The sequence below is a fragment of the Salvelinus alpinus genome, chromosome 1 (genome assembly GCF_045679555.1).
Source record: "Salvelinus alpinus chromosome 1, SLU_Salpinus.1, whole genome shotgun sequence".
Lineage (NCBI taxonomy): Eukaryota > Metazoa > Chordata > Actinopteri > Salmoniformes > Salmonidae > Salvelinus > Salvelinus alpinus.
In genome coordinates, this window is record NC_092086.1 from 24,122,097 (window position 1) to 24,194,185 (window position 72,089).

At 41.6% G+C, this 72,089-nt stretch overlaps 3 protein-coding genes across 3 annotated transcripts; 2 read left to right on the top strand and 1 right to left on the bottom strand.

Moving 5' to 3' along the window:
• Window positions 1–14,226: 14,226 nt before the first annotated feature.
• med9 (mediator complex subunit 9) lies at window positions 14,227–15,311 on the top strand. Its single transcript, XM_071394686.1, has 2 exons — window positions 14,227–14,363; window positions 14,604–15,311. The coding sequence occupies exons 1-2, from the start codon at window positions 14,284–14,286 to the stop codon at window positions 14,821–14,823; spliced, it is 300 nt and encodes a 99-aa protein (XP_071250787.1). The 5' UTR covers window positions 14,227–14,283; the 3' UTR covers window positions 14,824–15,311.
• Window positions 15,312–15,579: 268 nt separating this feature from the next.
• Window positions 15,580–17,255, bottom strand: LOC139571621 (dexamethasone-induced Ras-related protein 1-like). The gene is made up of 2 exons (XM_071394673.1): window positions 16,801–17,255; window positions 15,580–16,578 (listed from the first exon to the last, which is right to left on the bottom strand). The coding sequence occupies exons 1-2, from the start codon at window positions 17,069–17,071 to the stop codon at window positions 16,043–16,045; spliced, it is 807 nt and encodes a 268-aa protein (XP_071250774.1). The 5' UTR covers window positions 17,072–17,255; the 3' UTR covers window positions 15,580–16,042.
• Window positions 17,256–49,100: 31,845 nt separating this feature from the next.
• On the top strand, window positions 49,101–50,844 carry LOC139571614 (uncharacterized). The gene is made up of 2 exons (XM_071394652.1): window positions 49,101–49,248; window positions 49,902–50,844. Exons 1-2 carry the CDS (start codon window positions 49,221–49,223, stop codon window positions 50,789–50,791), a joined length of 918 nt encoding a protein of 305 aa, XP_071250753.1. The 5' UTR covers window positions 49,101–49,220; the 3' UTR covers window positions 50,792–50,844.
• The last annotated feature ends 21,245 nt before the right edge of the window (window positions 50,845–72,089 follow it).

Sequence of the window (72,089 nt, forward strand, 5' to 3'; positions counted from 1 at the left end):
GGGGCAGTATTTCAACATCTGGATGAGAAGTGTGCCCAAACTAAACTTCCTGTTACTCAGGCCCAGAAGCTAGGATATGCATATAATTGGTAGATTTGGATAGAAAACACTATAAAGCTTCCAAAACTGTTAAAATAATGTCTGTGAGTATAACATAACTGATATGGCAGGCAAAGATCTGAGGAAAATCCATCCAGGAAGTGGGATTTTTTTGATGTGGGTACTTTTCAATTGAATGCCTATAGAGTTTCTAACGCGCCCTTCATTGTTTTTCCTTTCTATTGAATACGCTATTGTCCGGTTGAAATATTATTGATTATTTAGACAATTGACAACCTGAGGATTCATTATAAACATCGTTTGACATGTTGCGACAAACTTTACCGGTATTATTAGGATGTATTCGTCTGCATGTTTTGACCACCTTTGAGCCTGTGGATTACTGAACAAAACGCGCCAACAAAACTGAGTTTTTGGGATATAAAGAGGGACTTTATCGAACAAAACAAACATTTATAGTGTAGCAGGGACTCTTGTGACTGCAACCATATGAAGATCTTCAAAGGTAAGTGATTAATGTTATCGCTATTTCTGACTTTTGTAATTCCTTTACTTGGTTGTAAAATGTTTGTGTGCTTTTGTAAGCGGGGCGCTGTCCTCAGATAATCGCATGGTATGCTTTTACCGTAAAGCCTTTTTGAAATCTGACAAAGCGGCTGGATTAACAAGAAGTTAATCTTTAAGCCGATGTTTAACACTTGTATTTTTTTATGAATGTTTATTATGACTATTTCTGTATTTGGAATTTGGCGCTCTGCAATTTCACCGGATGTTGTCGAGGTGGGTCGCTAGCGGAACGCCTACGCCAGACAGGTAAGTCGGCCATATCAGCTATGTTTTTTTAAAAGGCAGTAAATTAGGCTGAATGAACTGTTTCGCTGCCAGACAAGGCTCCGCTGATAGCCAGGTGTAGCAGTGATAAGATGTTGGGACTGCTTTTGGGACAGCTTTATGTAGACCCTAACAGTTTGTGGTCACCGTTTGTCACAGTTATAGTGCAGTTAATGTATTGTTTAGTGTTTTGTTGTGTAGTGGCGTTGCTGGCATTCAGCACACTTTTCATCTTTTTTGTCCCACCAAGATTTACAAAAAATTGCCACTGGATACATAGCCAATGATTCTTGAAGAATATAACCTTTAAAAGGCCTCATGAGATTAATTCGACTGTCCAATCAGAACCCCAAAATATAAGCTTGTTTACCTCCATTGTGAGTAGGCTAATGTTGGCATACAAATAAACTCAGCAAAAAAAGAAACGTCCTCTCACTGTCAACTGCATTTATTTTCAGCAAACTTAACATGTGTAAATATTTGTATGAACATAACAAGATTCAACAACTGAGACATAAACTGAACAAGTTCCACAGACATTTGACTAACAAAAATGGAATAATGTGTCCCTGAACAAAGGGGGAATCAAAATCAAAAGTTACAGTCAGTGGCCACCAGCTGCATTAAGTACTGCAGTGCATCTCCTCCTCATGGACTGGACCAGATTTGCCAGTTCTTGCTGTGAGATGTTACCCCACTCTTCCACCAAGGCACCTGCAAGTTCCTGGACATTTCTGGGGGGAATGGCCCTAGCCCTCTCCATCCGATCCAACAGTCCCAGACGTGCTCAATGGGATTGAGATCCGGGCTTTTTGCTGGCCATGGCAGAACACTGACATTCCTGTCTTGCAGGAAATCACGCACAGAACGAGCAGTATGGCTGCCAGCATTGTCATGCTGGAGGGTCATGTAAGGATGTGCCTGCAGGAAGGGTACCATAAAACCGCGACTCGTCAGTGAAAAGCACTTTTTGCCATTCCTGTCTGTTCCAGCGACGGTGGGTTTGTGCCCATAGGCAACGTTGTTGCCGGTCATGTCTGGGGTGGACTTGCCTTACAGCAGTCCTACAAGCCCTCAGTCCAGCCTCTCTCAGTCTATTGCGGACAGTCTGAGCACTGATGGAGGGATTGTGCGTTCCTGGTGTAACTCGGGCAGTTGTTGCCATTCTGTACCTGTCCGGCAGGTGTGATGTTCAGATGTACCGATCCTGTGCAGGTGTTGTTACACGTGTTCTGCCACTGCGAGGACGATCAGCTGTCCGTCCTGTCTCCCTGTAGCGCTTTCTTAGGCGTCTCACAGTACGGACACTGCAATTTATTGCCCTGGCCACATTTGCAGTCCTCATGCCTCCTTGCAGCATGCCTAAGGCGCGTTCACGCAGATGAGCAGGGACCCTGGGCATCTTTCTTTTGGTGTTTTTCAGAGTCAGGAGAAAGGCCTATTTAGTGTCCTAAGTTTTCATAATTGTGACCTTAATTGCCTACCGTCTGTAAGCTGTTAGTGTCTTAACGACCGTTCCACAGGTGCATGTTTATGGTTCATTGAACAAGCATGGGAAACAGTGTTGAAACCGTTTACAATGAAGATCTGTGATTTTTACGAATTATCTTTGAAAGACAGGGTCCTGAAAAAGGGACGTTTCTTTTTTTGCAGAGTTTATAAGGCTTGGAAAATATTTATTATTTTTATGAACCTGCATAGTGCTGGCATCCCAAATGTACATAGAATAACCCTTCATTCTTATACATTGTTTCATTCACATTGCCAATCTACTGTCCATCTACATTTACTGGCCAAGTATATGGTGTTCCTATCTTCTACAATACATTACATGCCAAAGGGTTAACTGAAGACCTAAGCGTTAACTGAAGACATGAGGGTTAACTCAAGACCTAAGGAATCACTCAGAAAATATATTTTTGAATCTGACCTTCAAACGATTATACATCCATGCAGACTTCCTGAGTTACATGAATGTTCCTATTCAAACAAACTGCTGGGCCAGGAATATTGCCGTTGCATGAATCCTTTCAGTTGTCTGTGTAATAAAAAATCTAAACAGCAACGGCGGTGCCCTTTGTCTGAAATGGACAGAAGCGGGGGTGAAAATCCTGATGTGACCCAGTTGAGTTACGTGGTGTCGGACTAAGGCATCATTTTGTCGAAAGAACGGCGTCTCTCCAGCCACATAATGCCCTGTTGTACACAGCCATCTACTTCACTGCATAATGCTGTGTCCACTACATACTGTCTTTCACTTCTATTGAACTGTGTGTGTGTGTGTGTGTGTGTGTGTGTGTGTGTGTGTGTGTGTGTGTGTGTGTGTGTGTGTGTGTGTGTGTGTGTGTGTGTGTGTGTGTGTGTGTGTGTGTGTGTGTGTGTGTGTGTGTGTGTGTGTGTTCGCGTGTGTGTGTGTGTGTGTGTGTGTGTTCGCGTGTGCGTGTGTGTGTTACTGAACTGAATGGATCCATTATATGGGCTAATTCGACCAGTTACCAGGCACAATATGGGTGAGGACATGACAGGGGGGCTTATGACAACTAGACCAGATAATTCCAGTTAGGACAACACCACCAGATAATACCAGTTAGGACAACAACACCAGATAATACCAGACACCCCAAAAATAAAACATTGACAACAACACCAGATAATACCAGACACCCCAAAAATAAAACATTGACAACAACACCAGATAATACCAGACACCCCAAAAATAAAACATTGACAACAACACCAGATAATACCAGACACCCCAAAAATAAAACATTGACAACAACACCAGATAATACCAGACACCCCAAAAAAATAAAACATTGACAACAACACCAGATAATATCAGACACCCCAAAAATAAAACATTGACAACAACACCAGATAATACCAGACACCCCAAAAAAATAAAACATTGACAACAACACCAGATAATACCAGACACCCCAAAAATAAAACATTGACAACAACACCAGATAATATCCGACACCCCAAAGATAAAGCAATGTGCACCATTGGGAGGTTCAGCCACCTACAGCCGTGGGGAAGTGCTCTAACTCTTCATTTGATTGTATTATTGATGTACGTCATGGTAATGACACGGTTTGTAGATGATTAACCTGATTAATCGTACATGCCAGGCAGTATCTGAGAACTGTTCTCCACGCTCCCGTCCGGCAGGTGGTACTGGTGCATGAAGGCTCAGACAAACAGACTCCTAAACGGCTTCTATCCCCTGGCCATAAGACTGTTAAATGGCTAAAAACGACTGCTCTCCCTCTACCACAGATTATCCGCACTGGCCCTATGCCCTTCCACAGGTCTCTACCCACAACGTGCACTGCTGCTAAATTGTTATTGATTCTAATTATTAACCTTGTATTTTAGGTTGCTAAATCAGCATCACACAGAATGTTTCTTGGTAGTCTTAATCAAATCTACTTCGAAACAAAGTATACACCTCATATACATGGTTATGGGCTTTAAAAAAGAAGACACCTGTACCATGTCAGATATAAAGTTGACATTTTTTGGTGTTTGCATCCCAATATTAAATCTTGTACACATCACAGCTGACTGAAATATAGCATAACCGTTTGACATAGAAACACCGAATAATCTATGGTTAAAAAAAAAAGTTTATTAATTATGAAATGATTAACAATATTAATAACATTCCACCCATGAGGCCACTCCGTAGCCGATATGAGTAAGACCTTTAAACAGGTTAATATTCACAGACAGATTACCAGGACGTGTACTTGACCACCTGGCAAGTGTTTTCACTGAAATTTGAAAACTTTTCCATAACACAGTCTGTAATAACTACATATTTCAAGCAAACCACCATATTCCCTGTGACCAAGAATGCCAAGGTAACCTGCCTAAATGACTACTGCCCCTCTGCACTCACATCTGTAGCCATGAAATGCTTTAAAAGGCTGGTCATGGCTCACATCAACACCATCATCCCAAAAAACCCTGGACCTACACCAATTTGCAAACCTCCCCAACAGATCCACAGATGACGCAATCTCTATTGCACTCCACACCGCCCTTACCCACCTGGACAAAAGTATCACCTATGTGAGAATGTTCATTGACTACAGCTCAACCAACGTTCAACACCATACTGCCCTCCAAGCTCATCACTAAATTAAGGACCCTGGGACTGAACACTTCCCTCTGCAACTGGATCCTGGATTTCCTGACGGGTTGCCCCAAGGTGGTGAGGGTAGGGAACACACATCCACTTTGCTGATGCTCAACATGGGGCCCCCTCCGGGTTATGTGCTTAGACCCTTCCTGTTCTCCCTGTTCACCCACGACTGCGTGGCCAAGCACGACTCCAACACTAACACTACTCCATCATTAAGTTTGCAAACGACACGACGGTGGTAGGCCTGATCACCAACGACGATCAGACAGCCTATAGGGAGGGGATCAGAGATATGGCAGGCAGTGGTGTGCCCCCACAACAACCACCCCCTCAACCTCAGCAAAACAAAGGAGCTTATTGTGGACTATAGGTAACGGAGGGCTGAACACACCCCCATTCACATCAATGGGGCTGTAGTGGAGGGGGTCGGGGCCTTAAGTTTCTTTCCATCCGTGATACTTTTTTCAACTCTGCATTGTTGGGCATGGGCTCGTAAGTAAGACTTTTACGATAAAGTGTACACCTGTTGTATTCAGCGCATGTGACCAATAACTTTTCATTTTATTTGAAATCCTACTACCAGTCACTTTTTATGTATACATCCAGCTCAACCACTCCAGTACCCCTGCACATTGAATAAGGTACTGGCACTGACCTGTATATACAACCACTCCAGTACCCCTGCACATTGAATAAGGTACTGGCACTGACCTGTATATACAACCACTCCAGTACCCCTGCACATTGAATAAGGTACTGTCACTAACCTGTGTATACAACCACTCCAGTACCCCTGCACATTGAATAAGGTACTGGCATTAACCTGTATATACAACCACTCCAGTACCCCTGCACATTGAATAAGGTACTGGCACTGACCTGTATATACAACCACTCCAGTACCCCTGCACATTGAATAAGGTACTGGCACTAACCTGTATATACAACCACTCCAGTACCCCTGTACATTGAATAAGGTACTGGCACTGACCTGTATATACAACCACTCCAGTACCCCTGCACATTGAATAAGGTACTGGCACTGACCTGTATATACAACCACTCCAGTACTCCCTGCACATTGAATAAGGTACTGGCACTGACCTGTATATACAACCACTCCAGTACCCCTGCACATTGAATAAGGTACTGGCACTGACCTGTATATACAACCACTCCAGTACCCCTGCACATTGAATAAGGTACTGGCACTGACCTGTATATACAACCACTCCAGTACCCCTGCACATTGAATAAGGTACTGGCACTGACCTGTATATACAACCACTCCAGTACCCCTGCACATTGAATAAGGTACTGGCACTGACCTGTATATACAACCACTCCAGTACCCCTGCACATTGAATAAGGTACTGGCACTGACCTGTATATACAACCACTCCAGTACCCCTGCACATTGAATAAGGTACTGGCACTAACCTGTATATACAACCACTCCAGTACCCCTGCACATTGAATAAGGTACTGGCACTAACCTGTATATACAACCACTCCAGTACCCCTGCACATTGAATAAGGTACTGGCACTGACCTGTATATACAACTACTCCAGTACCCCTGCACATTGAATAAGGTACTGGCACTAACCTGTATATACAACCACTGCAGTACCCCTGCACATTGAATAAGGTACTGGCACTAACCTGTATATATAACCACTCCAGTACCCCTGCACATTGAATAAGGTACTGACACTGACCTGCATATACAACCAACCACTCCAGTAGCCCTGCACATTGAATAAGGTACTGGCACTGACCTGTATATACAACCACTCCAGTACCCCTGCACATTGAATAAGGTACTGGCACTGACCTGTATATACTGGCATTCTCATGTTTCTTTAACTCTGATTGTAATTGTTGTGTGATTTTATTCTTACTTTTATTTTTTATTTTATGTTTTATTATTATTATTATTATTATTAGTAGTAGTAGTAGTAGTGTTGCTACATTGTGACAAAAGAGCTCTCAAGGTAAGAATTTCACTGTACCATTTTACACCTGTTGTATCCTATGCAAGTGGCAAATAAAAGTTTACATTTTAAATTAAGGTGATATGGTCAAGTTAATTAATTCCTGTGATTATGAATGCTACTCTAATAATGAATTACTTGAAATGTATTATTTTGTTATTCAGTGATGACACAATGCAGAAGGATTTTATTTCCCCTTTTGAACTGAGCCTTGTACTAGATACAATGTATTATCTTACTACTTTTGCGATCCATGATTCGCCTTGTATGAACTCTGGGAATACAGTAGGTTGACTTTGCATAATTAACCTCATGCACAGAAACGATAACGAAAAACAAAGCATTTGGCAACTGACAAGCCGACGAGCTGTCACATCGCTAACTCCTATCAATCATCAAACATAACAGTTGTCACATTATTTAATTGTCAGAGCTTGTAATGGGGCCAAAGATAGGAGGCACTGGTCAGAGACTCAGAGTGACCTTTTTAAACTATATGTAGGTCATTCGATTGGCTCGAGTACAGGTGACATTTCTCACCTACTATTGGCGGTGTTGCAAATAGCAATCAGTGTTGCTGTAATAGCAGCCGGTCTAATAATCCTATCACCAGTGGGTCCTTTTTCGTATCTTATTCAAACAGATAAGACGGCTTTGGCCAGAGGGATACACAATGTAAAGAAAGACTCTCAAGGATCTGTACTCGCTGCCACCTGCTGCTACTGCTGAGAGGGGAGAGAGTGGAGAGCTTAGAGTGCAGGATGATACTGTATCTATACGATTCTGCAGCTATACGCCTGAGCAGGAAACCATTCTGCAGCTATAGACTGGTTGGTTGCTTAGCAACAAAACCAATGCATGTGTAACTATGGGAAGCAAGACCCATATATTGTGTGATCCTGTTAGTTAAACAGGTCACGATCTGAGAGACCCTCAGATTAAGATAGAGTAACTCTAGGCAGGATATATGGCCGATATCTAAGTCTATTGTACTGTATGTTTAAGCTGAAACTCTACTGGACCAGTTAGGTTTGTCTCACTGTCAGGTGTTTCAGGTTCTTCAGGTAAGTTGTCAGTCTGATGTCACGTATCTATACAAACGTGCTGTGAAGGGATTGAGGGAAAGAATGACGCCAAGATTTGGTGAGTACCTTTGTAAACAGGATTTTGTGGATGTTCATACTGAACCAAGCATACGCACAAGCTGTTAACATTTAGGCTAGCTCAGTTATCGATCAATTGAAATAGCAAACGAGTCAACTGGAGCAAGTTCAACAGGGACATATTTGCCTCTTCAGCACTTTCAGACATGTCAGGGAAAACAGTTAACTCTTGTCTATGATGAAAAATGAATCCACAGAAAAACACAAAGCAATTCACAAATACTGACATAAACCACTATGACATGGAATCAAATGTGAGTGACTGTGCCTATCAATAAACATCAATTGAAGTAGCAAACGTTAGTGATCATGCTAATCATGCACATCTAGTGACTACAATAAATGTCAGTTTCCCACTTATCAGCCAACGTATGTTTCCCTCTCAGTTCAACATTTATTTATTTTATTTTATTTTTTATTCAATTTTCTCCCCAATTTTCGTGGTATCCAATCGCTAGTAATTACTATCTTGTCTCATCGCTACAACTCCCGTACGGGCTCGGGAGAGACGAAGGTCGAAAGCCATGCGTCCTCCGAAGCACAACCCAACCAAGCCGCACTGCTTCTTAACACAGCGCGCCTCCAACCCGGAAGCCAGCCGCACCAATGTGTCGGAGGAAACACTGTGTACCTGGCCCCCTTGGTTAGCGCGCACTGCGCCCGGCCCGCCACAGGAGTCGCTGGAGCGCGATGAGACAAGGATATCCCTACCGGCCAAACCCTCCCTAACCCGGACGACGCTAGGCCAATTGTGCGTCGCCCCACGGACCTCCCGGTCGGGGCCGGCTGCGACAGAGCCTGGGCAGGAACCCAGAGACTCTGGTGGCGCAGCTAGCACTGCGATACAGTGCTCTAGACCACTACGCCACCCGGGAGGCCCTTTATTTATTTTTTATTTTTTGTTGTTGTGGGCCCTAATATTAAACTTCTTATTAATATTAAGTCTCACAGTGATCATTAAATACTCCAAACTGCTTCTGACAAGCTCACCACTTTATGTAACAATTGCTTAACACTATGGGCTACTGTATATTTAAGCTTAAACTCTACTGGACCAGTTACAGTAGGTTCGCTACTGGAGAAGTGAAGACAAATGAAAACTACACAACTGAATCATTTAGGAAAAGAATGCCGGCTTGTATTGTGTAAATAAAAATACTTACAAAAAAATGAATCACCTTGAGTAAATATTGATATGTGAAATTTGTACAATGAGCTCAATAGTACAATAGACTTAGATATCGGCCATATATCCTGCGTATAGTTTACTAGGGTGCACCCAACTATCTTAATCTGAGGGTCTCTCAGATTTCAATGTTCAAAGTTCAATAGCAATACAATAATCATGAATCCACAGACCACAAACCAATTCACAAATACTGACATAAACCACTATGAGATGGAATCAAATGTGAGTGACCGTGCCTATCAATACACACTGTACGGTGTTCTTCGGGCTAGGGGGCAGTATTCGGAAGTTTGGATGAATGAGGTGCCCAAAGTAATCTGCCTGTTACTCAGGCCCAGAAGCTTGGATATGTAGGTAGTATTGGATAGAAAACACTCTAAAAAAATAATGTCTATGAGTATAACAGAACTGATATGGCAGGCGAAAACCCGAGGACAATCCATCCAGAATTTATTTTCTTCAGCTCACCTTTGATTACTATGGCTGTTAATGGGAATATAAAGGAATACCTCCCAGGTTGCAGTTCCTAGGGCTTCCACTAGATGTCAACAATCTTTAGAAAGAGTTTAAAGCTTGTTTTTTGAAAAATGAGCTAGAATTTGTAGTTTTAGTAAGTGGCTCCCATTTTGGCTGTAGTGTTTGTTGCGCATTCCGGTGAGGGCGTGTACCTCGTTATTTATCTCTAGTAATGGTCTCCGGTATTCTCCGTCTTAATTTGTATCATTTATTTACATATTAGGGTACCTGAGGATTGATTAGGAACGTTGTTTGATATGTTTGGAAGAAGTTTATTGGTAATTTACGGGATTCATTTGTATGTATTTTGAACGAGGGAAACCGATGGATTACTGAGTCAAGCGCGCCAATGAAATTTACTTTTTTGGGATATAAAGAAGGACTTTATCGAACAAAAGGACCATTTGTTATGTAGCTGGGACCCTTGTGATTGCAACCAGATGAAGATCTTCAAAGGTAAGTGATTTATTTTGTTGCTATTTCTGACTTTCGTGATGCCTCTGCTTGGTTGGAAATGTATGTAATGCTTTTGTGTGCGGGGCGCTGTCCTCAGATAATCGCATGGTATGCTTTTGCCAAGAAGTTAAGCTTTTAAATTATGTATGACACTTGTATTTTCATGAATGTTTAATATTACGATTTTTGTCATTTGAATTTCGTGCTCTGCAATTTCATTGGATGATGTCAAGGGGGATCGCTAGCGGCACATCTAGCCCAAAGTTAAGTGTAGCATGTGCTTATAACAATCCCACTGCAATGTATGATGCAATGATGTCTTGCAAGAAAAATCCTACCACACCATAGTGTTCTCCAAGAAAAATAAATCTTCTCATGCAAAGGACTTTACACAACTACAGCACAAGGCTCACGTGGACTGAACAATAGACTAGCCCGTGCAAATGAAACGTTCCAGTGCTTACACCTACACGTAATTTCTTATAAAGTCATCTAAAACATAAGTGTACCAAAATGGATTATGATACTAGTTAATCACATTTTATCAAATTATGAAAACTAAAATAGTTCGCCATGCATGAGTAGCATGATCACTAAAGTTTGCTATTTCAATTGATCGATAACTGACCTAGCCTAAATGTTAACGGCTTGTGCATATTCTTGGTTCAGTGTGAATACACACAAAATGCTAGCAATAGCTTAGCTAGCCTAATCGTAAGCAGCTTGTTTTCCTTATGAAAACTCACCAAATCCTGGCGTCAATCTTTCCCTCAATCCCTTCACAGCACGTTTGTATAGATGAATGACTGTTAAATATCCAGTTCTCTCTTTTTAGTTCGGTTTTATACAAGTTCTCAACGATTTAAAACGTAGCTTTTCTTCCATGGAATGGCGGTAGCTCTTCACGTTCTGTTCTAGCTCCGTTTTTTTCAACATGTTGGCGCCAACTGGCGTATAATGTGAGGTTAGGAGAGGGACTAAGAGAATATTGAGTTTTGATTGGCTCAAAATAAATTGCTCATCATGCAGCTTCTGGCATCTGATTTGTAATAGCTGTCAACTTAAACATATCAATAGCAACATAGTATAATATGATTGGTTACTGGAAACTCACTAGTACCGATTAGTATTCAACATTAGTTGACCTGCGTTACACATGACATCAGTCAAAACACCTCAAATCAAGACACGGTATAAAGAAAAATATAAAACTAGCTGAAACGAGTCACCTACGATTCCCCACATGGCAGCGTCTTGTCATCCCAGTGGGCAAAACCTGGTTGAAAAGACGTCAGTATGACATATTTTTATGACGTCTTATTCTTGTCGCAAACTGTTTGGAAAAGGACGTTTATTTTACGTATTTTTACTGACCAGAGTATGACATATTTTCTGACCACCATACGACCAGTTGGTCATAATTGTGACCACTATATTATGTGCTATATTATGTATCCTACTGGTCATAGTTAAGACCTCATCATAACCTGGTAATAACCAGCTGTCTACAGCTTATTACCAATACTTGCTAACTATCTGGCCATCCGGAATCACAACAACACCCAGGCTTCTGCCCCATTGAATCGCACTCATCATTTTCTTGAGGTTGTCAGCTAACTCATCTATAGGCCTAAGCAGGAAACTACATTTAACTACAATGGGCAAGCGAGCGCATGACCCACTCTTCCACCATGATTTCCCTTCTACCCACTCCTTCCTCCTCCTCTCATCCATGCTGGACCAGAACCCTCCAGGGGGAAAGACTTATAGTGGCACAACCACTACAATCAGTGACCTTTGGGTTTACTAGGCCTATGTAATCACCTGGATATAGCATTGGCCTGGATACATGGATATAGTATTGAGCTGGATATAGCATTGACACCAACACAAACTGTAAACAATAGCGCCTGACTGCATTGCATTAGCCTATGTAGAAAAAGCCAGTTAGCCACATGCTAACTCATCCTGCACATTTAATTAAACAGTTTTGTGTTTGCTCAGACACCGGGCAGCAATTGTGTGTTATGTCACCCAGTGTTTTGAAAGGCTTGGAGGTTGTGCAGAGGACCGCTCTTGTTGGTCCGTTTTAGTCCAGATTCATAGCGGACACTAACTCCTTAACAGTTAAGCTATGCTAGCTCAGTACTAGTAAGACATTTTACGTAGACATTTAGAGCACTCTTATCCAGAGCTACTTACAGGAGCAATTAGGGTTGTGCCTGGCTTAAGGGCACATCAACAGATTTTTCACCTAGTCAGTTTGGGGATTCAAACCAGCGACCTTCCGGTCACTGGCCCAACACTCTAAGCCACTAGGCTACCTGCCACCATACCACAGATGCATATAATAATGTATGCCACTTAGTAATATTTTTCCAAAGTGATTGACAGGATGGTGAGTAGTCTACAATTTAATTTCCTGTAGTCCTTGCATGAGTTGAACCCACAACCTTAGTGATGCCAACATTACCAACTGAGATACAGGACCTGGTTGTAGCTGACTGTCCCTGTCAGTTTACCTAACCCTAACCCTAACCCTAACCAGGACCATAGCAAGGTTGTTCTGTCACCATCAGTCCATGCATTCCTTTTAAAAATGTATTATAAGTAGTATAAAGGAGAACCTGACTATGGTGTTTCCAGATTAACATTTTGAACATTATGTGATGATGTTGCAACAGTGCAAATCGTTTTCTGTTGCTCCAGTGACAAAATGTCTCAGTTGCCCTTACTATTTCAAAATGAAAGCTTTAACAATTTTACAGGAAACAGTTACAGTCATCAAGTCACAAATATTATTCCACCTCTGGTTATTATGCCAAGTAAACGTTAACAACAAACCAAAAATAATAATACAATTAGGACTTTCGATTTTTAAATGTATTTTAAAGTTATTAAAAATAGATCATTCTTCTCATCTAAAGTAATTTGCTTAGCTAGCTTTTTCTCTCTCTTTCGAATGCACCATAGAGATAGATAGAGGACTCTTATTTTAGCATAGGGAAATCCGTTGAGGACTTTCACTATTTTGAAGTAGTCAACTGGGTGGGAATTCCTATGGGTTAAGGAATTGAGGATCCTATAATTCCATCTAGGTCATTAGGAGGTATCAGCCAATGAATTATACGTGTGATGAAACCTTCCATAACTGCAGGTCGCAGTAAACCCGGCAACATTGGCTTTATAGCTGTTCAAACAACACACTCTAGGTGGCAGTATGCACCTTTTCAGTTTGTTTGCCAACTCATAGAAATAGTAGAAGAAAATTGACTACTTCAAAATGGAGATGGCCTCCATGGCGCTGCTTGTGCTCAGAGAGGAAGAGGAAGAGAAAGGCCCTACTCAGAGGAAGATCTGTCTCCCTCCAGCAGGTGGCGTTTTTTCGTGGTTTTGCCCATCAAGCAAGGTATTTTTGTATGGAGGTCAATGACAGCGTGTCGAATTTATTGACAATTAATGACTTATTTGCTACGTGAGGTTTATTTGATCTAATACATGTTTTATAATGCATAAGTTGTTACAGGTGTACTGATATAAGTATGACACGTGACATCACGGAAACCTTGAGAAAAAAACACTTTATATAGGATTTGTCTTGAGATGGCTATGCATATTCCTGGCATGAGGCTAGTAGCATAGCATCTCTATATTGAATACAGGCAGCTGACATCAACAACCCCATTGAATATTTAGAAAATGATTACAATAATGAAATGTATCTACCAATCCAAAGAAAGGAATCCCATTGCTAGGGCGGAGGAACATACATTGTCAGTATACCAATAATATTTTCAGTGCTCTCACGAATGCCATAATGGGACAGATACTGTACAATGATGCGATGTCTATATAAGTCTATGGTTGCCACTGGTTGATGATGTAAATTGTAGGCGCCAGTCAATTCGCATCGACCGTGATGGCGACGAATCAACCAAAGCAAGGAAGTGAGAACGATGATTGCTCTTTTCTCCCTTTGGTTCATGACATTATAAAATGGTAAATCTTTAATTTTACATATATTTCTATAATGTGTTTATTACCGGGGAGAGTTGATGAATATATTTGTCCTGGTTTGGTAGGACGTGTTATGAAGCTAACGTTAGCCAGCTTGCTAGTTGCAGTTCAAAAGTCTAATCTTGAAAAGCAGCAACAATTTGGTTAAATTATGTTTAAGTACTTTGTAAAACATTATATGTTTTAAACAACGTGTACTTCTTTGTCCATCTATGTCGAAAGCATGGACAAAGATAGTCAAGATGTCCATCAAGAACTGGTCAAGTTTAAGACAAGGATTCATGAAGCGCGCGAGCAGATCGGAGCCATGCCAGGAATTGACATGAGCCTGTCCGAGCAGCAGCATGAACTGGAGACGCTGCGGGAGCAAGTCCGCACCAAGAATCAGCTACTGCAGAAATACAAGAGTTTGTGTATGTTTGAGGTTCCCAAAGCGTCGTGAGGGATGTTTGACAGTCCTAAAGAAACTAACTGAATTCAGGAGACACTTGGAGAGGAACACACATGTACTGAAAATGATATATTTTTTATATTTAGAGGACTGAGAAAATGACCATCCATTTGAAATCGTGAGAAATGATCTTGTTTATATGGAGTATTTGGGGGATTCCATTTCTTGGCTCCGTGTTATCTCATGTGCCTTTCCATCCTAACAACTCGTACAGTATAACTCATCCCGTTTGTCAAAACCACCAGAAAACATTTAATTTCACTATAACACTACCTTCAGGCATTATCTTGTTGTTTTGTAAACTGTCCCATTTTTACTTTGTAATTTTTATTTTATCCATACTGAATTATAATGCCAGCGTCAAGTTTGTATATGCAGTGGATTCTTATTTTATGTCATGGTTTTGTTGGTGTGCTATAAAGATTGAGTGCTGCAGATTTTCAATGCGGTAGGTCTAAAATAAACCTTTGTTTTAATTCCTTGTGACTTGTTTTTACTCCGTTTCTTAGAAAGATTGTAGCATGAGCCACCTTACGTGCGCTGTTATTTTTCATGAATTACATGTTAATAGCTTGTCGGCCTAAATGAAACATCAATCTGCTAGCTACCATATGCTATACTCTTCACAGAAATGATGTATTTCATAAATGAGGTACAGGTTACTTGTTTAGCTCATGGTATGAGTGTCACTGAAAGGGCTTGGGAATATGCTTTACCAATGTTAAAAATGATGACAGACATAGGATATACGTTTCAAATTGATAATTTTATTTTCTCCATGTTTCTTTTTTTGTGAAAAGTAAACGATGACATAAGAATAAGCATTCATATGCGTTAAGTATGAAATTAACATTCAAGTTCAGTTCCGTGTGGAAAAAGAAAATGTAAACAAATGCCACCCCATAAGTGTAGGCTACATTCTCCATTCAGTAATGTCATTTTACAGCATGTAGCCATAGTGACAAGAACACTAGAGGTTCTCTGAAGCCAGATCACATTTGATCACCCTGACTCCACAGGGAAATATCTGTCATTGACCATGGCATGCCTTCTCGCATGGTTTGGGACATACACCCCTGGCTGTCACTGCGTCTTGGCGTGCTTCCTTATCCCGGACTCAGCACACTGGCACGAAGCCTGGCGGGTATCATCTCCATCGCTGTATAGAACATCTCGTAACATGTCTCCATGTGCATTGTCAAGTGAGTCCTTAGCAAATGGTGCATCTGTCTTTCTCTTTTCCCTGGCTGCAGCCAGTAGCTTTCTCTTTGATATACATTAAGTCACTTTGCACGCTTGGTCGACGCGCAAACGGTGCCACAATCCCGTATACCTCGCTGTCTTTGTATTTCTTATTTCTGAATGACTTTCTTCTGCTGTTTTGCAGTACTTCGCAAAACTGTAAGGACACTTTGCGGTGAGAGTCCGGGCTCATCTCGTTGGGCAGTTTAGCCATGGTAAAAAGAGTCTGAAACATCTGGTCGACATTAGTGTTCCGTTTTGCAGAGATCTCATAGTAGGCACACTGTTCATCACCAGCCACCAGCTGCTCAATCTCCTCATTCTGAACCACCCGGTTAAACTCCCGGTCACACTTGTTCCCGCAGATAACTATCGGGACATCTACGTTCTCTTTGGTTTTGTTTTTCAGGCAGGACTTGGTCTCGTAAATTTGACGCTTCAGGCGCTGGACCTCTTGGAAGGAGTCTCTGTTATCCAGACTGAACACCAAGATAAAAACATCACCTGAGGAGAGAGAAATGGAAGGAAGATTAATATCACAGCTCAAAAGTCAATGTACTTTCCATAATGCACAGCACAAGTTTTGCGTTACGCATAAGCATGCATTTTAGTGAAGCTAAATTGAAATATTCTCATAGAAAGTGATTTGCAGAATGCAGCTTAATATTATGATTCACTTTTACATAAAGACATTTGCCTGTTTCATTCGTTCAGAGTTAAGCTTACCAGTAAGGATAGAGAGTCTCCTCATAGCGGGGAAAGGATGGTTTCCAGAGGTGTCCAGAATGTCCAACTGGTACGCATCTCCCCGAATGCAGTATAATTTTCTATGAAAGTCCTCGATTGTTGGCGTGTACTGGTCCTCGACTTTTTTATTCAGAAACCGAGAGATGATAGCAGTCTTGCCAACTTTTGTGGATCCTAGAATCACCATCCTGTGGCAGTTTTTGGCCGGGATGTTAAACTCGTTCTCAGAAGGCGATATTTTTTTAATCATGATTGCGAGTTTTGCGCACCGACAAATGTCTTTGGTACGAGAGCTAGATGCTGAATGCAAGCTCTACTTGCTTTTGGGGGATCCTGACTCTTTGTTAGCGCTGCTACTCTGCTGAGTTTGAAGCGAGCGCGACTGGGTATATATAGGCGATGCCGACCACACTCCTCCCCGGTGCGTCATGCAATTATGCGTCCGTCTGAGGGGAGAATGCATAGATCGTATGAGAGAGAGTCTGTAGTTATGACTTTGCGGCTGTTTATACGTGAGTCTATATAGACTCTCTATCTGAGCGAACAGAGTAAAGTATATAAATCATTTAGAGAAATAAATGGGTTTAAAAACCCTGTGTAAAGTTTGCGTAAAATGCAACAGTGTACTTTTTCACTTAACACCAATTTCGCAGAAACTCTTAATGAGTTAAACTTCTGCAGATATATTTTTTTACTGACAATTCATCATAGTGCAGTGTTTTATAAAAAAAATGAAATAAATAAATGCATAAAGTGTAGGCAACCTCTTTTGGTGACGGCGTAACACATAACCATGTTTACATCCACCATGCATTACAAGGATTTGCATTCAAGTAAAACAGCAGAAACAGGACAAATACTCAAGAACATAGTGTTATTAATTTGGTGATTATGGTAATGTTGAGCACTGTGTGTGCAAATAATATAAATAAATATTACGCAACATTTGTAATTAATTTTCATGTTTCATGTCAACATGTTTCACTGCCAAAAATAAATTAACATAGACCGTCCTTCGCCCATTTTCTGTTTCACGAGACGTTCAGTTTCTTGTACCCTGTCCTGAAAACCGTCAGCTGAGCTTGCGCAGCCCAGTGAGCCTCGTATTTCGGGCACATACTTTCTGTGTGGACCGGACGAGGGCGCTACAGTATGGACATTATAGAAGTATAGACATTTTTATGGAAATTATAGAAGAAAAATACATTTAGCTAACTATTAAAAAGGTGTTGTCCCTGCAGTTGGAGAAATCTCAACATATTGTGCTTAACCTGGTAGGCCTACCAAGGCAATAAGCAAATTATGGTAGACAATTGAACTGACCCAGCTACCAATAATGTATTTATATATTTATTTTACTTTTTTTAACAGGGAGTCCCATTGAAGACAAAATATTTCACATGTGTTTGATAGACTTTAATGCAGAGAAGCTACATATGAATTGTAAGTAGGCCTACTCAAATGAGATTACAATCAATCGCGTTATAGCCTGCCATAGTGAGCCTACTGAACATAAAACTAGTTATTGGTGAAATTCCCTATCTTTCTCCACACCTTAGAGTAAATCAAGGTCATTATTTTTGTCTACATTCTCAAAACAAAAGTGAAAGCACTCTTGTTCTCTCAATCATCCCCCTCTCTCTGTGTCTATTCTCTCTTTCTCTCTCTCTTTCTCTCTCGTCCATTCTCTCAACCTGTAGGCTGTGTTGACTAATGGATGTAAAAACGTGTGGATTTATGCTCCAATCATACATTTATTTATATATATAAATGTATAGGAAGACCACTTCTTTTAGAAAACATTCATACAAACCTAATTGAACTAAATCATATAATCAAAGTGCTCTCTGTCAAGCCCTGACCTTAGTTCCTTTGTTATGTCTCTATTTTGGTTTGGTCAGGGCGTGAGTTGGGGTGGGCATTCTATGTCTGGTGTTCTATGTTGTCTATTTCTTTGTGTTTGGCCGTGTGTGGTTCTCAATCAGAGGCAGCTGTCTATCGTTGTCTCTGATTGAGAACCATACTTAGGTAGCCTGTTCCCACCTGTGTTTGTGGGTAGTTGTTTTCTGTTGTGTGTCTGCACCAGCCGGAACTGTTCGGTTGTTATTTCAGTGTTCATTTAATAAATATGGACACGTACCACGCTGCGTATTGGTCCGATCCTTCCTCATCTTCCCAGGACGAGAATCGTTACACTCTCCTTGTAGAAAAGTATTTGTTCAGAAAAACTAAATCATATGATTAAAGTGCTCTTCTTTTGAATACAAAATTATATTCTGAAAGCCTATTCTAACTATAATTTAAGTGCACTTCCTTAAGGAAAGTATTTGTTCAGAGAAACATAATTAAACTTGAATACTTGACAATGAGTACCATTAGTTTATAATGTTTTCAAGGTTCAGTGAGAAGTTTATTCAGTTCACAGACTATAACAGTTGTGGGTCTTATCCACGAAATTAGTCAATTGTGGGTACTGATTTAACCAAATGTAAAAATTCTGTCAAGAAGAGCACATGTTCAATGTAATAAAAATAAAAATGCTTTCCCATATCAATAAAAAAAAGGACTATAGTAAGTACGTATTTAGTGCCAAATAAAGTAAGATTTGACCATAAGAGGGTTGTTCATTTCCTCTTAAATCAGTCATAAATTCCCTTGTGACGGGGAATGGACGCTTGTTGTGTGCAAGAAGAGGCAATTGAGTCTTCACTAAGCCCCGCCCCAGAATTTTGGGCAACCAATCGCAGCGCTCCAATGGATAGCAACAGTCCTCGAGTCCAACACCTAGGACAACCTCACCTTTAAATCGCATGAAATCAAGGGAGGGCAATAGCAAAAACGTTGTGTTTTCCGTTATGAAAGCCAGTGAGGGCTATAGCAAAAACGTAGTGTTTTCCTTAAAAAACGTATTGTAATGACCTGACTAGATCATAAAAGAACAACTGTCCAGACAGAGGATTGAGTTTACGAATGGACGGTTTATTAAACCAACTTTACACAGGCTACTGTTTGGCCGTAGCCCACGCCAAATAAGTGAAAGATAACACACAAGCCAATCGTGACCTTCTCTTGTGGAGCCCAGACGTAAGAGAAAGAACAAAGGCAAAACCTGGTCTTAACTTCCAATGCTCCATCCCCCTGCCCAACCCCCCTCCACGCCACTCCGCCAACCACCAGGATGCCCGGCATCAGAACATTCCAGGCATTCCCGTGATTGGCAGATAGCAGGTTGACTGACATGTCGGACCCCGCGAACACAACCACCTACTAGCCTAACACATAACACACAGCTGTCTGTGCGGGTCGCTACACAGCCCCCCCACCACAAAGTCCCTCGTCCCCGAGGGAACAAACAAAGTCTCTGAAGCGACCCGGAGGTCTCCTTTGCCTGCGTGGCCGTGATGGTCGCAGAGTGCCCCTCTGGGAACCAGGGGATGAAGGCAGGGATATGGGGGACAAGGAAGCGGGAACGGGTAATACAGTCCGTGGCTCTGGGGAACCACGCGGTGACACAGGGGGGGAGACAGGGGGAGTGGGCTGTCTGGAGCCTTGTCTGCGGCACCTGGGGGTGGGTGCCTGGAGAATGGCATTGCCAGAGAGGGGAATTGTGGGGGTTCCTGGGGTTTGGGGAGAAGAGGCCCCTCTGTATGGGGCTAACCTGTCCCGGTGCAGTGCCACCTTTCTCCCCCTGGGAGGAAGCTGCACCCGGTAAACAACCTCCCCTACCCTCTCCAGGACACTGCAGGGTCCCACCCAGTGACTGTCCAACTTGGGGCATCTGCCTTTTTTCCTTAGCGGGCTGTAGACCCAGACCAGCTCCCCAGCCACAAAGTGCCTTCCCCGGGTGTGCACGTCATAGTTCCTCTTCTGCCTCACACCTGCATTCACCAGCTGCTCTCTGGCGAAGGTGTGGGCTGTCTCCAGGCGGTCCTGGAGTCTCCGGGCATACTCCGGCCCCGGGGGAACATGAGGGCTATCCAGGGGCCGACCAAACGCCATCTCCGCAGGGGTGCGGATCTCTCTCCCCAGCATGAGGAGGGCAGGCGTGCAGGAGGTGGAGTCTTGGACAGCGGAGCGGCATGCCATGAGGACCATAGGCAGGTGCTTGTCCCAGTCACGCTGGTGTTTGGAAGAGACGATGGCCAGCTGCTGTCCAAGCGTTTTATTGAAGCGCTCTACAAGGCCATCACTTTGAGGATGGAGAGGAGTAGTGCGGGTCTTGTGCATACCCAGCCTCTCACACATGGTGGCGAACACACGGGACTCAAAGTTTCTGCCCTGGTCGCTGTGGATGGACTCTGCAGCTCCAAACCTGCTGAACATCCCCGCTGTCAGGGCGTCGACGATGGTCTCTGCCTCCTGGTCAGGCAGAGCATAGGCCTCGGGCCATTTTGTGAAATAGTCCATGGCCGTGAGCACCCAGCGGTTTCCACTGTCTGTGGTGGGGAACGGCCCAACTACATCCACTCCCACCCTCTCCATGGGAGCCCCCACTGGGAACTGTTGGAGCTGAGCATGAGAGCGGCCCGGGGGGCCCTTTCTCGCTGTGCAGTTGTCACAGCGGCGACAAAAGTCCTCCACATCCCTCTTGTGCTGCCCCCAGTAGAAGCCCTGACGGAGACGGCGCAGTGTTTTTGTGACCCCAAAGTGTCCAGTCCCCACCCCGCCATGAGTACTCTGGAGCACAGCCTCCCGCAATGCTTTTGGGACCACCACCTGCCACCTCTCCTCTCCCGTAGCTGACTCCTTCCATGCCCGCTGTAGCACGCCATCAGCCAGCCGCAGTCTCTCAAACTTTGACCACAACCCTTTGGTCGCGAGTGAGAGCGCTGTCACCTCTTCCCATGGTGGCCTCACCTGCGCCTCTACCCACTGTAGCACTGGCTGTAGGTCTGTGTCCCGTCCCTGCTGCTGCCGCCATTCAGCCACGTCGACAGTCTGCAGCTCACAGCAGACAGGCCCGCTCGCCCGACATACTGTGGCACAGACCCCCTCTGCACACAGCTCTCTCTCCCGTCCCTCTCTCCGTTCGCAGTGGCGGCAGCCGTCTGCAGTACAGGGCCGACGGGACATGGCGTCGGCGTTGGAGTGGCGTGCCCTTGCCCTGTGCACCACTGTGAAGTCATACGGCTGAAGCTCCTCCAACCAGCGTGCCACCTGCCCCTCTGGCTCTCTGAAAGACATGAGCCACTGGAGAGCAGAGTGGTCAGTCCTTACAGTAAAGGGCAGACCACCCAGGTAGTACTTGAAGTGTTTGACGGAAGCCACAACAGCCAAGAGCTCCCGCCGGGTGACACAGTAGCGGCGCTCATGTTTGTCAAATGTTTTGCTGAAGTACGCCACCACTCTCTCCCCCGCTGGCCCCACCTGGGCCAGCACCCCACCCATGCCCACATTGCTCGCGTCTGTGTCCAGGATAAAGGGCAAGGTGAGGTCAGGGGGGGCGAGCACGGGGGCCTCGATCAGTGCACGTTTGAGGGTTTTGAACGCCTCCTCACACTCCACTGTCCAAGTGAAAGCTTTGTCCTTCGGCAGCAGGCGGTTCAGTGGAGCAGCAACGCTTGAGAAGCCCCGTACAAACCTCCTGTAGTACGAGGCCAGGCCAAGGAAGCTCTTCAGCTGACGCTGGTCGGTGGGGGTGGGCCAGTCTCTGACAGCCCCTACCTTGTCCTCCATGGTGCTGATCCCCTCCTTCCCCACTCGGTGGCCCAAGAAGGACACCTCTCTCCTCATGAAGTGGCACTTCTCGGGGTGGAGCTTCAGACCTGCGGCAGCCACCCTCTCCAGCACACGCCGTAGCGCCCCCAGGGCTGACTGGAAGGAGCTGCCATGGGCCAGGATGTCATCGAGGTATACCAGACACTGCTGTCTGGGGATGCCATCCAGCACCCTGTCCATCAAACGCTCAAAAGTAGCTGGAGCGTTGCACAGGCCAAAGCACAGGACCTTGAACTGCCAGTGTCCTCTGTTAGTGGAGAATGCAGTTTTGGCTCTGGCCTCTGGGGAGAGGGGCACCTGCCAGTAGCCACTGCGGAGGTCTAGTGAGGAGAACCAGGAGGACCCCCTAACCAGGTCCAGCGACTCATCGATACGTGGTATGGGGTATGAGTCCTTCCTGGTTACCTCATTCAGCCGCCTGTAGTCCGCACAGAACCTCAGCTTGCCCCCCTTCTTCGGAACCATGACGACTGGCGCCGCCCAGGGGCTGTCTGAGGGCTCAATGAAGTCTGCCCGCTGCATCTCCAACACAGCCTTGTCTGCCGCCTCCTGGCGTGCCAGCGGGATACGGCGGGGACGCATCTTGATGGGTCGAGCATCACCTGTGTCGATCTCATGCTGCACCAGATGAGTCTGACCCACCTCTTCCTCACTCAGCGCAAAGCTGTCTCTGAATTCAAACAGCAACTGCCACAACCGTTCCTGCTGCTCGGGGTCAAGACCAACACAGTTCCTCCCCCATATCTCCCTCACTGCAGACAGTGTCCTCTCCTCTCCCATCTGGGGTAGCTGGGCTGGGGGGGCGCGGCCTGGGCTCACAGAGGGCTGTGTCATGGAGGTAGCTGGGGGAATGTAACACACCGCAGTAGGTGACAGGGGGGCTGGGGAAAAGTCACACACAGCTGTGGGGGAGGGGGGGCAGCCATGAGTCTCTGCTGCTTTAACTGTTGGAGTAAAGGGTTTGTTGGGTTGAGTGAATGTGACATTAGGGGGGGCCATGGTGACTTCCGGCCCTCCCTGGAAGCTCAGTGTGCCCCTATTTAGGTCTAACTGGCAGCCTGTGCTCCTAAGAAAGTCCAACCCCAGGATACAAGGGTCCTGCACAGCCGCCACCCACACAGGATGACGCACAGTCCTGCCCCCTACTGTCAGAGTCATTATTCCCTTCCCTTTCATGGGTGCCAGCTCACCTGTGACTGTGCGGAGCTGCACAGTTGTAGGCTCACACTGAGTCCAACCTGGCACAATATCTGGCCTCACCAGGGTTACTGTGGACCCAGTGTCCACCAGGGCGGAGCAGGGCACACCCTCCACAGTGACAGGGACATGACAAAAGTCCCCAACACAGGTCCGGCCCACCACAACAACAGGCTCCATTCGCTTGCTCTCGTCTGCTTCTGGGGGAAGTGGAGCCTTGCTTCCCCGTTTGTGCCGGTGGGCTCCCCCTGAAGATGATGGTGGTTGGGATAGAAAGCAAGGGGTCCGCACTACCCGGTCTATGCGGACCCCGAGCCGTTTCCCTGAGCTCTGGGGGACATGGGGCAATTTCGGCGCAGATGGCCTGGCTGGCCACAACCCCAGCAGACCCTGGGACCAGGGTGTGTGTTTTGTGCCGCCTGTAGCGACACAGCACGAATGAGTTCTGTCATTTCAGCCACCCATGCAGGCTTTTCCGGCTCCGGGCTGCTCTGCCCCCCAGCTCGCACAGAGGGTGTGTCTCCCTGCACCCCCACCAAAGCCCCAGCTGAAGTCCCAGCCCACACCAGCTCCCTCTCCAAAGCCATCTCCAAGGCTATCTGCAATGACTCAGGATGAGCCAGCTGGGTCTGTATGCGCAGCTCCGTAGGAGAGAGCGCCTGTATGAACTGGTCCCGTGCTAGCTCGCTCTGCACGGAGGGGGGCATGTGAGCATATGCCCGCCGAGAGAGGCTCTCAATGTCATTAGCTAACACCCGTAGAGGCTCTCCTGGCTGCCTGCGTCTATTACTCAGTTCGGAGCGCAGTAGCCCGGGCTGTACACACTGTCCATAGCGCCTCCTCAGTGCTCCCACTAAAGCGTTTAAATGGCTAAATAATTTAACCTGCACCAGGATTAATTGCTACTGTGATTCCTGAAATGCAGAGCCTGATGAGAGCACTAGTTTGCTCGAAAATTGGTTATAGCTTTGACTGCATGCTGACTGTGATTTTAGAGCCACTCGGTGGCTAGCTACACTACAAACATCATTACCAGATTCCCGTGAAGTCATTTTAATGACAGTCCACCACAACATACCCAAGAGTTTCCTGATTAGCAAGGGGTAGTCTGTGTTTAATTTCATTGTGTATTAGAAACACAGTTTGAAATCATTGTGAGGGTATTTCGCCAGTGGTTGAATGTCAAATTGAATGCAAGCTTATTTTATTCATTTATTGTTAAAACATTTCTAGCCTGTCTATCTATGGGTAACAGGCAGGGGCGTCATGTACCCATTATTTTAGAGGTGGGAACTAAGCAGGTGAGAATGGAGGAGGAGTCCAGAGGGAGTCTGTAATCCCCCCCCCCACTTCTGTAAATTTCAGAATTTTGCATTTTTTAAACATCTGAAACAGCCTTTCCCTGCAATCTAGAGCGATAATCATTAAAATATACATATATATATATTTGTATGCATAGGTTGACTAAGTATACCTCAATTGTAATTTATGATGCACATTGATTCTTTAATGAACTTTTATGCCTTTGGAGTTTAGTACAACTGGCACACTGGGATATATCACAACTCAACAATGTACTGTTTTCCTGCTCCAGTCAGTGCCCCCTTCTGCAAAATACAACTGACAGATCTTTTTTATAAATAGTTATGATACAACATGAGCAAATTACATTAAGTAATTCATTTAACATCATTGGGGGAAAAACGCACAAATCTAAGTGGGAATGTGACTTTGTGCCTACAATTGTCATGAAGCCACTGGTAACAAGGTTGACGTGTTGTGCTCGACCCACTCAGTTTCCACCACTAAACACCAGAAAATGACCAAAATAGTAGAACCAGCTCACCTGCTTTTACACTATGACTATTAGGTGTTCAATTTGACTATTAGGTGTTCAATCTTTCTTTACAAAAAAATATTTAAATTCACATAATAGGGCTGACTTTAAAATGAAGGACACATTTTAAAAAGGGACTCATTTTGTAGAACAACTCGCGGACAGTATTTCCTTCAATTTGAAAAGGACTTTCCAGACCAATCAAATGTCGTTGGATCTTAGTTTGGCACAGGAAAACAAAGCCCTTGATAATAAATGTACAGAAAGCTGGTGGTTATGAATGCTACAGAGTTCTCCACTTGAACTCTTTGACTCCACTCCAGTTTTTTGCATATCAAATTTGAATATAATTCTTTCCTGCAATCTAAACAACCAAAAAGCACATGGAATCAGATATTTTCAAGTCACGTTCAAACCAAATTAATACTTGATTAAAGAAGCAATAAAACTGGCCTTCTTTAGACTAGTTGAGTATCTGGAGCATCAGCATTTGTGGGTTCGATTACAGGCTCAAAATGTCCAGAAACAAAGACTTTCTTCTGAAACTTGTCAGTCTATTCTTGTTCTGAGAAATGAAGATTATTATTCCAATGAGAAATGCAAAGGGTATTTTCAGAATCTTGTGCCTGCACAATTTTATGCCACTTGATGGGAATTGGAAAGACACGTGTTGTGCGCTCCTCGTGTCATGCACTCACAGAGGAGTAAGATAAGGAGAAAGAGGTCAAATGGGTGACAATGAGACCAGAATGAAATAGATGTGTCCATGTTAAGTTGTTATATATGCCTCAGTCTAACAAACTTGTTCATTTGGATCCCCTTCAGCTGTAGCGACAACTACTCTTCCTGGGGTTCACACACAATACTTTACAAATGATCAATACACACATAGACAGCAACAACATCATAGAGACAGCAACAACATCATAGAGACAGCAACAACATTATAGAGACAGCAACAACATTACACAGACAGCAACAACATTATAGAGACAACATTATAGAGACAGCAACAACATTATAGAGACAACATTATAGAGACAGCAACAACATTATAGAGACAACATTATACAGACAGCAACAACATTATACAGACAGCAACAACATTATACAGACAGCAACAACACTATAGAGACAGCAAAAACATTATAGAGACAACATTATACAGACAGCAACAACATTATACAGACAGCAACAACACTATAGAGACAGCAACAACATTATAGAGACAGCAACAACATTATAGAGACAGCAACAACATTATAGAGACAGCAACAACATTATAGAGACAGCAACAACATTATAGAGACAGCAACAACATTATAGAGACAGCAACAACATTATAGAGACAACATTATAGAGACAGCAACAACACTATAGAGACAACATTATACAGACAGCAACAACATTATAGAGACAGCAACAACATTATAGAGACAGCAACAACATTATACAGACAGCAACAACATTATACAGACAGCAACAACATTATAGAGACAACATTATAGAGACAGCAACAACATTATAGAGACAACATTATAGAGACAACATTATAGAGACAACATTATACAGACAGCAACAACATTATACAGACAGCAACAACATTATAGAGACAGCAACAACATTATAGAGACAGCAACAACATTATAGAGACAGCAACAACATTCTAGAGACAGCAACAACATTATAGAGACAACATTATAGAGACAGCAACAACATTATAGAGACAACATTATAGAGACAGCAACAACACTATAGAGACAACATTATACAGACAGCAACAACATTATAGAGACAGCAACAACATTATACAGACAGCAACAACATTATACAGACAGCAACAACATTATAGAGACAGCACAACATTATAGAGACAGCAACAACATTATAGAGACAACATTTATAGAGACAGCAACAACACTATAGAGACAGCAACAACATTATAGAGACAGCAACAACATTATAGAGACAGCAACAACATTATAGAGAAACCATTATACAGACAGCAACAACATTATAGAGAAAACATTATACAGACAGCAACAACATTATAGAGACAGCAACAACACTATACAGACAGCAACAACATTATAGAGACAGCAACAACATTATAGAGACAGCAACAACATTATAGAGACAGCAACAACACTATAGAGCAACCATCATACAGACAGCAACAACATTATATGTATAGAACAACACTATACACAGCATACAGCATACACAGACAACATTAGAGACAGCAACAGACTACAGATAGAGTACTAGACAGACAGGTACGGACAGAGAGACAGCGAGACAGACAGAGACGAGAGACAGAGCGATGAGAGAGACAGCAACAACACGTAGGGAGACAGCAACAACATTATAGAGACAGCAACAACATTATACAGACAGCAACAGCATTATACAGACAGCAACAACATTATACAGACAGCAACAACATTATAGAGACAGCAACAACACTATACAGACAGCAACAACATTATAGAGACAGCAACAACATTATAGAGACAGCAACAACATTATAGAGACAGCAACAACATTATAGAGACAGCAACAACATTATAGAGACAGCAACAACATTATAGAGACAGCAACAACATTATAGAGACAGCAACAACATTATAGAGACAGCAACAACATTATAGAGACAGCAACAACATTATAGAGACAGCAACAACATTATAGAGACAGCAACAACATTATAGAGACAACATTATAGAGACAGCAACAACATTATAGAGACAGCAACAACATTATAGAGACAGCAACAACATTATAGAGACAACATTATAGAGACAGCAACAACATTATAGAGACAACAACATTATAGAGACAGCAACAACATTATAGAGACAGCAACAACATTATAGAGACAGCAACAACATTATAGAGACAACATTATACAGACAGCAACAACATTATACAGACAGCAACAACATTATAGAGACAGCAACAACATTATAGAGACAGCAACAACATTATAGAGACAGCAACAACATTATACAGACAGCAACAACATTATAGAGACAGCAACAACATTATAGAGACAGCAACAACATTATAGAGACAGCAACAACATTATAGAGACAACATTATAGAGACAGCAACAACACTATAGAGACAGCAACAACATTATAGAGACAGCAACAACATTATAGAGACAGCAACAACATTATACAGACAGCAACAACATTATAGAGACAGCAACAACATTATAGAGACAGCAACAACATTATAGAGACAGCAACAACATTATAGAGACAGCAACACCATTATAGAGACAACATTATAGAGACAGCAACAACATTATAGAGACAGCAACAACATTATACAGACAGCAACAACATTATACAGACAGCAACAACATTATACAGACAGCAACAACATTATAGAGACAGCAACAACATTATAGAGACAACATTGTAGAGACAGCAACAACATTATAGAGACAACATTATAGAGACAGCAACAACATTATAGAGACAGCAACAACATTATACAGACAGCAACAATATTATACAGACAGCAACAACATTATAGAGACAGCAACAACATTATACAGACAGCAACAACATTATAGAGACAGCAACAACATTATAGAGACAGCAACAACAATATAGAGACAGCAACAACATTATAGAGACAACATTATAGAGACAGCAACAACATTATACAGACAGCAAACAACATTATAGAGACAGCAACAACATTATAGAGACAACATTATAGAGACAGCAACAACATTATACAGACAGCAACAACATTATACAGACAGCAACAACATTATAGAGACAGCAACAACATTATAGAGACAGCAACAACATTATAGAGACAGCAACAACATTATAGAGACAGCAACAACATTATAGAGACAGCAACAACATTATAGAGACAACATTATAGAGACAGCAACAACATTATAGAGACAGCAACAACATTATAGAGACAGCAACAACATTATAGAGACAGCAACAACATTATAGAGACAGCAACAACATTATACAGACAGCAACAACATTATAGAGACAACATTATAGAGACAGCAACAACATTATAGAGACAGCAACAACATTATAGAGACAGCAACAACATTATAGAGACAGCAACAATATTATACAGACAGCAACAACATTATAGAGACAGCAACAACATTATAGAGACAGCAACAACATTATACAGACAGCAACAACATTATAGAGACAGCAACAATATTATACAGACAGCAACAACATTATAGAGACAGCAACAACATTATAGAGACAGCAACAACATTATAGAGACAGCAACAACATTATAGAGACAGCAACAACATTATACAGACAGCAACAACATTATACAGACAGCAACAACATTATAGAGACAGCAACAACACTATACAGACAGCAACAACATTATAGAGACAGCAACAACATTATAGAGACAGCAACAACATTATACAGACAGCAACAACATTATAGAGACAGCAACAACATTATAGAGACAGCAACAACATTATACAGACAGCAACAATATTATACAGACAGCAACAACATTATACAGACAGCAACAACATTATACAGACAGCAACAACATTATACAGACAGCAACAATATTATAGAGACAGCAACAATATTATACAGACAGCAACAACATTATAGAGACAGCAACAACATTATAGAGACAGCAACAACATTATAGAGACAGCAACATCATTATACAGACAGCAACAACATTATACAGACAGCAACAACATTATAGAGACAGCAACAACATTATAGAGACAGCAACAACATTATACAGACAGCAACAACATTATACAGACAGCAACAACATTATAGAGACAGCAACAACATTATAACAGCAACAACATTATAGACAGCAACAACATGGACACAACAACATTAGAGACAGCAACATCATTATACAGACAGCAACAACATTATACAGACAGCAACAACATTATAGAGACAGCAACAACATTATACAGACAGCAACAACATTATACAGACAGCAACAACATTATAATCTATTCTGGTAGGAATTGATGGTATTTACAGTCTTACATCACTTTATTATGTCATTCTTCCAGCATTTGTATCAGTCATGTCTTGTGTAAATGAACAAATCTTTTCGTCATCCTTGAAAATGCAGATGTTGTTTTTGCATCAAGATAGTTTGACAGCTACCAGACTGAAATAGTTTGTGTTGCTAATTAGCTGTCGCTGAGGAGGAAGGTATATTCCTTGATTTGACATGTGTCTTTGAGTGCAACTCAGTATCATCCACTGGGGTACAGTTGGATGCCAATTTTCCATTAATTATGCAAATCAATTCTCCCAGGAGTACTTTACTTGCTACTGGTATGCTCTTATTTTTTCTTATTTGCTTTACTGGGCTGGAATCTACAATAGCCCCATTGAGGGATTGGAGTTGGATTCCTGATGCCTGTCTGGTGGAGCTGGTCATCCACAGTGGGGAGCATTGTTCCACACACAGCCTGTCTGTCTGTCTGTCTGTCTGTCTGTCTGTCTGTCTGTCTGTCTGTCTGTCTGTCTGTCTGTCTGTCTGTCTGTCTGTCTGTCTGTCTGTCTGTCTGTCAGTCAGAATTTGTTCTTAACTGACTTGCCTAGTTAAATAAAGGTTAAATAAAGTTTAAAAAAAATATATATAACATTTACATAAGTATTCAGACCCTTTACTCAGTACTTTGTTGAAGCACCTTTGGCAGCGATTACAGCCTGAAGTCTTCTTGGGTAATGACTCTACAATCTTGGCACCCCTGTATTTGGGGAGTTTCTCCCATTCTTCTCTGCATATCTTCTCAATCTTCTCTGCAGATCATCAGACCAGAGAATCTTGTTTCTCAAGGTCTGAGTGTCCTTTAGGTGTCTTTTGGCAAACTCCAAGCGGACTGTCATGTGCCTTTTACTGAGGAGTTGCTTCCGTCTGGCCACTCTACCATAAAGGCCTGATTGTTGGAGTGCTGCATAGATGGTTGTCCTTCTGGAATGTTATCCCATCTCCACAGAGAAACTCTGGAGCTCTGTCAGAGTGACCATCGGGTTCTTGGTCTCCTCCCTGACCAAGGCCCTTCTCCCCCGATTGCTCAGTGTGGCTGGGTGGCCAGCTCTAGGAAGTGTATTGGTGGTTCCAAAACTTCTTCCATTTAAGAATGATGGAGGCCACTGTGTTCTTGGGGACCTTCAATGCTGCAGACATTTTTTAGTACCCTTCCCCAGATCTGTGCCTCGACACAATCCTGTCTCGGAGCTCTACGGACAATTCCTTCGACCTCATGGCTTGGTTTTTGCTCTGACATGCACTGTCAACTGTGGGACCCTATATAGACAGCTGTATGTCTTTCCAAATCATGTCCAATTAACTCCAATTAAGTTGTAAAAACATCTCAAGGATGATCAATGGAAACAGGATGCACCTGAGCTAAATTTTGAGTCTCATAGCAATGGGTCTGAATACTTATGTAAATAAGGTATCTATTTTTTGTTTTTTATAAATTTGCAAAAACATCAAAAAAACTGTTTTCGCTTTGTCGTTATGGGGTATTGTGTGGAGATTGATAAGGAAACATTTGATTTTAATCATTTTAGAATAAGGCTATAACGTAAGAAAATGTGGAAAAGTGAAGGGTTTTAATACACGCCGATTGCACTGTATATACAAAAGTATGTGGACACCCCTTAAAATGAGTTGATTCTGATATTTCAGCCACACTCGTTGCTGACAGATATGCACACAGCCATGCAATCTTCATAGACAAACATGGCAGTGGAATGGCCTTACTGAAGAGCTCAGTGACTTTCAACGTGGCACTGTCATAGGTCAGTTCATCAAATTTATGCCCCGCTAGAGCTTCCCCGGTCAACTGTAAGTGCTGTTATTGTGAAGTTGAAATGTCTAGGAGTAACAACGTCTCAACCGGGAAGTGGTAGACCACACAAGCTCACAGAACGGGACCACTGAGTGCTGAGGCACGTAGCAGGTCTGTCCTTGGTTGCAAAACTCACTACCAAGTGCCTCTGGAAGCAACGTCAGCATATGAACTGTTCGTCGGGAGCTTCGTGAAATGGGTTCCCATGGCTGAGCAGCCTAAACCTAAGATCACCATGCGCAATGCCAAGCGTCGGCTGGAGAGCTGTTAAGCTCGCCGCCATTGGACTGGAGTAGTGGAAACGCGTTCTCTGGAGTGATGCATCACGCATGCAATACAGCATGCAATGACATTCTAGACGCTTCTGTGCTTCCAACTTTATGGCAACAGTTTGGTGAAGGCCCTTTCCTGTTTCAGCATGACAATGCCCCCGTGCACAAAGCGAGGTCCATAAAAAAATTGTAACGCTCGTCGTTGGAATGAGAAGAGGAGGACCAATGCGCAGCGTGGTAAGTGTCCATATTGTTTAATACGCAAAAATGAACACTGAACAAAAACAATACAACGACAAACGAACACTCCTGTACGTTGAAAACAAAAAAACTGAAAATACAATCACCCACAAAACACAATGAAAAACAGGATACCTAAATATGGCTCCCAATCAGAGACAACGACTGACACCTGCCTCTGATTGAGAACCATAATAGGCCAAACACATAGAAAAAGACAACCTAGACATACAACATAGAATACTCACCCACATCACACCCTGACCAAACAAAACATAGAAACATACAAAGCAAACTATGGTCAGGGTGAGACAAAAATGGTTTGTCGATATCAGTGTGGAAGAACTTGACTGGCCTGCATGGAGCAGGCTTTTAGTCATGTAGTGTAATTGTGCAAGTTTAAAACACGGTGTTGATACAAAATGCTTGGTTCACTCAAGTAACACATTGCATTGCATTGGGTACAGTAAGGTCACATTGCACACAATGACATTACAGATCCCAATAACTGATTTGTGCCACACAAACATGCCTTGCAGGTGATATGCCTAGCAGCATTTCCCCACATGTCTGTTTATAAGGACCTACATGTTGACTGAGAAGACAGCTGAACCTTCCACACTCTTCTAGGGAGGAACGGCTCAGCTTCTATCTGCCGACTTTGGTAAGTCTCTTGCTGTTCTACTAATAACAGAGCTATGTAGGCCACAAATACATTCAATTGATTTGTTGTAGAAGTGCAATAGAGGTGAAATAACCATGCATATCTTTCGTAATGAACATTTATATTGCGCATGAATCCATACGTAACACACAGTGTTGGTGTGACCCTGCACATGACAAGAAGTGCAGTGAGACCACCAGACCACCACCATTGTCTGCTCATCATGGGAGTCATGACTGCATCGTTTCTTCTCTGCATCCTTCTCATCTTCCTGGGGACTGAGGTGACTGGTCAGTGACAGGCCATGCTGGAGGTCACTCACATTTACTTTCCAGACAAATAGGAATGTTTTCTCATAATTGACTTTGTTTCATTCTGATGTCATGGTAATTATGCATGAAATATCTGTGTTCTACCTAGGGTCAGAACGTTCTACTTAGGGTTGTTGCAAGGGCCGGCTCAGAAGCGGTGTCCAAATGGGTTTTCTCGAGCCAAGGAGCTTGGGAAGTTTTGCTACCGTTTTGACTCTACTTTGAAGACAAGGAAGGAAGCACAGGCAAATCAAATTTTATTTGTCACTTGTGCCGAATACAGCACTACGTCTTACTGGCCATTATACTGAGCCCAGTAGCTGTGTCTGTCTGACCAAGCTGCTGCACTAGACCAGCCACGACAATGACGGTCTTCAGAAAGTAGGGTTTTAGCCCTGTTCCTCTGGCTTGGTTATTATTAAGAACATTAGATATTAAATGGAGACCTTACTGCGACAGTGGGACAGGATTCATGGCATTTTCACCACGTTAAAGGGCTTTACTTAAACAGGTGGACATGTACTGTACACAGTGGCAGCCATTGATGAGCTGGAAAAGCTTTGATGTCATATCCTGTGAGTTATTTGGAGACCCTGGATAATCTACTGTGGGCAACTAGCCATGCTCTGCACAGCATGTTTGTGTACATCATCATCTCTGACTGCACCGCAGAAGCCAAGGACAAGTGATGGGTTATGACCGTACAGTTGTGCTTCTACACTTACTGGTGGATACTCATACACACTGACACGCACAAACACACGCTGACACGCACAAACACACGCTGACACACACACACACACACACACACACACACACACACACACACACACACACACACACACACACACACACACACACACACACACACACACACACACACACACACACACACACACACACACACACACACACACACACACTAATGAATGATGTGGTAGCAGTGAGTGAAAAGGTCACCATATGGGCACCATAAAGGGTTATTAGTTATTCAATGACCTGTCATCTATATCAAAACTGGGTCACACAATGTGTAGTGACACAGGCTGAATACGGCATCACATACTATAGTTTGTCATTACCTGCAGAGCTCATATACTGTATATACAGGGGGGAAGTGGCAGGGAGGAAGTGGAGAAATACAACTGAAAGATATGTTTATCCTCAAAGGCCAGTCAACTGAGCAATCTGACAATGTCTGTCACTGAAGGATGCTGACTAGTGATGCATCACCCGCTGTTCCTGCCACCTGGAGTCTCTTGATGTGTCTGTCTAGTCTAAGTCACTGAAGACTGGGTTCATTCAATAACCTTCACTCAACAATCTATCAGCCATGAACAATGTGCATACTTTAGTTTAGTGGGCCTTCTGCACTCTTAGATAATGGGTTTAGGAAAGTTCTGGCTGCCTGTGTCTACCTAGTCAACCTCCTGAGCTCTGATTGCTGTGTGCTACAATCCTACCATATCCCCACCAGTCCCAGGGGTTCCCACACCCAAATGTCAGCATGTTCACTGTGTGCCTGAACATCACCATCCTCTTACCACCAACCTCCCCTTGGCTCGCAATTTACTGAACCATTCCGGCACAATGGAGCCTTGCTGGGTGAACCACTTTACATTCAGGCACAATGGAGCCTTGCTGGGTGAACCACTTTACATTCAGGCACAATGGAGCCTTGCTGGGTGAACCACTTTACATTCAGGCACAATGGAGCCTTGCTGGGTGAACCACTTTACATTCAGGCACAATGGAGCCTTGCTGGGTGAACCACTTTACATTCAGGCACAATGGAGCCTTGCTGGGTGAACCACTTTACATTCAGGCACAATGGAGCCTTGCTGGGTGAACCACTTTACATTCAGGCACAATGGAGTCTTGCTGGGTGAACCACTTTACATTCAGGCACAATGGAGCCTTGCTGGGTGAACCACTTTACATTCAGGCACAATGGAGCCGTGCTGGACCTATTTCCCCACTTTATATTATGTAATTAACTTTGTGTGCTCCCTGGTGTCAGTAGATTTGTTGTGATGATGCTGTCAGTATCAAAAGGATAGGCTTAGTAGAGGGGTCCAGTGTTTCAGCACTGTGCTTAATGGTGAACGTATTGTATGGAGTGGTAGTTACTGTATTGTTCAACCCAACCTTACCCTTCGGTGGCATTAGACAACAATATATTGACCTATATAGCTTGTTTGGACAAAAGGACCTGTACCATGACTGTTTGCAGGTGAATGTCCTGTTGACTTCAGAACAGCAGGATAGAAGTAGAAATGGGTCAGAGTGAATGGATGGAGGAGAGAACTGTTATAATGCCCCCCAGTCAGTCTAGTCCGGGTTCCAGGGCTACAGAGCAGAGGATTCATCACCCCACTGCCCCAGATTCAGGGGGAGAACCTCATACTGAGCCAGTCATCAACCTGCGTGGATGGAGTTAGACAATCAGTCATGGTGAAGTCCTGGTGGCGTTCATGAATTCGTATATGAATTCGTTTCCACAGAGGAATCAAAGTAAGGTAGTGCACCCTGTGGCTGTCTCCATGGTGACAGTGAGTTGGACGGTGGCTGCCGTGTGCCGTTGCTAAGCATTGGCTTACTTCTCGTCTCCTCTCTTTATTAGCAAGTCATATTACTATGGCTGATGGGTTGGGTTTTTGGAGAACATACAGTGCATTTGGAAAGTATTCAGACTTTTTTCCATATTTTATTACATTACAGCCTCATTCTAAAATGTATTCAATTGTTTTATTTTCTCATCAATCTACACACAATACCCCATAATGACAAAACAAAAACAGGTTTGTAGAAATGTTTGCTAATTTATTAAAATGAATAAACTGCAAAATCACATTTACATAAATATTCAGACCCTTTACTCAGTACTTTGTTGAAGCAGTTACAGCCTTGAGTCTTCTTGGGTGACGCTACAAGCTTGGCACACATGTATTCTTCTCTGCAGATACTATCAAACTCTGTCAGGTTGGATGAGGAGTGTCGCTACACAGCTATTTTCAGGTCGCTCCAGAGATGTTAGATCGGGTTCAAGTCTGGGCTCTGGCTGGGCCACTCAAGGACATTCAGAGACTTGTCCCGAAGCCACCCCTGCGTTATCTTGGCTGTGTACTTAGGGTCGTTGTCATGTTGGAAGGTGAAGATTCACCCCAGTCTGAGGTCCTGAGCACTCTGGAGCAGGTTTTCATCAAGGATCTCTCCGTACTTTGCTCCGTTCATCTTTCTCTCCATCCTGACTAGTCTCCCAGTCCCTGCAGCTGCAAAACATCCCCACAACATGATGCTGCCACCACCATGCTTCACCGTATGTTGAAAAAAAACAACTAAATATATAGGCTACTGTAAAACGAATATTGCTGTTAGATTGGTTCAGTCACTATGGAGACAGACAGAGATGCTTTACTATGGGTACCAAGACTGAATATCCAGGATATCAAAATGATAGTTTTAACCATGTTTTGAGGATATACAGTATTTGTTTGAATTGACTTTGTTTACAAACATTGCAGTAAAAAAACTAATTTGGGGTTCTGATGGGGTACGACAGTTGAACTAAGCTCATGAGGCATTTATAAGTTATATTCTTGAAGAATCAATGGGTACATGTTAATAATATATACAACCAAAAATCAATGTACTGTTGCTACTGCAGATTGCCCCTTTAAACCAAAATATTATACCACTTATTTCAACCACTGCAAGATTGTGAAACTGGCTAATATGTATGTAAAACATTATCAAAAAGGGAGGAAAATACCTGATCATAACTTAACCTACCTTTAAATAGCTATCATCACCTGCTCCTAACATAACCTACCTTTAAATAGCTATCATCACCTGCTCCTAACATAACCTACCTTTAAATAGCTATCATCACCTGCTCCTAACATAACCTACCTTTAAATAGCTATCATCACCTGCTCCTAACATAACCTGCCTTTAAATAGCTATCATCACCTGCTCCTAACATAACCTACCTTTAAATAGCTATCATCACCTGCTCCTAACATAACCTACCTTTAAATAGCTATCATCACCTGCTCCTAACATAACCTACCTTTAAATAGCTATCATCACCTGCTCCTAACATAACCTACCTTTAAATAGCTATCATCACCTGCTCCTAACATAACCTACCTTTAAATAGCTATCATCACCTGCTCCTAACATAACCTACCTTTAAATAGCTATCATCACCTGCTCCTAACATAACCTACCTTTAAATAGCCATCATCACCTGCTCATAACATAACCTACCTTTAAATAGCTATCACCACCTGCTCCTAACATAACCTACCTTTAAATAGCTATCATCACCTGCTCCTAACAACCTACATTTAAATAGCTATCACCTGCTCATAACATAACCTACCTTTAATTAGCTATCATCACCTGCTCCTAACATAACCTACATTTAAATAGCCATCATCACCTGCTGCCAACATAACCTACCTTTAAATAGCTATCATCACCTGCTCCTAACATAACCTACCTTTAAATAGCTATCATCACCTGCTCATAACATAACCTACCTTTAAATAGCTATCATCACCTGCTCATAACATAACTTACCTTTAAATAGCTATCACCTGCTCATAACATAACCTACCTTTAAATAGCCATCATCACCTGCTCCCAACATAACCTACCTTTAAATAGCTATCATCACCTGCTCCCAACATAACCTACCTTTAAATAGCTGTCACCACCTGCTCCTAACATAACCTACCTTTAATTAGCTATCATCACCTGCTCCTAACATAACCTACATTTAAATAGCCATCATCACCTGCTGCCAACATAACCTACCTTTAAATAGCTCATCATCCACCTGCTCCTCAACATAACCTACCTTTAAATAGCTATCATCACCTGCTCCTAACATAACCTACCTTTAAATAGCTATCATCACCTGCTCCTAACATAACCTACCTTTAAATAGCTATCATCACCTGCTCCTAACATAACCTACCTTTAAATAGCTATCATCACCTGCTCCTAACATAACCTACCTTTAAATAGCTATCATCACCTGCTCCTAACATAACCTACCTTTAAATAGCTATCATCACCTGCTCCTAACATAACCTACCTTTAAATAGCTATCATCACCTGCTCCTAACATAACCTACCTTTAAATAGCTATCATCACCTGCTCCTAACATAACCTACCTTTAAATAGCTATCATCACCTGCTCATAACATAACCTACCTTTAAATAGCTATCATCACCTGCTCCTAACATAACCTACCTTTAAATAGCTATCATCACCTGCTCATAACATAACCTACATTTAAATAGCTATCACCACCTGCTGCCAACATAACCTACCTTTAAATAGCTATCATCACCTGCTCCTAACATAACCTACCTTTAAATAGCTATCATCACCTGCTCCTAACATAACCTACCTTTAAATAGCTATCATCACCTGCTCATAACATAACCTACATTTAAATAGCTATCATCACCTGCTCCTGTAACGGCTCTCTTTCGGTGAGTGAGTAGACCAAGGCGCAGCGGGTGATGAATACATAATGACTTTATTGTAAGACGAAGACAGACACAAAATACACTTGACTAAATATACAAAATAACAAAACGAACTAGACAGACCTAAACTACGAACTTACATGAAACGAAGAACACATGAACAGGAACGACCGAATGAACGAGACGAGACGAGACAGTACCGTGTGGTGCAACAAACACAGACACAGCGACAATCACCCACAACCAAACAGTGAGAACAACCTACCTTAATATGACTCTCAATTAGAGGAAAACGCAAAACACCTGCCTCTAATTAAGAGCCATACCAGGCAACCCAAAACCAACATAGAAACAGCAAACATAGACTGCCCACCCAAAACTCACGCCCTGACCATCACACACATACAAAACAACAGAAAACAGGTCAGGAACGTGACAGAACCCCCCCCTCAAGGTGCGAATGCCGGGCGCACCAGCACAAAGTCCAGGGGAGGGTCTGGGTGGGCATCTGACCACGGTGGTGGCTCAGGCTCCGGACGCTGTCCCCACACCACCATAGTCACTCCCCGCTTCTGTATCCCCCTCCCAATGACCACCCTCCAACTAAAACCACCTAAATGAAGGGGCAGCACCGGGATAAGGGGCAGCACCGGGATAAGGGGCAGCACCGGGATAAGGGGCGGCAGGTCCTGGCTGAGGAACTCTGGCAGGTCCTGGCTGAGGGACTCTGGCAGGTCCGGGCTGAGGGACTCTGGCAGGTCCGGGCTGAGGGACTCTGGCAGGTCCGGGCTGAGGGACTCTGGCAGGTCCGGGCTGAGGGACTCTGGCAGGTCCGGGCTGAGGGACTCTGGCAGGTCCGGGCTGAGGGACTCTGGCAGGTCCGGGCTGAGGGACTCTGGCAGGTCCGGGCTGTAGGGCAGCTCATGACTGTAGGGCAGCTCATGACTGTAGGGCAGCTCATGACTGTAGGGCAGCTCATGACTGTAGGGCAGCTCACGACTGTAGGGCAGCTCACGACTGTAAGGCAGCTCATGACTGTAGGGCAGCTCATGACTGTAGGGCAGCTCATGACTGTAGGGCAGCTCCTGACTGGCTGGCGGCTCTGGCAGCTCCTGACTGGCTGGCGGCTCTGGCAGCTCCTGACTGGCTGGCGGCTCTGGCAGCTCCTGACTGGCTGGCGGCTCTGGCGGCTCCTGACTGACGGACGGCTCTAGCGGCTCCTGACTGACGGACGGCTCTAATGGCTCGGGACAGACGGGCGGCTCTAATGGCTCGTGGCAGACGGATGGCTCAGAAGGCGCTGGGCAGACGGATGGCTCAGAAGGCGCTGGGCAGAAAGGATGGCTCAGAAGGCGCTGGGCAGAAAGGATGGCTCAGAAGGCGCTGGACAGACAGATGGCTCAGAAGGCGCTGGGCAGACAGATGGCTCAGAAGGCGCTGGGCAGACAGATGGCTCAGACGGCGCTGGGCAGACAGATGGCTCAGATGGCGCTGGGCAGACAGATGGCTCAGATGGCGCTGGGCAGACAGATGGCTCAGACGGAGCTGGGCAGACAGGCAGTGCAGAAGGCGTTGGGCAGACGGCCGACTCTGCCCTGCTGAGGTGCACAGTAGGCCTGGTGCGTGGTGCCGGAACTGGAGGTACCGGGATGACGGCACGCACTTCAAGGCTAGTGCGGGGAGCAGGGACAGGGCACACTGACCTCTCGAAGCGCACTATAGGCCTGGTGCGTGGTACCGGAACTGGAGGTACCGGGCTGAGGGCACGCACCTCAGGGCGAGTGCGGGGAGAAGGAACAGTGCGTACAGGGCTCTGGAGACGCACAGATGGCTTAGTGCGTGGTGCCGGAACTGGAGGCACTGGGCTGGAGACACGCACCATAGGGAGAGTGCGTGGAGGAGGAACAGGGCTCTGGAGACGCACAGGTGGCTTAGTGCGTGGTGCCGGAACTGGTGGTACTGGGCTGGAGCGAGGAGGTAGCGCCGGAAATACCGGACCGTGTAGGCGTACTGGCTCCCTTGAGCACCGAGCCTGCCCAACCTTACCTGGCTGAATGCTCCCCGTCGCCCGACCAGTGCGGGGAGGTGGAATAACCCGCACCGGGCTATGTAGGCGAACCGGGGACACCATGCGTAAGGCTGGTGCCATGTAAGCCGGCCCAAGGAGACGTACTGGTGGCCAGATATGTAGAGCCGGCCTCATGGCACTTGGCTCAATGCTCAATCTAGCAGCCCTACCAGTGCGGGGAGGTGGAATAACCCGCACTGGGCTATGCACCCGTACAGGAGACACCGTGCGCTCTACTGCGTAACACGGCGTCTGCCCGTACTCCCGCTCTCCACGGTTAGCCTGGGAAGTGGGAGCAGGTCTCCTACCTGCCCTCGGCCCACTACCTCTTAGCCCCCCCCCAAGAAATTTTAGGGTAGTACTTGCGGGCTTCCAGCCTTGCTTCCGTGCTGCCTCCTCATAACGTCGCCTCTCCGCTTTCGCTGCCTCCAGCTCCGCTTTGGGGCGGCGACACTCCACTGGCTCTGCCCAGGGTCCTTTACCGTCCAGGATCTCTTCCCATGTCCAATGCTCCTTTTCCCACTGCTGCTGTCGTGGCTGTCCGTTAACCCGCTGCTTGATCTGGGTTTGGTGGGTGATTCTGTAACGGCTCTCTTTCGGTGAGTGAGTAGACCAAGGCGCAGCGGGTGATGAATACATAATACTTTAATGTAAGACGAAGACAGACACGAAATACACTTGACTAAATAAACAAAATAACAAAACGAACTAGACAGACCTAAACTACGAACTTACATGAAACGAAGAACACATGAACAGGAACGACCGAATGAACGAGACGAGACAGTACCATGTGGTGCAACAAACACAGACACAGCGACAATCACCCACAACCAAACAGTGAGAACAACCTACCTTAATATGACTCTCAATTAGAGGAAAACGCAAAACACCTGCCTCTAATTAAGAGCCATACCAGGCAACCCAAAACCAACATAGAAACAGCAAACATAGACTGCCCACCCAAAACTCACGCCCTGACCATCACACACATACAAAACAACAGAAAACAGGTCAGGAACGTGACAGCTCCTAACATAACCTACCTTTAAATAGCCATCATCACCTGCTCCTGACATAACCTACCTTTAAATAGCTATCATCACCTGCTCATAACATAACCTACCTTTAAATAGCCATCATCACCTGCTCCCAACATAACCTACCTTTAAATAGCTATCATCACCTGCTCCTAATATAACCTACCTTTAAATAGCTAGGATCACCTGCTCATAACATAACCTACCTTTAAATAGCTATCATCACCTGCTCCTAACATAACCTGCCTTTAAATAGCTAGGATCACCTGCTCATAACATAACCTACCTTTAAATAGCTATCATCACCTGCTCATAACATAACCTACCTTTAAATAGCTATCATCACCTGCTCATAACATAACCTACATTTAAATAGCTATCATCACCTGCTCATAACATAACCTACCTTTAAATAGCTATCATCACCTGCTCCCAACATAACCAACCTTTAAATAGCTATCATCACCTGCTCCTAACATAACCTACCTTTAAATAGCTATCATCACCTGCTCATAACATAACCTACCTTTAAATAGCTATCATCACCTGCTCCCAACATAACCAACCTTTAAATAGCTATCATCACCTGCTCCTAACATAACCTACATTTAAATAGCTATCATCACCTGCTCATAACATAACCTACCTTTAAATAGCTAGGATCACCTGCTCATAACATAACCTGCCTTTAAATAGCTAGGATCACCTGCTCCTAACATAACCTACCTTTAAATAGCCATCATCACCTGCTCCCAACATAACCTACCTTTAAATAGCTAGGATCACCTGCTCATAACATAACCTGCCTTTAAATAGCTAGGATCACCTGCTCATAACATAACCTACCTTTAAATAGCTATCATCACCTGCTCCTAACATAACCTGCCTTTAAATAGCTAGGATCACCTGCTCATAACATAACCTACCTTTAAATAGCTATCATCACCTGCTCATAACATAACCTACATTTAAATAGCTATCATCACCTGCTCATAACATAACCTACCTTTAAATAGCTATCATCACCTGCTCATAACATAACCTACCTTTAAATAGCTATCATCACCTGCTCCTAACATAACCTACCTTTAAATAGCTGTCACCAACTGCGTCTGTATTGTTTTAAACCGGTCACTATATAGTATACACTATCATGTCTGACCAGGCCTCATGCTGGCCAGCCCACTAAACTAAATGTCACTGTCGACAGGGAAACGTGCTTGTATTGCATTGTAACTGGCCCTTGATTCTATTATCGAATCCACAAAGCGCCGATCCCCTCCAACTTGGGCCGCCTCCATCCTGTATCAAATTAACCCCCTTTCTCACTCCAAATATAAACACAGGCTACCGACTATGATGTCAGAGTCATCAGAGAGTGAAACAGAAAATCAAACCCGGATAGAGGAATGGATGGAGGGATGGACAGAGGCTAACTGGCAGGCCAGCAGAGAAGTGAAACGAGTGTGTGCATGTGTGTGTGTGTGTGTGCATGTGTGTGTGTGTGTCTTTGTGTGTGCATGCGAGAGAGACAGAGAGAAAGAGGCCATTGGAGCATCAACTCCCTTTAGAGTGTCGTTTTGGCCAATAACATTGTGTTTTAAATGACATCTCTGTCTCGTGGTGAAAAAGAAAGACCTGTTATGGTAAAACAATTCATAATAATCTAAGTCTTTCAAATATACACACTATCACGCGTGATCTGATGAACGTGACTTGCATTCACATTTCACATCACAGGTCTAAACGGACACAGTACGTGTCATATAGTGAACATGTAGAAAATGGCTCAAGGTCTTGGGATGAATATTCTCTTTGACTGCGATAACAAAAATGCACACTGTGCAACAGACGAGGTGGGTGGTTGGTGGAGAGGTCAAGGTGAAGGTCAAGATGAGAAGACAAGGAGGTGAAGGATCTCTTGTTCTCTCTTCACTCTCATTCATTCTCACTTCAACCTGACCAAAGAAGCAGCTTCATAAGCTTCGTAGTCCCTCCATACCACTCGAGAAAGAGGACTATTATAGATGACACATATAGATTGTTGTTCGATTGTTTGACCTTCACCAACAAATGAAGAGCTAATTAAGAAAATACTTATATTCATAATTATGTATGCTATTTGTCCCTCATAACATGTTTGTTCATGTTGTATGTTTGAAGCTGTCTTGGTCATCCAGTATCGATTGAGGCCATATTTCTCCCACTAAAAACTGTGCAGAGTAAAGAGCTTTACTGAGAAGAATATAACATGTTTACAGAATAAGAGATAAAATATGACCTGGGATTTGTAGGTCCAACCATATTGTTATTGATTCCAGATTTAAGAATAAAAGTATCCCTAAATGTCATTCTGAGACAGATGATGCATAGCGCCTATTAATGAGTCTGGAATCCATAACTGATATGAGCGTAGAACTGATGAAAGTGCTGATAAACTAAAAGCAGGCTTGGTACTCAAAATAAGTGAGACGGGGAAAAAGTATTATTATGCAGGGGTTCACTCCAAGTTCAATCTGAGCAAGCCAGTCAACTTGAAAAGGGCCCTATAATGTGTCTGGAACTCAGAATTGAAATGAAAAATGGAACTGACGAAGCACAGACAAACTAAAAGCAGACTTGGTACTCAAACAAATGACATGGGAAAAACAGTATTATTTTCCTAGGTTACCAGAACGGTGAATGTGGTACACAAAGGTTTAACAGTACTTAAGGTTGACAGGAGTATCCTACTCATTTGGGTTTAGGTGAGAACGTGAACAGATCTATTTGTTCCAGCAGCCTCATATAGTCTAATAGCAGCATCTGGCTAAGGAACCACACTGCACGTGTCTCTGTATAGCTGCTTCAGAGGATACATAGTGGTCTAATTACCGACCAATGAACAGGGCCGTAGCACCTGTCCACTCCACCCTCGTTACACAAACCCAGAGTTTGTTTTGTGACCCTGTGATTGAACACCTCTCTCTGCAACTGGATCCTGGATTTCCTGACGGCCCCAGGAGGTGAGGGTAGGCAACAACACATCTGCCACGCTCACCGTAAACACGGGGGCCCCTCAAGGGTGCGTGCTTAGGCCCCTTGTGTACTGTTCACCCACGACTGTGTGGGCGTGCATAACTCCAACACCATCATTACATTTGCAGACGAAACGACAGTGGTAGGCCTGATCACAGATGACAATGAGACAGCCTATAGGGAGGTCAGAGAAGTGTCAGTGTGGTGCCAGGACATCAACCTTTCCCTTCCCTTCCCTCAGCAAGACATAGGAATGGATCGTGGACTACAAGAAACGGAGGAACGAGCACGCCCCCATTCACATCGATGGGGCTGTAGTGGAGCGGGTCGAGAGCTTCAAGTTCCTTGGTGTCCACATCACTGAGGATCTATTATGGTCCACACACAACAAAAGTGAAAATTGAAAAGGGCACGACAACACCTCTTCCCCCACTGGAGGCTAAACAGATTTGGCATGGGCCCTCAGATCATCAAAAGGTTCTACAGCTGCACCATTGAGAGCATCTTGACTGGCTGCATCACCGCTTGGTATGACAACTGATTGACATCCGACCGCAAGGCACTACAGAGGGTAATGCGTACGGCCCAGTACATCACCTGAGCCTAGCTCCCTGCCATTCAGGACTTTTATACCAGGTGGTGTCAGAGGAAGGCACAACAAATGGTCAAATACTCCAGTGACCCAAATCATAGACTGTTGTCTCGGCTACCGCACGGCAAGTGGTATTGATACACCTAGTCCGGAACTAATAGGACACTGAAAAGCTTCTATCCCCAAGCCATGAGACTGCGAAATAATTAGTTCAATATTTAACCAAATAGCTACTCTTTCTGCGGCTATCTGCATTGACTGTTTTTGCACTAACTTTTTTGACTCATCACATACTCTGCTGCTATTGTTTATTATCTGCCACTTTATTCCTAGTTACATATAGCCACATTATCGTTACTCATTGTGTATTTATTATTACTTTCATTATTAGGTGTTTAACTTTTTATATTATTTTACTATTTTCTTTCTCTCTGCATTGTTGGGAAAAGCCCATAAGTAAGCATTTCACTGTTAGTCTACACCTGTTGTTTACAAAGCATGTGACAAATGAAATTGTATTTGATTGATATGATTTGATGTAGAAGCCTTTCCACAGAGGGTTCTACACGGAACCCAAAAGGGTTCTACCTGGAACCAAAAAGGGTTCCCCTATGTGGACAGCCGAAGAACCCTTTAGGAACCCTTTTACTGAAAGAGTGTATCACATGAACCAACCAACTGTAAGGAAAGACATAATAACCCTACTGAATTCAGCCAAGACCAACGTTTCATAACACCACAGACACCATTTTCTTTTGTTGTCGCTGTGTCAAAGTGATCTGACATAACTGCAGGCATGGTCGTTTCCGAATCCCAGGAATAGCTGATAAGTAAGTGGTCCTGTCCCACTCCACCAATAATCTGGAGTAATAGTCTGACCTGATCTGACCGGTCGCTTCTTTAACGGGGTTGTGTTCATTAGGCACAGAGCATTTGAAAACATTTTTTGCTATAGAAAAATAAATGAGCATTTCTTCTTGGACAAGAACAGATGGGTCCCCCCCTGCTTGAGTTTATTTTCTTCCCTTTGGTGCTTACTGAACAGGACCCTAATGTACTTCTCAATGTCAGCTGTGTCACCAACATAAAGACAGTGACGACAATGGGCCTCCCTGCAGGAGCATAACTTGCGGGGGGAAGGGGGTATCATGACCCCCTCAATATTAGAAACAGGTCAGTTTGACCCACTCAGTAATATACCATGATGGGTTTTATTGATTGGAAAACAATTCCACACTGTAAAGCACCAGGCAGCTACTGGCTTTATGTGGCTTTGCACCACAGTGACTCGGTTCCTCCTTTTATGATTGGATACCCGCCGCCAAATACGCTTTTGGTAAAGGGTGTTGAGCACGGCTTGCAAGGAAAACAGAGAAATGGGAAATTTCTCCTCTCCATTTTCATCGGTCTAGGATCTATTACTTTGGTCTGCAGTTACATTTCAGCAGCACACAATACCAGGTCTCTTTCTCTTTGTGGATGTTTGCTGAGGAGAGGTAACTATATTCACGAGCACTCCAATGTATACATGTTTTAAAAGTTTAAAAAGAGTAAAAGTTCATGTTGTTGTTGTTCATTTTTATGTTGTTGTGTAACTAGCAAACGATTGGCGATGAGATGAATTGTGTAGAAAGAGTTCTATACCGAGTGATACTGATGCATGCAATGTTAGGTTGGCTACTTTAGCTAGGCTATTGTTTGCTAGCTAGACGAACGGAGCTAGCATCAAAGCTAGCACAGCATCTGGGTCTTCCCCTTTTTCATTTTCAACTGCAGTTTCAGATGGGCAGCACTCAATAGGTCACTATTCACCCTAGTGAAAATCAATTAGCCCAGCCATTTTTATTGTATTATAATGGTATTTGGTAATATGATTATGGCAGGGGTCAAAGACAGGTAGTAGAGCGAGGGAGAGAGAGGGAGAACACTGCCATTGTTGATGCAGGGAGAGGGTGAACAGGTCATCAGGTGAGAATATGGAACTTGAGTTATAAGGCAGTTTGGTAAAGCACATCGCACACAGACTCAAACTATCGATTTCAACTCCTCATCTTTGCTGACTGCTGACTGTGTTATAACAAATGTTGTTGCCTGCATTCTGATTGCATTTGGTTGTCATGGCAGGGGTCAAAACAGTAAGTTGAGAGAGAGGGAGAGAGGGAGAGAGAGAGAGAGAGAGAGAAAGAGAGCACGGCCTCAAAATTCACCAGAAACACAAACTTCTGTAAAAAAAAAAAAAAAAAAAAAAAAAAGGGTTGTTGACCCTGAACCCCCAAATATGCAACACAAATTTACACCCTTGCCTCCATGTGTTGTACCCTCCACCCACAGCTTTGTGACATACCTGGGGTGGATGTTGCTATAGTAACGTCTCCCAAACATATCCTCTTCAGATGAATTGAGAAAGAAAACCTGTCACGTTCCTGACCTTGTTTTCCTTTTGTATTGTTGTGTTTAGTGGGTCAGGACGTGAGATGGGTGGGCAGTCTGTGTTTGTTCTATGTTAAGTGTCAGGTTTAATTGACCTTGTATGGCTCTCAATCAGAGGCAGGTGTTTTCGTTTTCCTCTGATTGAGAGACATACATAGGGAGGTTGTTTCACATTGTTTGTCGTGGGTGGTTGTCGCTGTGTCTGTGTTTATTGCACCACACGGTACTGTCTCGTCTCTCGTTCGTTCTTTCCTGTTCATGAGTGCATTGTTTTTTATGTTCACCAGTTCAGGTCTGTTTAACGTCGTTTGTTGTTTTGTAGTTTATGCAAGTATAAGTTTTTGTGTTCGTCTTCGTCAGCAAATAAATCTATATGTATTCACAACCCGCTGCACCTTGGTTTAATCCCTGCTCCTCCTCTTCGGATGAAGAGGAGGAGGAGAGTCGTTACAGAACCACCCACCAAATTACCAGAACCAAGCAGCGGGGAAAAGGATAGCAACCGCAGAAATCCCAGGACTTGTGGACTTGGGAGGACGAGTTGAACGGAGAAGGACCCTGGGCACAGGCTGGGGAGTATCGCCGCCCCAAAGCTGAGCTGGAGGAAGCGAAAGCTGAGCGGCGGCGATATGAGGAGGCAGCACGGCAGCGGGACAGGTACGAGAGGCAACCCCAGATTTTTTTTGGGGGGGGCTAGAGAGGAGTGTGGCTAAGCCAGGTAGCAGACCTGAGCGCACTCCTCGTGCTTATTATAAGCAACGCGTCACTGGTCAGGCACCGTGTTATGCGGTTAAGCGCACGGTGTCGCCAGTGCGTGCCCATAGCCCGGTGCGCTATAGAGCAGCCCCCGAAAGTGTCATGTGAGTGTGGGCATCCAGCCGGGGCTATTGTGCCTGCTCAGCGCGTCTGGTCTCCGGTACGCAGTTTCGGTCCAGGGTATCCTGCGCCGGCTCTGCGTGCTGTGTCTCCGGAGTGCTGGGAGGGTGCAGTGCGTCCTATGCCTACGCTCCGCTCGTACCGGGCAAATGTGGTAGTGGAGCCTAAGAGAGAAGTGCGCGTAGTAGGCACTAGATCTCCAGTGCTCATCCACAGCCCGGTTCAACCTGTGCCTGCACTCTGGAGGGTACGGGCTGGTGTAGTATTCCAGCCTGGGGGAGTGGTGCCAAGGCTGCGCACCAGAGCTCCAGTACTCCCCCACAGCCCGGTCCTTCAGGTGCCTCGTAACATCAAGCCTCCTGTAGGTCTCTCCAGCCTGGTGGGTCCTGTGGCAGCCCCACGCACCAGGCTGTCTCTCCGTCTCCTCCCTACAGGTGTGCCCATCTGCCCAGCGGCGCCTGAACTGCCCGTCTGCCCAGCGGCGCCTGAACTGCCCGTCTGCCCAGCGGCGCCTGAACTGCCCGTCTGCCCAGCGGCGCCTGAACTGTCCGTCTGCCCAACGGCGCCTGAACTGCCCGTCTGTCATGAGCCTGCAAAGCTGCCCGTCTGTCATGAGCCTGCAAAGCCGCCCGTCTGCCATGAGCCTGCAAAGCCGCCCGTCTGCCAAGAGCCTACAGAGCCGTCCGCCAGACAGGAGCCGCTAGAGCCTTCCGCCAGACCGGATCAGCCAGAGCCTTCCGCCAGACCGGATCAGCCAGAGCCTTCCGCCAGACCGGATCAGCCAGAGCCTTCCGCCAGACCGGATCAGCCAGAGCCTTCCGCCAGACCGGATCAGCCAGAGCCTTCCGCCAGACCGGATCAGCCAGAGCCTTCCGCCAGCCAGGACCAGCCAGAGCTTTCCGCCAGCCAGGACCAGCCAGAGCCGTCCAGCCAGGACCAGCCAGAGCCGTCCAGCCAGGACCAGCCAGAGCCGTCCAGCCAGGACCAGCCAGAGCCAGCTAGCCAGGATCCGCCAGAGCCAGCCAGCCAGGATCCGCCAGCCAGTCCGGTGTTGTCCCTCAGTCCGGAGCTGCCGTCCCTCAGTCCGGGGCTGCCCCTAAATCCAGCGGGACCCATGTCTAGGGTTCCCAGTCCAAGGTCGGTGGCGAGGGTCGCCACCTTGAGGAGGCCACAGAAGCGGGGATTTATTATGGTGGGATGGGATCCACGTCCTGCGCCAGAGCCGCCGCCGCGGACAGATGCCCACCCAGACCCTCCCCTAGACTTTTTTTTATGGTGCGTCCGGAGTTCGCACCTTAAGGGGGGGGTTCTGTCACGTTCCTGACCTTGTTTTCCTTTTGTATTGTTGTGTTTAGTGGGTCAGGACGTGAGATGGGTGGGCAGTCTGTTTGTTCTATGTTAAGTGTCAGGTTTAATTGACCTTGTATGGCTCTCAATCAGAGGCAGGTGTTTTCGTTTTCCTCTGATTGAGAGACATACATAGGGAGGTTGTTTCACATTGTTTGTCGTGGGTGGTTGTCGCTGTGTCTGTGTTTATTGCACCACACGGTACTGTCTCGTCTCTCGTTCGTTCTTTCCTGTTCATGAGTGCATTGTTTTTTATGTTCACCAGTTCAGGTCTGTTTAACGTCGTTTGTTGTTTTGTAGTTTATGCAAGTATAAGTTTTTGTGTTCGTCTTCGTCAGCAAATAAATCTATATGTATTCACAACCCGCTGCACCTTGGTTTAATCCCTGCTCCTCCTCTTCGGATGAAGAGGAGGAGGAGAGTCGTTACAAAACCCCTGAGTGTGACTGGTACTGTGACTGACAGTGTTAATGTTTCAAGCATTCATTCCATGCTACAAGGAACACATGTACTTGAATATCATCTGCATAGTATCTATGTGATTGCAGCGGGGCGTATACCACGTGTCAAAGTCAAAGCCTGCAGGCCGGATCCGATTCAATGCTGCCCATTTTGATTTTTGTTTAAGATTGATTTTACAAAAACCAAATCGAAACGGTGTAGAAATTATATTGGACCTACATTCATACAGTCTCTTCACTATTTCCAGGGTGCTAAGAATCACAAAAAAAGAAACTAGGATAATCAGGGAAATATAACACATTTTCAGTGCTGCCCTCCGGACCTAGGTGAAGACAGCCCAAATGCAGCCTGTGGGGAAATGTTGTTTTATACCTCTGGAGTAAACTGTTCAGTAGCACAGTGATGTCTACAGTCGATACAGTATGTTGCTATAATGTAATGTGCTTGTGGAACCCATTTGTATTTACAGTGTCAATCATTCATTCCATGTGAAGAGGATAGAAAGGACTAGAGTAATAGCAACAATGAGGCTGTTGGTGTGGCTATTAAGTGTCAGTATTTAACAATTCCCAATACATTATTCAAATCGTGTGTGATGAATGAAGTAACATGATAAAAAAGTCCCCATCAAAATACGTCAGTTTAAGCTAGAGATATTTCAATCCACCACATCCGCCTATGTAGGCCTATCGCATCTGCGGACCATGAGACATACCGAAAATCTGTATTCTCACGAAAATGTCTGTAGAGTCCGAACGGTTTGGTCTGCAAACTAATATGACCTCCATGGAAAGATGACTCGTCTGATGGTAACCCATACAAATGAATGGACGTATGGAGGTCATTTTGTGCCAACAAAAATATGAGGTTAAATATGTGTCCAAAAAAAACAAAAGTATTTTGTGAGTTTTCATGTTATCTACTAGATATAGGACAGACACTTCAAAACCTGATTTGTTTTACTTTGTTATTTGCCATTTATGAATGTGTTATTCAGTGTGTTTCTATGGGCTACAGTAGTAAAGGCCAAATTCAATCATTTCTCAAATATTTTTTTATACCGCAAAGGGTCCTTAAATTCAAGCATCCGGCATCGTGGTAAAACATGTTGTCGTACATACTCTGCTGTTCTATCAAACTGTGTTCCTTGTTTGAAATAACGTCTTTGTTGTTGTAATATCGCAAACGGACATGGCAGTTTCAACCACTATTGATGCCAGCTTTAAGAGGTAGATTTGATTGTGTGAACAGTTTCAATGTGTGAAGCATTCATTCCATGCAAAGAGGATGAAAATGTCTTGTGATCTGATTCATAACAGTTGGTCAAGTGGTGCAATTTAACACACCATAGGACAGCAGCAGCAAGGAGAGCATGGGGGGAGACTAAGTGGAGAAGGATTATAGCGGAGCATGACATCATGACACAGATGATACGCCTGCTACCAGAGAAAGCCGCTACATTTCTTCCCAGATTCCATTTCCATGGGAAACTATCAGAAACACTTACAGTTGAAGTCGGAAGTTTACATGCACTTAGGTTGGAGTCATTAACTCGTGTTTCAACCACTCCACCAATTTCTTGTTAACAGACTATAGTTTTGGCAAGTCGGTTAGGACATCTACTTTGTGCATGACACAAGTAATTTTTCCAACAATTGTTTACAGACAGATTATTTCACATATAATTCACTGTATCACATTTCCAGTGGGACAGAAGTTTACATAAACTAAGATGACTGTGCCTTTAAACAACTTGGAAAATTACAGAAAATTATTTCAAGGCTTTAGAAGCTTCTGAAAGGCTAATAGATATCATTTGAGTCAATTGGAGGTATACCTGTGGATGTATTTCAAGGCCTACCTTCAAACTCAGTGCCTCTTTGCTTGACATCATTGGAAAATCAAAAGAAATCAGCCAAGACCTCAGAATTTATTTTGTAGACCTTCACGAGTTGGTTCTTCATTGGGAGCAATTTCCAAACGCCTGAAGGTACCACGTTCATCTGTACAAATAATAGTACGCAAGTATAAACACCATGGGACCACGCAGCCGTCATACCACTCAGGAAGGAGATGCGCTCTGTCTCCTAGAGATGAACGTACTTGGGTGCGAAAAGTGCAAATCAATCCGAGAACAACAGCAAAGTACCTTGTGAAGAGGCTGGAGGAAACAGGTACAAAAGTATCTATATCCACAGTTAAACGAGTCCTATATCGATATAACCTGAATGGCCGCTCAGCAAGGAAGAAACCACTGCTCCAAAACCACCATAAAAAAGCCATACTACGATTTGCAACTGCACATGCGTACATAGATCGTACCTTTTGGAGAAATGTCTTCAGGTCTGATGAAACAAAATAGAACTGTTTAGCCATAATGGCCATCGTTATGTTTGGAGGAAAAAGGGGGAGGCTTGCAAGCCGAAGAACACCATCCCAACAGTGAAGCACGTGGGTGGCAGCATCATGTTGTCGGGGTACTTTGCTGCAGGAGGGACTGGTGCACTTCACAAAAAAGAATGCATCATGAGGCAGGTAAATTATGTGGATTTATTGAAGCAACATCTCAAGACATCAGTCAGGAAGTTAAAGCTTAGTTGCAAATGGGTCTTCCAAATGGACAAAGTCCCCAAGCATACTTCCAAAGTTGTGGCAAAATGGCTTAAGGACAACAAAGTCAAGGTATTGAAGTGGCCATCACAAAGCCCTGACCTTAATCCTATAGAGAATTTGTGGGCAGAACTGAAAAAGTGTGTGCGGGCAAGGAGGCCTACAAACCTGACCAGCTCTGTCAGGAGGAATGGGCCAAAATTCACCCAATTTATTGTGGGAAGCTTGTGGGAGGATACCCGAAATGTTTGACCGAAGTTAAACAATTTAAAGGCAATGCTACCAAATACTAATTGAGTGCATGTAAACTTCTGACCCACTGGGAATCTGACGAAAGAAATAAAAGCTGAAATAAATAATTCTCTCTACTATTATTCCGACATTTCACATTCTTAAAATAAAGTGGTGATCCTAACTGACCTAAGACAGGAGATTTTTACTGGGGTTAAATGTCAGGAATTGTGAAAAACTGAGTTTAAAGGTATTTGGCTAAGGTGTATGTGAACTTCCTACTTCAACTGTATGTGGAGCTGGAGAGAAGAGAAGGAGCGGACCTGCTTTTACTGGCCCGCTGCCTTTTCTGGCCTGTGCGTGTGTGTGTCTGTGTTTGAGGAGCGGACCTCCTTTTTCTGGCCTGTTTCTTTTACTGGCCTGTTGCTTTCTCTGACCTGTTGCTCTTTCTGACCTGTTGCTTTTTCTGACCTGTTGCTCTTTCTGGCCTGTTGCTCTTTCTGGTCTGTGAGTGTGTGTATGGGTGTGTATATATATGTTTGAGGAGCAGACCAACTTTTTCTGGCCTGTGTGTGTGAAAGAGAGCCATTACAGTCGGACCGTGCACTTCCAGCCAACACAATAGGCTTCTGTGTATCATTGTAGCTCTGTTTGTTTGCTCGAACCAGTGCTTGAAATGAGGCGGTGAAAACTGGAACGGGATACCGGCTCCTCACATTTTCTGCTGTTTCAGTACTAGCAACTGTTATAGAATACTCACTCTAAAATATGAATACCAGTACGAAAAATACCAGCACCTAAAATGTGTCATTTTACATTCCACTTTTTAAAGACACACTCTCAAACTTTTATATAATGATTTAGTATAACGGTCCCCGTTTTCTGAGTACTAATGTCATCAGATTGTGTACTATGTCATCCATTTTGTATTGTTAGGTTCTGAACAAATAGTAATAATATATAACAGTGAATCTGTAACATATTGAGAGAATATGAGGATATTTAACAGTGAAGCTGTAACACATAGAGAGAATGTAATGATATTTAACAGTGAAGCTGTAACACATGGAGAGAATGTAATGATATTTAACAGTGAAGCTGTAACACATAGAGAGAATGTAATGATATTTAACAGTGAAGCTGTAACACATGGAGAGAATGTAATGATATTTAACAGTGAAGCTGTAACACATAGAGAGAATGTAATGATATTTAACAGTGAAGCTGTAACACATGGAGAGAATGTAATGATATTTAACAGTGAAGCTGTAACACATAGAGAGAATGTAATGATATTTAACAGTGAAGCTGTAACACATGGAGAGAATGTAATGATATTTAACAGTGAAGCTGTAACACATAGAGAGAATGTAATGATATTTAACAGTGAAGCTGTAACACATAGAGAGAATGTAATGATATTTAACAGTGAAGCTGTAACACATAGAGAGAATGTAATGATATTTAACAGTGAAGCTGTACACATAGAGAGAATGTAATGATATTTAACAGTGAAGCTGTACACAAAGAGAGAATGTAATGATATTTAACAGTGAAGCTGTACACATAGAGAGAATGTAATGATATTTAACAGTGAAGCTGTAACACATAGAGAGAATGTAATGATATTTAACAGTGAAGCTGTAACACAAAGAGAGAATGTAATGATATTTAACAGTGAAGCTGTAACACATGGAGAGAATGTAATGATATTTAACAGTGAAGCTGTAACACATAGAGAGAATGTAATGATATTTAACAGTGAAGCTGTAACACATGGAGAGAATGTAATGATATTTAACAGTGAAGCTGTAACACATAGAGAGAATGTAATGATATTTAACAGTGAAGCTGTAACACATGGAGAGAATGTAATGATATTTAACAGTGAAGCTGTAACACATAGAGAGAATGTAATGATATTTAACAGTGAAGCTGTAACACATAGAGAGAATGTAATGATATTTAACAGTGAAGCTGTAACACATAGAGAGAATGTAATGATATTTAACAGTGAAGCTGTACACATAGAGAGAATGTAATGATATTTAACAGTGAAGCTGTACACAAAGAGAGAATGTAATGATATTTAACAGTGAAGCTGTACACATAGAGAGAATGTAATGATATTTAACAGTGAAGCTGTAACACATAGAGAGAATGTAATGATATTTAACAGTGAAGCTGTACACATAGAGAGAATGTAATGATATTTAACAGTGAAGCTGTAACACATAGAGAGAATGTAATGATATTTAACAGTGAAGCTGTAACACATAGAGAGAATGTAATGATATTTAACAGTGAAGCTGTAACACATAGAGAGAATGTAATGATATTTAACAGTGAAGCTGTACACATAGAGAGAATGTAATGATATTTAACAGTGAAGCTGTAACACATGGAGAGAATGTAATGATATTTAACAGTGAAGCTGTAACACATAGAGAGAATGTAATGATATTTAACAGTGAAGCTGTACACATAGAGAGAATGTAATGATATTTAACAGTGAAGCTGTAACACATAGAGAGAATGTAATGATATTTAACAGTGAAGCTGTACACATAGAGAGAATGTAATGATATTTAACAGTGAAGCTGTAACACAAAGAGAGAATGTAATGATATTTAACAGTGAAGCTGTAACACATAGAGAGAATGTAATGATATTTAACAGTGAAGCTGTAACACATAGAGAGAATGTAATGATATTTAACAGTGAAGCTGTACACATAGAGAGAATGTAATGATATTTAACAGTGAAGCTGTACACATAGAGAGAATGTAATGATATTTAACAGTGAAGCTGTAACACATAGAGAGAATGTAATGATATTTAACAGTGAAGCTGTAACACAAAGAGAGAATGTAATGATATTTAACAGTGAAGCTGTAACACATAGAGAGAATGTAATGATATTTAACAGTGAAGCTGTAACACATAGAGAGAATGTAATGATATTTAACAGTGAAGCTGTAACACATAGAGAGAATGTAATGATATTTAACAGTGAAGCTGTACACATTGAGAGAATGTAATGATATTTAACCGTGAAGCTGTAACACATAGAGAGAATGTAATGATATTTAACAGTGAAGCTGTAACACATAGAGAGAATGTAATGATATTTAACAGTGAAGCTGTACACATAGAGAGAATGTAATGATATTTAACAGTGAAGCTGTAACACATGGAGAGAATGTAATGATATTTAACAGTGAAGCTGTAACACATAGAGAGAATGTAATGATATTTAACAGTGAAGCTGTAACACATAGAGAGAATGTAATGATATTTAACAGTGAAGCTGTAACACATGGAGAGAATGTAATGATATTTAACAGTGAAGCTGTAACACATAGAGAGAATGTAATGATATTTAACAGTGAAGCTGTAACACATGGAGAGAATGTAATGATATTTAACAGTGAAGCTGTAACACATAGAGAGAATGTAATGATATTTAACAGTGAAGCTGTAACACATGGAGAGAATGTAATGATATTTAACAGTGAAGCTGTAACACATAGAGAGAATGTAATGATATTTAACAGTGAAGCTGTAACACATGGAGAGAATGTAATGATATTTAACAGTGAAGCTGTAACACATAGAGAGAATGTAATGATATTTAACAGTGAAGCTGTAACACATAGAGAGAATGTAATGATATTTAACAGTGAAGCTGTAACACATAGAGAGAATGTAATGATATTTAACAGTGAAGCTGTACACATAGAGAGAATGTAATGATATTTAACAGTGAAGCTGTACACAAAGAGAGAATGTAATGATATTTAACAGTGAAGCTGTACACATAGAGAGAATGTAATGATATTTAACAGTGAAGCTGTAACACATAGAGAGAATGTAATGATATTTAACAGTGAAGCTGTACACATAGAGAGAATGTAATGATATTTAACAGTGAAGCTGTAACACATAGAGAGAATGTAATGATATTTAACAGTGAAGCTGTAACACATAGAGAGAATGTAATGATATTTAACAGTGAAGCTGTAACACATAGAGAGAATGTAATGATATTTAACAGTGAAGCTGTACACATAGAGAGAATGTAATGATATTTAACAGTGAAGCTGTAACACATGGAGAGAATGTAATGATATTTAACAGTGAAGCTGTAACACATAGAGAGAATGTAATGATATTTAACAGTGAAGCTGTACACATAGAGAGAATGTAATGATATTTAACAGTGAAGCTGTAACACATAGAGAGAATGTAATGATATTTAACAGTGAAGCTGTACACATAGAGAGAATGTAATGATATTTAACAGTGAAGCTGTAACACAAAGAGAGAATGTAATGATATTTAACAGTGAAGCTGTAACACATAGAGAGAATGTAATGATATTTAACAGTGAAGCTGTAACACATAGAGAGAATGTAATGATATTTAACAGTGAAGCTGTACACATAGAGAGAATGTAATGATATTTAACAGTGAAGCTGTACACATAGAGAGAATGTAATGATATTTAACAGTGAAGCTGTAACACATAGAGAGAATGTAATGATATTTAACAGTGAAGCTGTAACACAAAGAGAGAATGTAATGATATTTAACAGTGAAGCTGTAACACATAGAGAGAATGTAATGATATTTAACAGTGAAGCTGTAACACATAGAGAGAATGTAATGATATTTAACAGTGAAGCTGTAACACATAGAGAGAATGTAATGATATTTAACAGTGAAGCTGTACACATTGAGAGAATGTAATGATATTTAACCGTGAAGCTGTAACACATAGAGAGAATGTAATGATATTTAACAGTGAAGCTGTAACACATAGAGAGAATGTAATGATATTTAACAGTGAAGCTGTACACATAGAGAGAATGTAATGATATTTAACAGTGAAGCTGTAACACATAGAGAGAATGTAATGATATTTAACAGTGAAGCTGTAACACATAGAGAGAATGTAATGATATTTAACAGTGAAGCTGTAACACATTGAGAGAATGTAATGATATTTAACAGTGAAGCTGTAAGACATAGAGAGAATGTAATGATATTTAACAGTGAAGCTGTAACACATAGAGAGAATGTAATGATATTTAACAGTGAAGCTGTACACATAGAGAGAATGTAATGATATTTAACAGTGAAGCTGTAACACATAGAGAGAATGTAATGATATTTAACAGTGAAGCTGTAACACATTGAGAGAATGTAATGATATTTAACAGTGAAGCTGTAAGACATAGAGAGAATGTAATGATATTTAACAGTGAAGCTGTAAGACATAGAGAGAATGTAATGATATTTAACAGTGAAGCTGTAAGACATAGAGAGAATGTAATGATATTTAACAGTGAAGCTGTAAGACATAGAGAGAATGTAATGATATTTAACAGTGAAGCTGTAACACATAGAGAGAATGTAATGATATTTAACAGTGAAGCTGTAAGACATAGAGAGAATGTAATGATATTTAACAGTGAAGCTGTACACATAGAGAGAATGTAATGATATTTAACAGTGAAGCTGTAAGACATAGAGAGAATGTAATGATATTTAACAGTGAAGCTGTAACACATAGAGAGAATGTAATGATATTTAACAGTGAAGCTGTAACACATAGAGAGAATGTAATGATATTTAACAGTGAAGCTGTAACACATAGAGAGAATGTAATGATATTTAACAGTGAAGCTGTACACATAGAGAGAATGTAATGATATTTAACAGTGAAGCTGTAACACATAGAGAGAATGTAATGATATTTAACAGTGAAGCTGTACACATAGAGAGAATGTAATGATATTTAACAGTGAAGCTGTAAGACATAGAGAGAATGTAATGATATTTAACAGTGAAGCTGTAACACATAGAGAGAATGTAATGATATTTAACAGTGAAGCTGTAACACATAGAGAGAATGTAATGATATTTAACAGTGAAGCTGTAACACATAGAGAGAATGTAATGATATTTAACAGTGAAGCTGTACACATAGAGAGAATGTAATGATATTTAACAGTGAAGCTGTAACACATAGAGAGAATGTAATGATATTTAACAGTGAAGCTGTAACACATAGAGAGAATGTAATGATATTTAACAGTGAAGCTGTAACACATAGAGAGAATGTAATGATATTTAACAGTGAAGCTGTACACATAGAGAGAATGTAATGATATTTAACAGTGAAGCTGTACACATAGAGAGAATGTAATGATATTTAACAGTGAAGCTGTAACACATAGAGAGAATGTAATGATATTTAACAGTGAAGCTGTAACACAAAGAGAGAATGTAATGATATTTAACAGTGAAGCTGTAACACATAGAGAGAATGTAATGATATTTAACAGTGAAGCTGTAACACATAGAGAGAATGTAATGATATTTAACAGTGAAGCTGTAACACATAGAGAGAATGTAATGATATTTAACAGTGAAGCTGTACACATTGAGAGAATGTAATGATATTTAACAGTGAAGCTGTAACACATAGAGAGAATGTAATGATATTTAACAGTGAAGCTGTAACACATTGAGAGAATGTAATGATATTTAACCGTGAAGCTGTAACACATAGAGAGAATGTAATGATATTTAACAGTGAAGCTGTAACACATAGAGAGAATGTAATGATATTTAACAGTGAAGCTGTACACATAGAGAGAATGTAATGATATTTAACAGTGAAGCTGTAACACATAGAGAGAATGTAATGATATTTAACAGTGAAGCTGTAACACATAGAGAGAATGTAATGATATTTAACAGTGAAGCTGTAACACATAGAGAGAATGTAATGATATTTAACAGTGAAGCTGTACACATAGAGAGAATGTAATGATATTTAACAGTGAAGCTGTAACACATGGAGAGAATGTAATGATATTTAACAGTGAAGCTGTAACACATAGAGAGAATGTAATGATATTTAACAGTGAAGCTGTACACATAGAGAGAATGTAATGATATTTAACAGTGAAGCTGTAACACATAGAGAGAATGTAATGATATTTAACAGTGAAGCTGTACACATAGAGAGAATGTAATGATATTTAACAGTGAAGCTGTAACACAAAGAGAGAATGTAATGATATTTAACAGTGAAGCTGTAACACATAGAGAGAATGTAATGATATTTAACAGTGAAGCTGTAACACATAGAGAGAATTTAATGATATTTAACAGTGAAGCTGTACACATAGAGAGAATGTAATGATATTTAACAGTGAAGCTGTACACATAGAGAGAATGTAATGATATTTAACAGTGAAGCTGTAACACATAGAGAGAATGTAATGATATTTAACAGTGAAGCTGTAACACAAAGAGAGAATGTAATGATATTTAACAGTGAAGCTGTAACACATAGAGAGAATGTAATGATATTTAACAGTGAAGCTGTAACACATAGAGAGAATGTAATGATATTTAACAGTGAAGCTGTAACACATAGAGAGAATGTAATGATATTTAACAGTGAAGCTGTACACATTGAGAGAATGTAATGATATTTAACCGTGAAGCTGTAACACATAGAGAGAATGTAATGATATTTAACAGTGAAGCTGTAACACATAGAGAGAATGTAATGATATTTAACAGTGAAGCTGTACACATAGAGAGAATGTAATGATATTTAACAGTGAAGCTGTAACACATGGAGAGAATGTAATGATATTTAACAGTGAAGCTGTAACACATAGAGAGAATGTAATGATATTTAACAGTGAAGCTGTAACACATAGAGAGAATGTAATGATATTTAACAGTGAAGCTGTAACACATGGAGAGAATGTAATGATATTTAACAGTGAAGCTGTAACACATAGAGAGAATGTAATGATATTTAACAGTGAAGCTGTAACACATGGAGAGAATGTAATGATATTTAACAGTGAAGCTGTAACACATAGAGAGAATGTAATGATATTTAACAGTGAAGCTGTAACACATGGAGAGAATGTAATGATATTTAACAGTGAAGCTGTAACACATAGAGAGAATGTAATGATATTTAACAGTGAAGCTGTAACACATGGAGAGAATGTAATGATATTTAACAGTGAAGCTGTAACACATAGAGAGAATGTAATGATATTTAACAGTGAAGCTGTAACACATAGAGAGAATGTAATGATATTTAACAGTGAAGCTGTAACACATAGAGAGAATGTAATGATATTTAACAGTGAAGCTGTACACATAGAGAGAATGTAATGATATTTAACAGTGAAGCTGTACACAAAGAGAGAATGTAATGATATTTAACAGTGAAGCTGTACACATAGAGAGAATGTAATGATATTTAACAGTGAAGCTGTAACACATAGAGAGAATGTAATGATATTTAACAGTGAAGCTGTACACATAGAGAGAATGTAATGATATTTAACAGTGAAGCTGTAACACATAGAGAGAATGTAATGATATTTAACAGTGAAGCTGTAACACATAGAGAGAATGTAATGATATTTAACAGTGAAGCTGTAACACATAGAGAGAATGTAATGATATTTAACAGTGAAGCTGTACACATAGAGAGAATGTAATGATATTTAACAGTGAAGCTGTAACACATGGAGAGAATGTAATGATATTTAACAGTGAAGCTGTAACACATAGAGAGAATGTAATGATATTTAACAGTGAAGCTGTACACATAGAGAGAATGTAATGATATTTAACAGTGAAGCTGTAACACATAGAGAGAATGTAATGATATTTAACAGTGAAGCTGTACACATAGAGAGAATGTAATGATATTTAACAGTGAAGCTGTAACACAAAGAGAGAATGTAATGATATTTAACAGTGAAGCTGTAACACATAGAGAGAATGTAATGATATTTAACAGTGAAGCTGTAACACATAGAGAGAATGTAATGATATTTAACAGTGAAGCTGTACACATAGAGAGAATGTAATGATATTTAACAGTGAAGCTGTACACATAGAGAGAATGTAATGATATTTAACAGTGAAGCTGTAACACATAGAGAGAATGTAATGATATTTAACAGTGAAGCTGTAACACAAAGAGAGAATGTAATGATATTTAACAGTGAAGCTGTAACACATAGAGAGAATGTAATGATATTTAACAGTGAAGCTGTAACACATAGAGAGAATGTAATGATATTTAACAGTGAAGCTGTAACACATAGAGAGAATGTAATGATATTTAACAGTGAAGCTGTACACATTGAGAGAATGTAATGATATTTAACCGTGAAGCTGTAACACATAGAGAGAATGTAATGATATTTAACAGTGAAGCTGTAACACATAGAGAGAATGTAATGATATTTAACAGTGAAGCTGTACACATAGAGAGAATGTAATGATATTTAACAGTGAAGCTGTAACACATAGAGAGAATGTAATGATATTTAACAGTGAAGCTGTAACACATAGAGAGAATGTAATGATATTTAACAGTGAAGCTGTAACACATTGAGAGAATGTAATGATATTTAACAGTGAAGCTGTAAGACATAGAGAGAATGTAATGATATTTAACAGTGAAGCTGTAACACATAGAGAGAATGTAATGATATTTAACAGTGAAGCTGTACACATAGAGAGAATGTAATGATATTTAACAGTGAAGCTGTAACACATAGAGAGAATGTAATGATATTTAACAGTGAAGCTGTAACACATTGAGAGAATGTAATGATATTTAACAGTGAAGCTGTAAGACATAGAGAGAATGTAATGATATTTAACAGTGAAGCTGTAAGACATAGAGAGAATGTAATGATATTTAACAGTGAAGCTGTAAGACATAGAGAGAATGTAATGATATTTAACAGTGAAGCTGTAAGACATAGAGAGAATGTAATGATATTTAACAGTGAAGCTGTAACACATAGAGAGAATGTAATGATATTTAACAGTGAAGCTGTAAGACATAGAGAGAATGTAATGATATTTAACAGTGAAGCTGTACACATAGAGAGAATGTAATGATATTTAACAGTGAAGCTGTAAGACATAGAGAGAATGTAATGATATTTAACAGTGAAGCTGTAACACATAGAGAGAATGTAATGATATTTAACAGTGAAGCTGTAACACATAGAGAGAATGTAATGATATTTAACAGTGAAGCTGTAACACATAGAGAGAATGTAATGATATTTAACAGTGAAGCTGTACACATAGAGAGAATGTAATGATATTTAACAGTGAAGCTGTAACACATAGAGAGAATGTAATGATATTTAACAGTGAAGCTGTACACATAGAGAGAATGTAATGATATTTAACAGTGAAGCTGTAAGACATAGAGAGAATGTAATGATATTTAACAGTGAAGCTGTAACACATAGAGAGAATGTAATGATATTTAACAGTGAAGCTGTAACACATAGAGAGAATGTAATGATATTTAACAGTGAAGCTGTAACACATAGAGAGAATGTAATGATATTTAACAGTGAAGCTGTACACATAGAGAGAATGTAATGATATTTAACAGTGAAGCTGTACACATAGAGAGAATGTAATGATATTTAACAGTGAAGCTGTAACACATAGAGAGAATGTAATGATATTTAACAGTGAAGCTGTAACACATAGAGAGAATGTAATGATATTTAACAGTGAAGCTGTACACATAGAGAGAATGTAATGATATTTAACAGTGAAGCTGTACACATAGAGAGAATGTAATGATATTTAACAGTGAAGCTGTAACACATAGAGAGAATGTAATGATATTTAACAGTGAAGCTGTAACACAAAGAGAGAATGTAATGATATTTAACAGTGAAGCTGTAACACATAGAGAGAATGTAATGATATTTAACAGTGAAGCTGTAACACATAGAGAGAATGTAATGATATTTAACAGTGAAGCTGTAACACATAGAGAGAATGTAATGATATTTAACAGTGAAGCTGTACACATTGAAAGAATGTAATGATATTTAACAGTGAAGCTGTAACACATAGAGAGAATGTAATGATATTTAACAGTGAAGCTGTAACACATTGAGAGAATGTAATGATATTTAACCGTGAAGCTGTAACACATAGAGAGAATGTAATGATATTTAACAGTGAAGCTGTAACACATAGAGAGAATGTAATGATATTTAACAGTGAAGCTGTACACATAGAGAGAATGTAATGATATTTAACAGTGAAGCTGTAACACATGGAGAGAATGTAATGATATTTAACAGTGAAGCTGTAACACATAGAGAGAATGTAATGATATTTAACAGTGAAGCTGTAACACATAGAGAGAATGTAATGATATTTAACAGTGAAGCTGTAACACATGGAGAGAATGTAATGATATTTAACAGTGAAGCTGTAACACATAGAGAGAATGTAATGATATTTAACAGTGAAGCTGTAACACATAGAGAGAATGTAATGATATTTAACAGTGAAGCTGTAACACATGGAGAGAATGTAATGATATTTAACAGTGAAGCTGTAACACATAGAGAGAATGTAATGATATTTAACAGTGAAGCTGTAACACATGGAGAGAATGTAATGATATTTAACAGTGAAGCTGTAACACATAGAGAGAATGTAATGATATTTAACAGTGAAGCTGTAACACATAGAGAGAATGTAATGATATTTAACAGTGAAGCTGTAACACATAGAGAGAATGTAATGATATTTAACAGTGAAGCTGTACACATAGAGAGAATGTAATGATATTTAACAGTGAAGCTGTACACAAAGAGAGAATGTAATGATATTTAACAGTGAAGCTGTACACATAGAGAGAATGTAATGATATTTAACAGTGAAGCTGTAACACATAGAGAGAATGTAATGATATTTAACAGTGAAGCTGTACACATAGAGAGAATGTAATGATATTTAACAGTGAAGCTGTAACACATAGAGAGAATGTAATGATATTTAACAGTGAAGCTGTAACACATAGAGAGAATGTAATGATATTTAACAGTGAAGCTGTAACACATAGAGAGAATGTAATGATATTTAACAGTGAAGCTGTACACATAGAGAGAATGTAATGATATTTAACAGTGAAGCTGTAACACATGGAGAGAATGTAATGATATTTAACAGTGAAGCTGTAACACATAGAGAGAATGTAATGATATTTAACAGTGAAGCTGTACACATAGAGAGAATGTAATGATATTTAACAGTGAAGCTGTAACACATAGAGAGAATGTAATGATATTTAACAGTGAAGCTGTACACATAGAGAGAATGTAATGATATTTAACAGTGAAGCTGTAACACAAAGAGAGAATGTAATGATATTTAACAGTGAAGCTGTAACACATAGAGAGAATGTAATGATATTTAACAGTGAAGCTGTAACACATAGAGAGAATGTAATGATATTTAACAGTGAAGCTGTACACATAGAGAGAATGTAATGATATTTAACAGTGAAGCTGTACACATAGAGAGAATGTAATGATATTTAACAGTGAAGCTGTAACACATAGAGAGAATGTAATGATATTTAACAGTGAAGCTGTAACACAAAGAGAGAATGTAATGATATTTAACAGTGAAGCTGTAACACATAGAGAGAATGTAATGATATTTAACAGTGAAGCTGTAACACATAGAGAGAATGTAATGATATTTAACAGTGAAGCTGTAACACATAGAGAGAATGTAATGATATTTAACAGTGAAGCTGTACACATTGAGAGAATGTAATGATATTTAACCGTGAAGCTGTAACACATAGAGAGAATGTAATGATATTTAACAGTGAAGCTGTAACACATAGAGAGAATGTAATGATATTTAACAGTGAAGCTGTACACATAGAGAGAATGTAATGATATTTAACAGTGAAGCTGTAACACATAGAGAGAATGTAATGATATTTAACAGTGAAGCTGTAACACATAGAGAGAATGTAATGATATTTAACAGTGAAGCTGTAACACATTGAGAGAATGTAATGATATTTAACAGTGAAGCTGTAAGACATAGAGAGAATGTAATGATATTTAACAGTGAAGCTGTAACACATAGAGAGAATGTAATGATATTTAACAGTGAAGCTGTACACATAGAGAGAATGTAATGATATTTAACAGTGAAGCTGTAACACATAGAGAGAATGTAATGATATTTAACAGTGAAGCTGTAACACATTGAGAGAATGTAATGATATTTAACAGTGAAGCTGTAAGACATAGAGAGAATGTAATGATATTTAACAGTGAAGCTGTAAGACATAGAGAGAATGTAATGATATTTAACAGTGAAGCTGTAAGACATAGAGAGAATGTAATGATATTTAACAGTGAAGCTGTAACACATAGAGAGAATGTAATGATATTTAACAGTGAAGCTGTAACACATAGAGAGAATGTAATGATATTTAACAGTGAAGCTGTACACATAGAGAGAATGTAATGATATTTAACAGTGAAGCTGTAAGACATAGAGAGAATGTAATGATATTTAACAGTGAAGCTGTAACACATAGAGAGAATGTAATGATATTTAACAGTGAAGCTGTAACACATAGAGAGAATGTAATGATATTTAACAGTGAAGCTGTAACACATAGAGAGAATGTAATGATATTTAACAGTGAAGCTGTACACATAGAGAGAATGTAATGATATTTAACAGTGAAGCTGTAACACATAGAGAGAATGTAATGATATTTAACAGTGAAGCTGTAACACATAGAGAGAATGTAATGATATTTAACAGTGAAGCTGTAACACATAGAGAGAATGTAATGATATTTAACAGTGAAGCTGTAACACATAGAGAGAATGTAATGATATTTAACAGTGAAGCTGTAACACATAGAGAGAATGTAATGATATTTAACAGTGAAGCTGTAACACATAGAGAGAATGTAATGATATTTAACAGTGAAGCTGTAAGACAGCGTCGTAGGGCAGTAGTTTACAATCTATTAGCTCTGACGCATGCATCCGATCTCACTCGTATGGAAACATCTCAGAGACAGGCTCCCTTTGTTAAACGACTATAAACATACTAAAACATGCTCAAGTTAATTAGTCCCTTTCCAACAGTATTATGTTACAACCCGCATTATTATTATTAGTATTCCTTTTTTTGCAATTTGTATGATATGTTATGAATCCAGTTTGTATGATATGTTATGAATCCAGTTTGTATGATATGTTATGAATCCAGTTTGTATGATATGTTATGAATCCAGTTTGTATGATATGTTATGAATCCAGTTTGTATGATATGTTATGAATCCAGTTTGTATGATATGTTATGAATCCAGTTTGTATGATATGTTATGAATCCAGTTTGTATGATATGTTATGAATCCAGTTTGTATGATATGTTATGAATCCAGTTTGTATGATATGTTATGAATCCAGTTTGTATGACATGTTATGAATCCAGTTTGTATGATATGTTATGAATCCAATTAGCACCATATTTTAAGAATTTGTTGTGCTTAAGATCCTGAAGTGCATATTTAAGCACTGGCTCTGTAATTACTGTGGTCTATAGCTCTGTCATTACTGTGGTCTATAGCTCTGTCATTACTGTGGTCTATAGCTCTGTCATTACTGTGGTCTATAGCTCTGTCATTACTGTGGTCTATAGCGATGACATTACTGTGGTCTATAGCTCTGTCATTACTGTGGTCTATAGCTCTGTCGTTACTGTGGTCTATAGGGATGACATTACTGTGGCCTATAGCTCTGTCATTACTGTGGTCTATAGCTCTGTCATTACTGTGGCCTATAGCTCTGTCATTACTGTGGTCTATAGCTCTGTCATTACTGTGGTCTATAGCTCTATCATTACTGTGGTTTACAGCGCTGTCATTACTGTGGCCTATAGCTCTGTCATTACTGTGGTCTATAGCTCTGTCATTACTGTGGTCTATAGCTCTGTCATTACTGTGGTCTATAGCTCTGTCATTACTGTGGTCTATAGTGATGACATTACTGTGGTCTATAGCTCTGTCATTACTGTGGTCTATTGCTCTGTCATTACTGTGACATATAGCTCTGTCATTACTGTGGTCTATAGCTCTGTCATTACTGTGGTCTATAGCTCTGTCATTACTGTGGTCTATAGCTCTGTCATTACTGTGGTCTATAGCGATGACATTACTGTGGTCTATAGCTCTGTCATTACTGTGGTCTATAGCTCTGTCATTACTGTGGTCTATAGCTCTGTCATTACTGTGGTCTATAGCTCTGTCATTACTGTGGTCTATAGCTCTGTCATTACTGTGGCCTATAGCTCTGTCATTACTGTGGTCTATAGCTCTGTCATTACTGTGGTCTATAGCTCTGTCATTACTGTGGTCTATAGCTCTGTCATTACTGTGGTCTATAGCTCTGTCATTACTGTGGTCTATAGCTCTGTCATTACTGTGGCCTATAGCTCTGTCATTACTGTGGTCTATAGCTCTGTCATTACTGTGGTCTATAGCTCTGTCATTACTGTGGTCTATAGCTCTGTCATTACTGTGGTCTATAGCTCTGTCATTACTGTGGTCTATAGCTCTGTCATTACTGTGGTCTATAGCTCTGTCATTACTGTGGCCTATAGCTCTGTCATTACTGTGGTCTATAGCTCTGTCATTACTGTGGTCTATAGCTCTGTCATTACTGTGGTCTATAGGGATGACATTACTGTGGTCTATTGCTCTGTCATTACTGTGGTCTATAGCTCTGTCATTACTGTGGTCTATAGCTCTGTCATTACTGTGGCCTATAGCTCTGTCATTACTGTGGTCTATAGCTCTGTCGTTACTGTGGTCTATAGGGATGACATTACTGTGGTCTATTGCTCTGTCATTACTGTGGTCTATAGCTCTGTCATTACTGTGGTCTATAGCTCTGTCATTACTGTGGCCTATAGCTCTGTCATTACTGTGGTCTATAGCTCTGTCATTACTGTGGTCTATAGCTCTGTCATTACTGTGGTCTATAGCTCTGTCATTACTGTGGTGTATTGCTCTGTCATTACTGTGGTCTATAGCTCTGTCATTACTGTGGTCTATAGCTCTGTCATTACTGTGGTCTATAGGGATGACATTACTGTGGTCTATAGCTCTGTCATTACTGTGGTCTATAGCTCTGTCATTACTGTGGTCTATAGCTCTGTCATTACTGTGGTGTATTGCTCTGTCATTACTGTGGTGTATTGCTCTGTCATTACTGGGGTCTATAGCTCTGTCATTACTGTGGTCTATAGCTCTGTCATTACTGTGGTCTATAGCTCTGTCATTACTGTGGTGTATTGCTCTGTCATTACTGTGGTCTATAGCTCTGTCATTACTGTGGTCTATAGCTCTGTCATTACTGTGGTCTATAGCTCTGTCATTACTGTGGTCTATAGCTCTGTCATTACTGTGGTCTATAGCTCTGTCATTACTGTGGTCTATAGCTCTGTCATTACTGTGGTGTATTGCTCTGTCATTACTGTGGTCTATAGCTCTGTCATTACTGTGGTCTATAGCTCTGTCATTACTGTGGTCTATAGGGATGACATTACTGTGGTCTATAGCTCTGTCATTACTGTGGTCTATAGCTCTGTCATTACTGTGGTCTATAGCTCTGTCATTACTGTGGTCTATAGCTCTGTCATTACTGTGGTGTATTGCTCTGTCATTACTGTGGTGTATTGCTCTGTCATTACTGGGGTCTATAGCTCTGTCATTACTGTGGTCTATAGCTCTGTCATTACTGTGGTCTATAGCTCTGTCATTACTGTGGTGTATTGCTCTGTCATTACTGTGGTCTATAGCTCTGTCATTACTGTGGTCTATAGCTCTGTCATTACTGTGGTCTATAGCTCTGTCATTACTGTGGTCTATAGCTCTGTCATTACTGTGGTCTATAGCTCTGTCATTACTGTGGTCTATAGCTCTGTCATTACTGTGGTGTATTGCTCTGTCATTACTGTGGTCTATTGCTCTGTCATTACTGTGGTCTATAGCTCTGTCATTACTGTGGTCTATAGCTCTGTCATTACTGTGGTCTATAGCTCTGTCATTACTGTGGTCTATAGCTCTGTCATTACTGTGGCCTATAGCTCTGTCATTACTGTGGTCTATTGCTCTGTCATTACTGTGGTCTATTGCTCTGTCATTACTGTGGTCTATAGCTCTGTCATTACTGTGGTGTATTGCTCTGTCATTACTGTGGTCTATAGCTCTGTCATTACTGTGGTCTATTGCTCTGTCATTACTGTGGTCTATAGCTCTGTCATTACTGTGGTCTATTGCTCTGTCATTACTGTGGTCTATAGCTCTGTCATTACTGTGGTCTATTGCTCTGTCATTACTGTGGTCTATTGCTCTGTCATTACTGTGGCCTATAGCTCTGTCATTACTGTGGTCTATAGCTCTGTCATTACTGTGGCCTATAGCGCTGTCATTACTGTGGTCTATAGCTCTGTCATTACTGTGGCCTATAGCTCTGTCATTACTGTGGTCTATAGCTCTGTCATTACTGTGACATATAGCTCTTTTTTCCTCTCAATGCTAGGACCACATCATATCATCAACATCACCTAGTACTTGTGCAACTCTGCAATGGGAACTGTTGTTGTTCATGAGAAACCTTTTCTTTGGTAAAATATCAACTTCTAGGTGCTTCTGTGGATGCCGATTTTTCCATGGAAAACTGGATACAATGTTGTTTTCAGTGGCTCTTGATATTCTAAACACTTGCCAATGTTTCACAGCTTAAACACATTTTTCCTAACTGTTCATGTATTTACTTTATGGTGGAAGAAAATCCAGTGACCTTTAATGTGTCGTCTCCAGAGTAGTAACCCTAACATACACAAACACGCGCACAAACTCACACAAATACTCTCCCACTCTCTCCTTCTCTCATGCCTCTCTATCCCCATCTCTCTCTCTCGTCCCTCTCTCTCTCGCGTGCCTCTCTCTCTCGCGTCCCTCTCTCTCTCAAACTTCCCTCTCTCTCTCTCTCTCTCTCTCTCTCGCGTTCCTCTCTCTC

What these genes read in the sequence shown, in the direction of transcription:
- med9 (XM_071394686.1), top strand. Translation starts at nt 14,284, where the DNA reads ATGGCGACGAATCAACCAAAGCAAGGAAGTGAGAACGATGATTGCTCT. An exon ending in GTTCATGACATTATAAAATG is followed by an intron (nt 14,364 to 14,603) that starts GTAAATCTTTAA and finishes CTATGTCGAAAG; the next exon opens with CATGGACAAAGATAGTCAAG.
- LOC139571621 (XM_071394673.1), bottom strand. Translation starts at nt 17,071, where the DNA reads ATGATTAAAAAAATATCGCCTTCTGAGAACGAGTTTAACATCCCGGCC. An exon ending in GAGACTCTCTATCCTTACTG is followed by an intron (nt 16,579 to 16,800) that starts GTAAGCTTAACT and finishes CTCTCTCCTCAG; the next exon opens with GTGATGTTTTTATCTTGGTG.
- LOC139571614 (XM_071394652.1), top strand. Translation starts at nt 49,221, where the DNA reads ATGAGGAGGCAGCACGGCAGCGGGACAG. An exon ending in GCAGCACGGCAGCGGGACAG is followed by an intron (nt 49,249 to 49,901) that starts GTACGAGAGGCA and finishes TCCTCCCTACAG; the next exon opens with GTGTGCCCATCTGCCCAGCG.